Below are 60,380 nucleotides of genomic sequence, written 5' to 3'. Positions count from 1 at the left end.
TTTTCTTATGTTGACTCATTTTGTGATTAATATCCGTTCCAAGAACTTTTTCACAAGTGTCACTTAAAACCAGATATTCCCCCCCTTCATTTTAATGCCAAAACTTTAATGCCAAAGTTTACATTTGTCTCTTAAATTTTGATTAGCTACCTTCAATGTATTTCTCTGACTTACAGAAATCATTCTGACTTTTATTTAAATCTTCTAAAATATTAACTATCCCATTTAATTCAAAAAAGATCTTGAGACTCTAGAAAGAGTGCAGAGAAGAGCAATAAAGATAAGAGGGCTGGAGATTAAGCCTTATGATGAACTGTTAAGGGAACTAGGTATGTTTAGCCTAATGAAGAGAAGGATTAGGAGTGACATGATAGCTATCTTCCAGTACTGGTGGGGCAGTCACGGGGAGTAGGAGTTGACAAAACATTTGAAGGCAGGACAAGAAGCAACAGGTGAAAGCTTGTTAAAAAGAAATCCTACCTGGAACTAAGGAGAAATTTTCTTTTTTAAAAAAAAATGTTTTTTATTTTTTATTTTTCAAAATATAAACATTCCAACTTTCCTGTGTCGTCTGGGTACAAATATCTCTATGCAACACCTTCAACATTTACAACCTTATTCACATTAATATTAATTCTCTAATCTTAAAGTTATATTAAACAGTTAAAGATTATAAGCCTATTCATTTTCCTCTTAATGTATCTTCTAGTAAAAATACAATAATAATAACATTAAACATAATTATCATCATAATACTAACAATTTTCATCTTATTTATACCTCTATCTGAACATATTTTCTATTCTTCTTTAGTCTTCTCCTTTTATTTCCAGTTTCCCTTTTTATTCTCTAAATACTTCCCATATCATATAATATTTTGTTCTTTCTCCTTAATTGCTAATGTTAATCTATTCATTTCTGCACATTCTAATATTTTCCTAATCACCTGCTTCTCAATAGGAATCTCTTCATTTTTCCAGTGTTGTGCAAATACAATTCTAGCTGCAGTTAGAACATGCATAATTAAATAAGTATTCTCTTTATTATAACTTTCAGGTAAGATCCCCAGCAAAATATTTCTGGTTTTAGCTCAATACATTGTTTTATCATCTTTTCCAACCATGTCTTTATTTTTGTCCATTTTTATTTATTTATTTTTTTGCTTCTACACATGTCCACCACATATGATAGTAAGATCCAGGTATCTGGTTCCAACATTTAGCTGACTTATCTTTAAAGATCTTCGCCAACCTTGCCGGAGCAAGATGCCATTTATAAAACATCTTATACAAATTCTCTTTATATGCAGTCAACCTAGTTAATTTATAATTCTTATCCCACAATTTCTGCCACTTATCTAATTCTATCGTGTAACCAAAATTTTCTGACAGATACTTGAGGGGCAGTCATGGGGAGTAGGAGTTGACAAAACATCTGAGAGCAAGATGAGAAACAACAGGTGAAAGTTTGTTAAAGAGAAATCCTATATGGAACTAAGGAGAAATTTTCTGACAGATGCAGCAATTAGCCAATGGAACACCTTGCCTGCTGGAGTTGTCGGGGCTCCATCACTGGTGGTTTTCAAGAAAGGTTGGACAGCCATTTCTTTGGCTTGGTGTAAAGACTCCTGCCTTAGGCAGGGGATTGGGCTAGTACACTTCCAAGGTCCCTTCCAGACGTATGATTCTATGGGTAATGTTGTATCATCAACATTAGATTTGATCAGCATTCTTCCCCTCCATCTCAGCATGGATTTAGGCAGACAGGGATATCTATGGCAGCAATATCCTGGAACTGCATGACTTTCATACAGGTTTTTGTTCAGCCCATATATGATTTATTTATTTATTTTAGAAATTGAATTTCCATCAGATGGGGCCATTAGTCTAAATCGAACAGTTTATACCATTGTAGAAAATAGCAGTGATCCTCTTCAGAGCAATATGCACCAGTATACTTTATATATACTATATAGTATATACTGTATATAAATGGAATACCTTGCTTGGTTTGTGAAAGCATGCAAAACATTTCAAAATGAAAATATTCTATCTTGTTTCGACTTTGAAAGTGCTATTCCAATTTGAGAGTTTAAGAGTTTTGATCTTATATGTGCATCTTTTGGATTGTTCTTTCAACTTTATAGTGAAAAATCACTTACAGTTTCAGGAGGCAAGATATCCCAATTTCAGGGGGCAGCAATCAGAGAGACACAATTAAACTAAAAATGAATAATTTTTGACATATCTTCAATGTCTGTGTAGATTCTCATGTGTTCCAAATTAATTTGAAATGAGTTTGAAGTGATTCTATTGATACTCTATAGATAATCTATAGCATTCAGAACAAAGCAGCTTCATTATAGTAGAAGCCAAGTAGACAATGAGAAGCAATCATTCCCTATTTCCGCATCATAATCTATCTGCATGATTAATCTGCAATATTTAAAGATCATTTATAATATAGTGTAGTATTAACAAGTTTGCCCATTTTACCAGAATTACTTATATACCTTCTCATATAAAGGTATTCCTATATTTTCATTGAGTGTCAGAGGATCAAAAAGAATTATCATCTGTATTTTTATTGGCATTGTTAGTTTGTGGTTGTTAATGTTATTGACATCGTAAGAGCAGGAAATTGTGTATTGGACCGATATCATCCTGTGGTTAAATTTGGAGGCACTTCGTAAAGTCTTAAGAGTATTTTTCCAGGATTACATGAAATCTGAAGACAGATCGTATCTTAAAAATCAATGAAATATTTATTTTAAGAGTGGAGAAAATGCTCTCTCAACCAGTCCTGGCGTAAAATGCATCTTTTATTATTCATCCATATATCTTTGTTTTCCTGTAATCAATCCAGTATGTGTGAATACATTTTACAGTATATTTATTTTAGAACAATCTCTTTCCCACTCTTGTGTTAGCATGTGATGCCATTAATATACTTGCCCTCAATTTGTTGCCAAGTGAAGAAACGAGCTTTTTGGCTTGATGCTTCTAAACCAGAGAAATGTGCTATAATATTTTACTTATTATTAACTGCTCTTGGGCAGTTGACAATAATATAAACAAATCCCAAATGTTATATTGAAAAATTAATGTCGGGTTATTTCTATACCTCAGTGAAACCCACGAGTCATTTTCACTGCACAAATTGCTTTGCAGAGATAAATAAAAACTGCTTAATGTACACTGATGGCAATACAAATGTGAAAGAATAGATTGACATCTGATGTCCAGAAATATACTGTTGCTTTGTCCCAAAGGTGCTTTTTCAAAAGGCAACTAGACTTTCTTTGGTTTTCCTTGAAGATGTTTTGATTCTCATCCAAGAAGCTTCTTCAGTTCTGATGTTTTGTTCAGTTGCTTTGTGTTTATCAATCTGACGTAGTTCAACCACAAAATAGTATGAGAGCCTTAAGCAAAATATGAATGAAATATGTAAGACTGGAGAGAAGCTACAAACACTGTACCCACTATAATCTGATGGAAAATATCTGTATTATAACTATAAACTGTATTATAATCATAAATAACAAGAGAATTTCCAGAGGATTCCAGAGTCTGGTTCTCCAAGTGTGGCAATTGGAATTAATTCCAAGAATGTCAGTAAATCAACTGATAGTTTATTTGTCAATCTCACTTGATGTTTAACGGAATCTATTCTGCCTGTATGCCTGTTCTGTTTAATATTTATTAATGAATACGCTTTGATTGAAATGATTTAAATAGAGAAATAAGACTACTCAGTTCTGAGATCTTTCTGCATTTATTTTTGGATGCAATATAATGGTCAGTTACACCATTACACTGGAGAGCTTATACACCTTGTCTTAATTCCAAATGCTCTGAGAAAGAGTTCAGTTGAACTGTTGTTTCCCTGCTGTCTACTAAGTGATGTGGAGAAAAGAAAATGTCAGAAAGTAAAATAGAAAAAAAGAGGATTTTCAGAAAAATAACACTGTGCAATCCCATGAGATTCCTAAGAGGAAAATTGCCTACTTCTGCATTAAAGATAACTTCTAATAGTGGTTCCACCATTCTAAAAATATCTGTGGTTTTAATCTTAAACAAGATTGACCTTTGTTTCAGAAAAGCTTATAAACTAAAAGATTATGCATCTAAGGGTTAAAAAAGGGAGGGCAAGTTCAAGTCATTTCTTTACATCAGTTTAGACTGTTCTTTAAACAAAACAACTTCCAGAATGGTTCACTAAGATTAGTAGAAAGATAGTCCTTCAGTTTGCAAGTTAAAGGTAATAACACATAACAAAAAGAAAAGAATGGGGAAGGAATGAAGGAAAAATAAGATCAGGAATCTAGGTTGTTAACTTTCTGTTCTAAACAATGATCAACTGGAAGAAACAGACCAGGAAAACAGGCAGAATTGCTGGAGCTAAATCTCCATTTCATATTGGCCAGATGTAAATCATCTCTTAGAAGAAGCAACTGAAGACACATATTTCTGAATGACAGAGCTGTGGGTTTTTTTTTAAAATGTATTGATGGGTAATGCTCTGCCTCAGTCAAAGCTTCAGAATTAGTCTGGGCAATTAAGCACCATTTCTTACTATCCTGAAATAGGATGGACAGCTTCTGCTTATCCTGTCCCTACTCAGTATTCTCCGCCTTGAGATCCTGATTTGAGCAGTGCCACAAAAATCATTCAAAAGGAAAAAGAACATCCAAACTGCCCAGAGTTACTCTGAGGTAAGATGGGCAGCCTACAAATCTTATAAACAAACAAACATATAAAATTTGCTTGTATAAAATACCTTGGTTGGATATGGGGAATGAAATGTTCACATCTGAAAAGGAGCTCCTCCCAAATTGGACTAGCAAGTCTATATCCTGGCAGTGGTAAGATAGACATGGAACATCAGTTCCAGACTACAGAATAAATTGAGTGGTCTTTGAACAGCTCTAATATAAATTGTATACAAATGATAGAGCTCCTTCTCTAGTAGCATTTAGATTTTTATGGTGTAAAAATGCAGCCCTGTATTTGTATCCAACCAATGTATAGCCTTTGCTATTTGCCTAAAAATATAGCCAGAACAAACATCATCCCCTGAACTGAATCAAGCAGAAGGTCCATTGATTATAATACCTCCAGGCTTGTAAACTGACAATGAATATTTAACAAAGGTGACTGGGACTGTCTTTTGATAGCATCCCCACTTCCACACTTAGACGACATGATAATATATATTTTAAAAAAACAACAACATTTTATTGTCACTTGGGGATCTGCAGAGAAAAGCAAGTCTTGCTCAAGTGTCAATCAAACAGTCATGCATGCTGAAGTAATTCAGGATTATGGTTGCTGGATCCCCAATTTTACCCTGAAAATCTGAAGGCTCTTATACTGAAGTCGGTAGAATGCGTTCATTTTATTAACCTACCTACCTACCTACCTACCTACCTACCTACCTACCTACCTACCTTCCCTACCTACCTTCTTTCCCTTTCTTTTACTTTCCCTTCCTTCCTTCCTTCCTTCCTTCCTTCCTTCCTTCCTTCCTTCCTTCCTTCCTCTCCCTCTCCCTCTCCCTCTCCCTCTCCCTCTCCCTCTCCCTCTCTCCTGTCAGTCTTTTTCTCAATTCCCCTCTGATAGAAATAAAGTGATCAGGAGATGACTGTGACAATAACATTCCATTTTATACAAAACCGTTTCCCCTGCCATTCTCAGAGTTCTAGTTGGAGAGCAGATGTGACTGCAGCTGTTGAGGCAACTACATCCCACTTTTTGTTTATAACAGGAAATCTCTACATACTGGGATGGTGAACATGTGATTAACAGACTAAATGTAGACTCCTCTGCCCCACTTTTGATTTCCTGAAAACACTCCAAGATTATCCTGCCAAAATTCAGCCACAATAACAAATCCAACCAGTTGTGGGCATTCTTGTTGATTCTTCTTAAAGAAAACGTTAAGGACAAAGTGCACATATTAAGAAATTATATATATATATATATATAAACTGAAAAAGATAAAAAGAACAAAAAATCTACCATTTGAAGTGGATTCCTAATGTGGACTTACATGGAAAGTGCCTACCCAATGTATCATTGATTATTCAGATTACAGGTAGGCCTCAACTTATTTGTTTAACAACCATTCAAAGTTATGACAGTGGTGAAAAAAGAGACTTATGACAAGTCCTTGCACTTACAACTGTTGAATCATCCCTGTCACATCATCAAAATTCAGGCACTTGGCAACCGTCACGTATTTAAAACAGTTGGGGGTACCCCAGGATCATGTGATCCCCATTTGCAACCTTCCCAGGGGTCTTCTGACAAGCAAAGTCAGGAGCTGGATTCACTTAACAACCACATGATTCATTTCATGACCATGGTGATTCGCGTAACGACGATGGTAAAAAAGATCGTAAAATTGGGACCAATTCACATAATGACTGCACTGCTTAGCAGCAGATGTCTCAGTCCCAAATGTGGATATAAATTGAGGACTATCTGTATTCTGGGTTCTCGCTTCATTTTAAAATATGTACTGTACAGTTATGTTGCTTCTCTTAGTATGAATATTTTTTAAAAAGGTTATGAAGAAATATAGAAATTGAGAAATAAGACCACAAAAGAAGGAAACATGCAGACGAGCACAACAATTTTCCTTTGCTCTATGTAAGGAGGTAGGTCTGTATTTGCACTCTCGTAGAATTTGAATGGTTTACAAATTATCAAACACAGAGTTAAAAATATGAAATCCTACAGGAAATATCTAGCTAATTAAAGTATCATGAATGTACTATCACCCATGGGAGAATAGGGGGAGGGAATAGGCTAATCCTTCACATCCTTAAATGCTTCCTAAACAGCCAAACTTTACAGGCGTTCAGAAGGCCAATAAGGTGGAGGAGAGGACATCTGGGCATTAGGTAGAAGAAGACTGATATAATAGCATAAGACAATAGAATAAAATCTTGGTGGCCTCTTGTTTCCACTTCCACCTCCATAATGTTGCCTCTGGTTGGATCTTAATATTTTACCTATTCCAGCAATTCCCTAAACTGCAGTATGGAGGTTAATATCTTCTTTTTGGATGATATATGAGGCTAGCTAAAGTTTTGGCATGCAATAGATAAATAAATGATTTGAAAAACTGACAAGGAAAAACAGTTTATTGTTTGTTTTGTTTATTTTACAATACATAATTTTCACTTGTGGAGCAGTAGAAATTTCTGGGATTATACATATTTTTAAATTTGAATCCCAAACATTACTCCCTGTTGCTTTGTATCCAGCAAATAAAATGAAAGAAAATATTCCAGAAATATTTCTGTTTCTGACACATAATCCTTCTCTTTCACGATCTGTATCTAGCTTCACTGACTGTCATTTAGTATAACTATACAATTTTATCCCACCTTTCTGCTAAAAACCCAAAGCAGTGAAGATCCCCATTTATTTAATCCTCCCAATAACTGAGTTTAGGAAGCAAATTTTGCCAGGTGAACTTCAGTTTGGATCTGAAGGTCAACCTCACCAGTCCTGGCACAAAATGTTAAGCTTTACATCCTGCGGAATCTTAAGCAAGTTCCTCTTGAGTTAGTTTTGTACTGAGGTTTATATGTGGAAATATTGCACAAAATTATTCAGCTACTTCTTGTAACAGCAGAAGGAACCTGCATTAGGAGTTTACTGGATTCTCTTGACATAGGTGCCTTAATGAAAAACATAGATGTTGCCCATTTCCGTGATGATAATATTTTAAATGCAGCTTTCCCATATAAAATATGAAAGGTATTAAACAAAACAAATGAGCCCTCCTTTGTTCATTTAGTACTTTGTACTATTTGCTTATATAGAACTACCTTAACCACTTACAGAAATTTTTTTTGCAAAAAGTTTTTTTATTTTTTAAACAAAAACAACATAAAAACATCAACCTTCCAAACGCTTACAGACAGTGTTTTGATCGGTGAAAATCATTTCGTGCTCTCAAAATTTTCAAACTCTCATTATATGACAGATATTCTTACCTCTAACATAAAAAAACAAGTGCTTAAACATTTTATTTCATTTCATATATAACATTTCATCTCCATAGTTTATTATCTATCCATTGATAAAAAAAATATTGTTTATCTTCCTGTTCTCTTATTTCAAATGTCAATCTACTCATTTCAGCACACTCCAACATCTTCTTAATAATTTCTTCATCGGTAATTATCTTCTCTCCTTTCCAGTTTTTTGCAAATACAATTCTAGCTGCTGTTAATATATTCACAATCAAATTACCATATGTGGTGGACATGCGTAGAAGCAAGGAGATTTTGGACTAAGATACACACATGGTTGGAAAAAATGACTGAGAGATATATTGACCTTAAACCAGAGATATTTTTATTAGGGATCTTACCAGAGACATTTAACAAAGAACCGCTTACAGAAATTTGATACAGAAAATAGTTGTGTGCATTAAAAAGCAATCCTAAAGCTTGCAAATTGATCCTTTATGTGATATTATTCCATCAGTATAATGACTAATCATTTGATCATCTGCTTACTAAAAAATTCTTGCGGCAAGAATCAAGATGGGAGATGAGTTGTTATCTATTGGAAAATAAGGCTTGGAAGTGATGATAATGATGGGGTAGTTATTTGGCTAAAATTGCCACAATATTTATTGCTTATTTCTTGTGTTGGAAATTATACGGTGCCAAGGTTTCATTCATTGGAAACCTAACCACATGTTCTTGATAGCAAAAATATAAAAAGAGTTTGGCTTCTTGAAGTCTGTGAAGTTTGTCTACTTAAAACCATGCTGTATTTCTTCAGAGAAAACTAGACTGGCTGCTTATGTGCTTTGGAGTCTAAGAACTTGATCTTAAAGTAAGGAATTTAAGTTTAAACCACTCATTTCTAAAGGAGTATCTCTTTGCCTAAGTTGTCATAGTGAGGAGCATCAATTATTCTGTACCTTTAGGCAAAATCCTTGTTAGGCCTTAGGACTAGTTTATAGTGATCATATATTCTCTATTTTCTTGTTTGCTATCTGTGTAGTTACTTTCTATTTCCCATACATGTTTTAAGACATACTTCAAGGCCATAGAGAAAAGGGGGATAGTGTGAGTGTATGGGGCTAGCATCAGATAAATACCTAGTATGATTCCTGACTGATAAACAAATGTAAGCAATTTGCAACTAGTACCACATGAGGCAAATAGACTGCTGGTAGGACAACCATAATTACGGAATTACAAAATAATATAGTTGGAAGGGACCTTGGAGATCTTCTAGTCCAAACTCCTGCTTAAGCAAAAGACCCTGTATAATGGCTGTCCAATCTCTTCTTAGAAACATCCAGTGATGGAACACTCACAACTTCTGGAGGCAAGCCGTTCCACTGTTGTCACTAACAGGAAATTTCTCCTTAATTCTGAATTGAATTTCCTTTGATAACCTTCTATATATTACTTCTTGTCCTGCCCTCAGGAGCTTGGGAAAAAAGATGGATCTCTTCCTCAGTCCCTCAAATGCTAGAAGACTGCTAACATGTCACCTCTAGTTTTTATCTTCCTTACCTTAGACATACCCAGTTCCGCAAGCATTCATTGTACGCTTTAGCCTCCAGCCTCCTAATCATCTTTGTTGCTCTTCTCGGCACTTTCTAGAACATTCAGAATTGGTTCTGACTATATTAGCATATAAACCTCGTTTAAAAAAAGCATACCAGCAAACAATCCTTGCTAGTATAGAGTAACACCAATTTTTTTTTTTTTAATTTGATTTATATGCCGCCCTTCTCCGGAGACTCAGGGCGGCTTACAATGTGTTAAGCAATAGCCTTCATTCTTTTGTATATTTTATACAAAGTCAGCTTATTGCCCCCACAAACTGGGTCCTCATTTCACCTACCTTAGAAAGGATGGAAGGCTGAGTCAACCTTGAGCCTTGGAGAGATTCGAACCAGCAGAAATTGCAGGCAGCTGTGTTAATGACAGGGTGCACTAAACCACTGTACTATCAAGGCTCTTGTTTTAAATTTTAAAGTCACTGCCTTGATTGCCATTAGACTTCCAGGCCAAATTCAAATTGTTGGTAACTATTTTGCTGCCTTGAAATACATGGAGCAATGCCATGCCAGAATTAAATCTGTTGTTCCAGTCATCTAGGGCAGGGGTCCCCAACCCCTGGTCCATGGACCAGCACCGGGCCGCAGCATGCCAGAAACCAGGCCGCACAAACAAGCAATATGCAGGCAGCACGCAAAACCATACCCACTCCAATCTACAGAAAAACCTCTCTCCATGGAACCAGTCCCTGCTGCCCAAAAGATTGGGGGGCGCTGATCTAGGGAGACCCTCTTGAGAAGCCTCCTTTTGTAAGAAGTGCATGTCTCGAGTAGAAGAGATAACAACTTCTCGGTAGTAATTCCCACTCCCTCCAGAGGAATGTGTTCCACATCCCATTATCCTGTTCTGCAAATACGTAACATTTCAACAAGCCTTCATCGCCATTTTATGTGATTGAGTATGACTAGCTTAAGTATTTTGACTACTGGATTTTGTTATCATTCATGTTCCTGAATTTTGTTCCTGCTGTTGTATGGTGCCTAGAATCATTTGGGGACATATTAGAAATACAGTTAAATAAACAACAACAAAGAAAAAAAGCAACATCTACCTAGATTCTGGTGGATAAGTGTTCATTGATTGGAAAAGAGTTGGGAGTGATCATAAAAAGCAGAGAAAATACTGTGTGGAGTGTGAGCAAAGCTGGCCAGCATGAGGAGATAGGAAATACCTATAAAACATATAAAATAGATGTAAAGTTCTTTGAAATGCACATTGGCCTGTAGCCTAGGTTTTACTAAGTTGTAAAACTCTAAATGGCTTGTTTCACTTCTAATAATAATAGGTGGAGAGTGTTACTCTCATGATAAATAAAATGTCAAAATTAGATGTCATCCTTGATTGTTCATTCCAATGTTTATTAGCCTTTTTTGGACTATATATAACTGAGCAATATTTTTTATGAAACCTATTACTGTTCCTTTAAAAACATTTTAAAAATGAAACATTCATTAATAAACATCTTTATTTTCCTTTATGTTAATGCATTAATTACAAATCGCAGTAGCACGTAGGTACTTAGGATGGTATATTTCTTCAATGTATGGCATGCCTTTTCTTTTTTAAATGATTTTTGAAATGGCATAACATTTAACCTATTTCAAGGTACAATCTTGGATGACAAATGGAAGTTTACCTTCACAAAGATATATTGAAAGTGATATTCTCTCTGAACCTTCATCCGAAAGTCTTCTAATGATTTGCTTTTTTACAACCAATTCAACGTGATAACTACAGAGAAATCTGTCAACATCTTTCCTTTACTTACAGACAAGGTACTCATTTAGCTAGTACATCTGAATAGATCCAAAATCCATCTGAACCCTAATTTTGCTCTTGGGCCCGAGAAGCTGAGATTTTTTATTGTTTTATTCCATCTGCAATCAATGTTTGATTTGTGTGTTTTTTTTTTTCTTAATGGAAGAACATAATACATAATTATCTCATCTTTCCCTCCTTCTTTCTGAAAAACAAAAAATAGTCTAGATACCAATTTACCACAGCAGTGAGAACTGGGCACAGGAAAGCCTTTAGAAGGTCTCCATAACTCCTGACCATTGACAGTATCATTGAAAGCTTATTCTTGATTTATATACATTACACCGCAGCAAAAGACACTGTATAGTTTTAGGCACCGGTTCTTAATGTATTTTTTGTCCCTGCTCTTTCATATCCTTCCCCATTAGTCCCAGCCTTTTATTAAGCATGTTTATCTGCAGATCTCTCTTCCTTTGCCTTTAATCATCAGGCTTTCTCAAACTCTCCAGAGAACAACAGAGGGGTGTGTTTATTTATAAACTGAATAATAGATGAACACCATGATGCATTTATTCTGCTGCGTTCCCTACTAAAGTACATTATTTTTACATGGCACAATATCTCAACACCTATGTTTAAAGCCAATAAGCCATAAATTAACATCTCAGAAAGCTGATTAAGAGAATGTTCCCCTCTCTCATTAACTCGTATTTATATATTAATGGAGAGAAAAACATGGGTTCCTTCTGTAGTACACATATCAGTCGTGCTGCCGGGCAGTGTACAAACATAATTCATGTAAATGATCGTGAATGTTAATATTGTTAAGTGTGGCAACTCTGAAACAAAAAAATATAGATAACCAATAAAATAGTGTCTGTGATAACAATTATGATAGTTTGTTCCACTAAGTTCAAAACAACCTTACTCCACATGCTACCTTTCTGCTGATCATATATACTGAGGAATAAGAGTAATTTGTTGTGTATTTTCAGTTCAGTTCACAATATAACAATACTGTGTAGAATTAAAGTTGCTAGTAGCCAAATATATCCTATTAAAAGCAAAGAGGACAATAGTACACTAAAGATCATCAAATCTCCCTCCTTCCCTCCCTCTCCTTGCAGGATTATCTGACTGAATGCATCTATTCATATCCCTGAAGGTCAATTTTGGTGCCATGTTCCATGAGGGCAATTGCATCCAGGTATGCCATACGACTTTGGAGGAATAACAGCTGCACCTGTCAGCACCATTAGATTTGCTCCCATGAAGTAATTAGGGAAAAAGAAGCACTGTCACAATCAGCTTCAGAAATAAAACACATTGTGGAGCTGTGTTTGAAATAAAAGAACGTACCTTATCAGATATACAAGGTTGGATACTCACTAGTGTCACTTGCTAAAATAAAAAAGAATATGATTGCAGCAATAGCATATTATCATTTTATTTCAAACAACTTTCAGCTTTTCTATGAGATGAAAAGCAGGAGGAAATCTCTATATAGAATGATACTATTAAAGATTCTAACAGACTAATTTAGAAGGTAAGGAATCCTTTTGTCGCTATTACCGTATTAAATAATAAATCCAGAACCCTTTGATCATTTATTGCAAGTGATCAATCAGTAGAGCCTTCTTTACCTTTTATTTACATCCAGCATGGCTTTGAAGTATTTTTAATTGGGGAAAAAAAATCTTCATGAGTAAACAAACAGCAAGCTCCTTGGGTTTTTTTTTTATAACATTACTGCACTTTTAAAAAAAAAATTTCAAATGGATTACATAGGACTGGATTAAGCAATGTCACTCAATCTTCCTTGTTGAAATCAGTTATTGATATTACAAGCATTTTAAAGCATGGTCTATGTAACCTAACAAAATAATGTGTGATTAATAATATGCAAACTCTATTTTGGCTATTTAATCATGCTTGCCTAGAGACCAGGCTACTTTGCAGGCACAGTGATTGTTAAATGATAGGAACATAAAGATGAGTAAGTAATAATGGCACCAATGATAATGATTGAGTTGAGTTTTTTTTAAAAAAATAAACAACACCAGACAATGAAAATAAATGCACGTACATACACAGGTTTTATATAACCCTTTCTTCTAGTTTTCAGAAAGTCTTGAAAGCCTTGAAAACCAGGCCTGGGACTGATGTTTGTCATTGTATATTGCCAAAAGATTGGTTATCCAAACCTCCAATGATGGAGGACCCACAACTTCTGAAAGCTGATTAATTGATCTAACTGTCAGAAAATTTCTCCTTAATTCTAGGTTGGTTCTCTTCTTGATTAGTTTCCATCCATTGCTTCTTGTCCTGCCTTCAGGTACTTTGGAGAATAGCTTGACCCCTTTTCTTCTGGCAGTCCCTTAGATATTGGAATACCCTGCGCTAACCGTTCTTTTCATTAAACTAGACATACTGATTTAATGTTTCTTATTGTTTCCTGTTTTTTAGTTTCATATGCTTCCCAGAGTCCATTAGAGTTGAGCAGCCAACAAACTTAAATAAATAAATGTCACAGGATATGTTTAAAGGTCTGGAAGATCATCAGAAGAAGAGTCATCTTAGAAATTAGGAATTTCCTAATAGTGAAAACTGTTAAGCAGTGGAATAGCTTGCCTACTGAAGTTGTGGGTATACTATCACTGGAAGTTTTCAAGAACAGAACATACAACCATTTGTCCATAACCATTTGTCCAGGATGGTATGATGATTCCTGCCTTGGATGAGGAGTTGGACTAGACTTCCAAGTCCCTTCCAACCCTATATTTCTATGACTGAAAGAGACACGACAGCATTCCATCCCCCACTCCACCTTCAAACTATAAATAAAACACATAGCAATCATCTTTGCAAGGCTTAGTTGGAAGTGGAAATGTTTTTGTTTCCAGCTAAGCTTTACAGATATGATTTATAGTGCACACTTGTTTCTCCCTTGCTTATGTGTTTCAAAAGTGAGAACATCTTTTCTGAACTACAACTTTCAGTTCTAATAAATTCTAAGCATCTCTTTGTGCACAAATTATGATCTAAGATTAAAATACATGTACACTATTCTAATTCTGTCTTCTCTAATTAGAATTCTGGATAGGATAGGATAGGATAGGATAGGATAGGATAGGATAGGATAGGATAGGATAGGATAGGATAGAATAGAATAGAATAGAATAGAATAGAATAGAATAGAATAGAATAGAATAGAATAGAATAGAATAGAATAGGCTTTAGTGGCCAAGTGAAGGAATTTGTCTCCTCTACAGCAGTTCTCAGTGTACATGCAAAACAAGTATCCTATCTTATCCTATCCTATCCTATCCTATCCTATCCTATCCTATCCTATCCTATCCTATCCTATCCTATCCTATCCTATCCACAGATAAAAATAATGCAGCCATACTATATAAGTAAATATACTTAGATATAAGATAGTATTGTGGAAATTAGATATTCAGCAGAGTCCCAAAGTCTCAAAGGTCCTTTTTCAAGAGGACTTTTGGGATAGACATCTGGAAAATCCAGTTGCCTCTTGAAAAAGCACCTTTGGGATAACCATGATCTGGATGACTGAGAATCTCCATAGACATTTATTCGGCACAATGATTGCAGGAGGAAAAAACCTACTATCTCTGTGTCTAGTTGTTTTATTTTTATTTTTATTTTATTTTTATTTTATAAATTTATTTTTTTTATTTTATTTTTATTTTTTATTATTATTATTTTTATTTTATTTTAATAATAAATAAATAAAATAGTTGTTTTAGCATGCAATGCCCTGTAGTGGCGCCCTGAGGGGCCTGGTGCTTTTCCGATCTTTTGTCTATGAAATAGACTTCGCACATCTTTTTCTAAGATCACCAGAAGTAAGGGGCCCAGAGGGATGAAGACACAAATAGGAGATTTGGCTATTGTTGGTGTATCTGAGACGGGGAGAGTAGCGATAATTGATAATGATCTCCTCTCAAACCTATAGTAGAACACATTCAGGTCATCTGCCAGTTACCAATTCTCTTCAATAACGGAGGGAGATCTGCTGTAGCCAATAATATTTTTCAGGCTTTTCCACACATTTGCTGGTTCATTTGCTGAGAATTGATTCCTCAGCTTTTCAGAGTAGCTTCTCTTTGCTGCCCTGATCTCCCTTGTTAATATATTCCTGGCCTGATTGTATAGCATCCATTCCTGTAGGCCAGAGGCCTCCAACTTTTTGGGCACTGGGGACCGATTCTGTGGAGGTTTTTCCGTGGACTGGAGTGGGCATAGTTTCACATGCTGCCTGCATCTCGTGGATTTGTTTGCATGGCCCAGTTTCTGGCATGCCACGAACCATTGCTGGCCCACGAACTGGGGATTATGGACCCTGCTGTATGCCACTTCTTTGGTACGATGTAGCTGCTTGATCTTAGCTGTGAACCAAGGCTTATTATTACTGTATATCTGCAAGGTTTTGGTCGGCACACATATGTCGTCACAAAAACTAACATATGATATCACAGTATCAGTGAGTTCATCCAGCTGCTTTAAAAGCACTCCAGTCTGTACAATTGAGGCAAGCCTGTAATTTCAATTTTGCCTCCTCAGTCCAAGATTTCACTTTGTTCTACAGTAGAGTGAAGTTCAAGACTTCTAGAGTGAAGTTCAAGACTTCACCCTAGAGTTCTTAACTCTAATTCTAGAGCTAAGGAAGGACTTTTGATTATTAGTGGCAATATTTCTCTAGTTCAATCAGATGAACTGGCAACTGGCCTTGATTTAGTTTTGACAACTAACAAAATCCTTTAATTTTTATCTCTTCTGTTATCGTCAAACCCACTAAGAGTCCTCTTTCACCCTAGTCCTGTTCATCTTCAGCACTCTTTTCCTGGCTCGTGCCCTTGCTTTTTGCTAATTACTAAACAAGCTTTCCACAGTATAAACTGTTACTCAATTTTATCTTTAAAAAACTAAAAGGCAGTCTCGTGTGTGAGTCCCCCTTTAATTTAAAGACAATTACTTAAAGCATTTCCCACTTGATCTGATCAACTGTTCACATGTAATTGGGTATCATGGAAATGTCTACGTTCTACAACCCTGGTAAAGAAGCAGGGAATTTATTAAAGGAATATGCACACACATGCGCACACAAGTCAAGGGGATAGTTTCCCCTAACAGCATTCTCAGATTTCCTTTAAGCTGTAACTAGAATCTTTGCATATATCAAGAATACAGAGTTTAGGAACAATAAAGCTTTATTGACTTAGAATGCTAAATATCCACAAGTTCACATCCTCACTTTTCTCTCTTTTTAATTCATTCTTATTCTCTCAGGGTTAATATCTGTCTAAAAGAACAGGAAAATAAGAATTCTCCACTAAGGCTTGGTTTTAATGACTATCGTAAAGTTTACTAATTGGTAGGCAGGAGTTCACTGTACATAATGTTAATTAATTTATTGCCACTTTTTGTTTATTTCTTCCACCAGTTTCCTCATTTCTCAGATCTTTTTCCCCTCCCCTTTCCTCTTTGGAATGCATACTAGATATGCTTGCCTCCAGATAATGGTATTTTTAGGATTTTAATTCCCTTGGTTTTATTGCCACTAACTTTTTTAGGAAGATACTTTAAATCTTGTCAGAAAAATAGCTTAATTCATTTTCCCTAGCCACACTTTGTCCTGAAACCCTTCAGCAGCCAATAGATTTTTCTTTGTCATATCAGCTACTAGCAACAACTCAGTGGACTAACAGTAGGTACAAATAAACAGTCTTATGATATACAGTAGGAAAAGAGGAAGGACATGTTCTGGTTTCTGATATCTACAGAAGTAACGCCTAAAGAATTCCTTCCTCTTTTCTTTCTGAAGAAGCAGCATGAAACAAACCTGTGCTGTATTGATGACACTACTCAGCTGAAAATGCATGTGATACAAAGCTGCAGTAATGAAAATTAATGAAAAAATGGGACTAAAATGAATAAAAAGGTATTTCCTCCAATTTAGCTTAAAAATTGTAAATAAATTGCTTGTAATTCAGTTCTTAAATTTTCTGATCTATTTGAACACTTATGGTAACATCTAGCTATCTCCATTAATAAACCTATGAACAAAATATTTCTAAAACAGAATTAAAATGATTCTAAATAAAAATATATTAACTGTTAATAATTTAATGCATTACTTAATAATCCCCCCCCCCTCTTTACTTCCAATTTTACTGTATTGGGCTTAGATTAGTTACAATTCTAGAGGGAAAAATAGGACATTGAAATAGAGGTTTTAAGGAAGCTATTGCAGCCGAGGTGAAATGTACAGGTAATCCTCAATTTATAACCAGGAATGTAGCAAAAATTCAGAGTTACAACATTGCTGAAAAAAATGACTTATGACCAGTGTTTGCACTTACAGCTGAGCTGTCCCAGAATCCCCACAATCATATGACCTGAGCGCTTGATTGTTTCAACTTCTACCTTCAAAACGACGCTAAAGAGCACTGCATACCAGAACAACTGGACACAAGGAGTTTTTTCCCAAATGCCATCACTCTGCTTAACAACTAGTTCCCACAACACTGTCAAACAATTTACTAAGACTGTATTACTATTATTCTTTTGTTCCTTACTAGTATTTATCTCTTCCCACTTATTACTATAACCATGTCACTTGTATCTTTCTATTTATATTGTTTTTGTTTCCTAGTACGATTTGATAGCTTAGTAGTAACCTTGACTATTACTAAGTCTTGTATCTTTTTATTCTTGATGAATGTATTTTATTTTCCTTATGTACACTGAGAGCATATACACCAAAGACAAATTCCTTGTATGTCCAATCACACTTGGCCAATAAAGAATTCTATTCTATTTGTAACAATTGCAGTATCCCAAGGTCACGTGATTTCAATTTGCAACCTTTCCGGTCAGCTTCCAATAAGCAAAATCAATGGTGTAATGCCAGATTCATTTAACAACTGTAGTGATTCGCTAAACAACTGTGGCAAAAAAGTTGCGAAATTGGGCACAACTCAATTTGACAACATTGCTTACCAATGGAAATTCTGGGCCCAATTGTGGTAATAAGTTGAGAACTATCTATATCTGTATTATTATTTGTAAATCATTCAGTGTATTGAGCCATGGCTGTATATCCAATGTGACTGCATCAACATAGGTGCACACACCAACCATAGTCCCTGCCAGGTCATCTCCCTGATGTGCCTTTTTACATTTTAAAAATTTAATTCAAAAAGCGAACATGCTTAAAAGCTAACCCCCAGCCTCTAGTATTGCCTTTATTTCAGGGGTGGGTTCTACTTACTACTTACTTACTACTGGTTTGCACTGTGCCCATGCGCACTCACTTCGCTTGTGCGCACCCACACTCTTCTGCGCATATACAGATCACCTATGATGACATCCGGATCAGTGGGTGGAGCCTCCCACCGGTTTTACTACCAGTTCTTGTGAACCAGTCTCAACCAGGGGCAACCCACCACTGCTTTATTTCCAATAACTCATCTAGGCTCCAATAAATTAATTAATTTATTATTTCATTATTAAATTAATACCCAGAAATTGTGAGAACCATCTGGGAGAGGGAGCATGAAGTGATGGATGGTTTGATAAGTCATTTTCTTAAAATGATTATATTATGTACTAGTTATGCGTGCCATTGGGCAAGCCCAATGAACCAAGCAATTTTAGGAAACTACCCATATGTTCTCAAAATTCCAGCTCTTCCACTTCCAAAAGATTGGCCCACTTTCTCTTCAATTTCTATTTCAACGTCAATATTTTCATTGGCAGTCCTTTCCAGGGAATGTGTTTATTCTACTTTGGGAAAGCAGCTCTGCAAACAAAAATCATCATCATAATCTCTAAATCCTCATTCTGTTGCTTTCAGCATATTTATTTCACATAACCTGTAACTTTTCAACTTAGCTTTTTGTATAGTTTAAGAATAGCTTTTATTCAATTATTGTTGTTGTTTAAACTATATTATTGTATTTGCGTTTTTAATTAGAATGTTTTCTTCTGTGCTTGAACCACTTTTATCACTTTTCCCTAAATAGGCTCTGTCCTATTTCTAAATATCATGAGTATTTTGTCTCAAAAATTCCCAAAGGGAAGGAAATGGTTGGAGATGCAACTACGCAGCTTATCATGCCTCCTTCGGAATCAGTATAGGTAGTCCTTGACTTACAACAGTTCATTTAGTGATCGTTTGAAGTCACAACAGCACTGAGAAAAGTGACTTGTGACCGTTTTTCAGACTTATAACCATTGCAGGATCCCCATGGTCATATGATCAAAATTCAGATACTTCATATTTATGACGGCTGCAGTGTTCCATGGTCATGATCCCCTTTTGCAACCTTCTGACAATGGGGGAAGACAGATTCACTTAACCATGTTACTAATAAACTGCTGTGACTCACTTAACAACCGTGGCAAGAAAGGTGGTAAAACAGGGACAAAATTCACTTAGCAACGGAATTTTTGGGCTCAACTGTAGTCGTACGTCGAGGACCACCTGTAGCCAGAGTGACAAGCAATACAGTCATTTTCACCCTTCTTTCTTATTTGACATTGGAAAGGGAATCCCTCTTCGGTGCAGGATGACGATCGGAGCGACAAAGACAAAGCTCATCAGATTTATTGGCCTGCAAAAATGAGATCATTCTCTCTAACCCGCCCACGCGTCTCTCTTCGCCGACCAGCCGGAACGCTCTCCGCCCGCTTTGAAGCACCGCGCTAGGGAAAAGGACGGGCGGAGGGAATGCGCACGCGCACATTCTACGTGGGTGGGGGGGGTTGGGATTTTTTTCCCCTCTTTTTTTTTTTTTTTTGGTTGTTGTTTCCTCCCTCCGCAGTATTATGAAGTCAGCGCGAAGGGACGGCGTGCCCTATGACGTCATCCTCCGTACCTCCCCGCTTCCTCCAATCCAGACCTATGGAAGGAGCGGAGCAAAGGTAGAGAAGGAGCAGTTGGGTTTCTTCTCCTATCAAAAGGGGGAGTGGAAGTGAGGGGGGGGGCGGCGGCGGAAGGGAAGCAAGGAAAGACCCGGATGCTGCTGCTGCCGCCGCCGCCGCCGCCGAGGGAAAGAGAGAAGCTAAGCGGGCCACAGAGAAGGAGGGAGTTGTGCGCGCGCGCGGCGGCGGCGGCGGCTTTTCGCCTCGCCGTCTGAGGGCGGATCGGGGAGGGAAAACGGGCGCCGAGTTTGGCGTCCTGGCTTGAGCGCGAGGGGGGGGCCGGTGGTTTTCCTCAGGTCGTCGTCGTCAAGATGGAGGAGGCGGGGATGGCCTCGCCGCTGCCGGATACGGCGTAAAAAGGTGGGCTGTCGGGGGAAACCGGCGCGTTTGGTCGAGGCAACGAAGGGCGCCCGAGGCGAGGCGATGCTGTCGGTCTATGGCATATTGCTGTCAGCTCTGCTGGGCTCCTTCCTCACCCTGGTCGCCCAGCTCCTGCTCTTTTACCGGAGGCAGCCCGAAGCGCTCCCCGGGGTGTCCCGGCTTCGCAGCTCCCACTTCTTTGTTACCAGAGTAATGCCGGACTCGACCCTCAAGGAGTATTTAACCGGCTTCCTCCTCTTGGGGCAGGAAGCGTTTTTCCCCGGATCTTTAGTCAGCCAGTCTTCTTCCAAAAGCGAGCAGAGCTTGAAGCCCCCCGGCCAGGAATCGCCCCCTTTGGTGGAGTGCACGGAGGAGACCCTCTACTGGCTCAATGCCATCTGCCTCTTTCTCTTCAGGGAACTCAAGGACACCACCTTGATCCGCCACTGGGTCACCAGGAAAATCAAGGTGGAATTCGAGGAGCTTTTGCAGACCAAGGTGACCGGCAAAGTGTTGGAGGGGCTCAGCTTGCGGGATGTCTCCTTTGGCAACGTCATCCCCCTTTTTAAAAATATCAAGATATTGCGGCCGGTGACGTGTAACGAGGAAGGCTGTCCCGAGGAACTGGACTTCGAAGTTGACATAGAGTATGATGGGGGCTTCCACTTAGCCATTGATGCAGACCTGGTTTTTGGCAAGTCGGCCTATCTCTTTGCCAAAATCTCTAAAATCATGGGTCGGCTGAGGCTGGTCTTCACCCGTATACCCTTCACGCACTGGTCCTTTGCTTTTGTCGATGAGCCTGTGATCGACCTTGAGGTCAAGTCGCAGTTTGAAGGGAGACCCTTGCCCCAACTGACTTCCATCATTGTCAATCAGTTCAAGAAAGTGATCAGGCGCAAGCATACCTTACCTCACTATAAAATCAGGTAAGTTGTTTTTGATTGAGGAGATCGAGTTGATGTTGTCGTGCTTGGGTAAAATGGGTGGGAATGGAAGAAGAGTACTTCACGGTGCGGGGGTTAATCTGAAGAAGTTCGGTGAGGACAATGTGAAGTGTAACACAAGTGTCTTCTGGAAGAGTGATAAATGATGAAATTATTCAACTTGGCTTTCAGTGTATAATTCGCCATAAGAAGCTATGCACTTTTTCTGAAGAAAGTTCAAATCTCACATCAGTGTGGGCTTTGATAGTGAATAAGATGCTCAGTTTTTATACCCACATTATTCATTACCCCATTCCCTTTCTTGGAAGCAGCATTAGGAAGAGATCATAAAAGGAATAAGAAACAATAAGCCAAAGGAATGAATACATGAATTAAAAAAGAGAGGAGGAAATATACCTAAATCTAATTTTCACCATATTAATTTTCAATACATCTCTGTTTTGGCAAAGCCTTATTTCACCTGGTTCATCCTTGCATTTTGTTTTGTTTTTTTGTAAATTATATATAGGTAGTCCTCAAGTTACAACAATTCAGACCAAAATTTATTTTGCTAAGTGAGACATTTGTTTAGTGAGATTTGCCCCATTGTATGACCTTTCTTGTCACAGTTAAGTGAATCACTGCGGTTGTTAAGTGAACTTGGCTTCCACATTGACTTTGCTTGTGAGAAGGTTACAATAGGTGATCACAGGACCCCAGGACACTGCAACCCTCATAAATAGTCAGTTGTCAAGCATCTGAATTTTGATCATGTGACCATGGGTACGCTGCAATGGTTGTAAATGTGAATCATTTTTTTTCAGTGCCATTGTTCTAACTTCAAATGGTCACTGTAAATGAACTGTTGTAAATCAAGGGTTATCTGTAATTGTTTTTCAGAATTTCAGCAATTCCATACAAGTATAACCTTTATACTGTCTTTCTTGACCCATTTACTCTTCCTTCATAGATTAGTTTTCAAATGTAATATTTATTCCTTCCCTTCACATCAACAAAACACATCAAAGTTCACAATTCATTTTGGTCACTGCTATCAGATTCCTGCCTTGAGCAGAGGATTGGACTAGAAAATGTCTGAGGTAACTATATTCACCCTACATTTATACATCATCCACCCATTCAGCTGAGAATGACAGCATTGATTTCACTGAATCTGTGTTTTTTGGCAAAGCCAGGATGAGGCTTGTGACTATCTGGTTCTCTTTGGTATTGATTATGAAGTTCTTCTGGATTGCTAGAGTATTTGGGAATGGGAGGTGCAGTGTTGCAATGGTTTTCCTTCTTTTTACATAGCTAGTTTTTACATAGGCTCTGTCTTTGTGGGGTGCCTCAGCGCTTGACTCTCGTGCCTCTAGTTTAACATTTACGTGAACCAGCTCGTTGAAACAGGGTCAATTACCATCAGTATGATGATAGATAGCTTAGCCTTGGTTGAGTGAGTAATGAGGTTGAGGTTTTGTACCTAAAGATTATTGGAGTCTGGATAGGATAGCTGTGGGTAGCTACCCAAGTAGCTATCATTCATAGTTTTTCAAATGCCAAAGTTTCTCCATTTATGGTTATAAATAATGTTGCACTTTCGTAGACAGAACTGGTACACAATCCTGGGCTCATAGCTTCTCAAAGAGCAGGTGACAGTTGTGATCTGGAAGTTAAGCCGGTGTACCAATTTATACTCTTTTATGGACTGAATCTGTTCTCACAGTTATTTATGTCTCAGTCATCTTACCTGGATTGTGGATTGTTCCAATGGCCTCCTGGGAGACCATTCAGAACTGGTCCAGAATACAGAAATACCAACAATTATGGACAAACTTCAATATAACCATGCAATATTGCTGGTAACTTGTGAGCGTGCAGAAAAAAGTGTAAATGGAATAGGGTGTGGCTTTCTGAGGAACCATCTCTCCCATGCTTTTTGCCTGTCCTCTAACATCTGGCCGAGTGATGGGCTTTATTTCCCATCCATTAATCATTGTCCTCTAATGAGACTTAAGTGTGATTTCTCTGTTATGGTCTTTGGAATAGCATCCCCTGGAGGTTTGAACTAAACTAAGCCTTCAATTTAAACAACTTTTGAAAAGCCTTTTCCCCCCAAGCTCTGGATTAGTTCAGGGATCCAAGTATTTTTTTGTTTCAGTTAATGATGTACGCTTGTTTCTGTTACGCTCGTTATCTTTTGCTTGATTTTAGATCATGTGCTTGGTTTTTTTTAAATCTGTATCCAACAGATACAGATATTCAACAGTCAGTGTTGAATTAGCTATAAATAAAACAAATCAGTATATAAAATAGGCAGCTCTCTCACATGATGGAGTTATGGATCTGGAGTATTACTTTAAGAACCGTACACTAATATTAAGAAAGTAAGGGTTCTACGGTAATTAGATGCAGTCTTCAATATAAAGTCAGACTCTCAGTGTCACAGTGGCTACCTTGAAAAGTGCTAAAAGAAGTTGATCCCTGTCATATACCATATGTGACACTGAATTGTGATATACTACTATTAGCAGCCTAAATCTTGCTACTCACAGTGCTGTTTTTTGGTTGCTATACCTATATTTTGGAATAACCTTTCCACACAAATTTGATCTGCCCCCTTTGCAGTTGGCTTTTCATAAATCAACATTGGTTGTGAAATAATTTTGATTTTGCAGATCCTTGAAAGGGTGTTGTGGGATTCCCAGGGGTCCTACGACCACACTTTAAGAAAAACTCCTGTAAACTGTTAATACTGAGCTTTTTCAGAAAAGCCCTGTTTGTTCTTGTTTTATGATTTTTTTATTAATAGATATACACTAATAGTTTCTTTGAATGAAGGTGGGAGGATACATCCAATAAATACACGCATCTCTGAAAAAAACATAAAACTCATGGGTTGTCCCTTTGACAAAAATGAAGTTTACTTTTCATTCATCTATGGTGGGAGTTCTTTTCTGTATGCAGTTACAGATTGCTAGACAAGTTAAAAAGAGTTTGTAATACTCTTGAGCAGGAAAAGGCTTTAGAATATTACATTTTAATTGGACCAGTGTAAAATTTTCTATTTTTGAATCAGAACTAACATAGCAAAGTTAGCATTCGTCTTTTCTCTCTAATATGTTTGCACAGGTCTTGTGAATTCTTTTCATAATGTTAAAAGTAGTTCTGCATTTTTTTTCTTCTTTAAACTTCTTCTGGCTTTAACCCAGAATCAGATATTGTATATTCAAACATAATTCTTACTTGAATAGCATTTGTGGTGATTGCCCAATTTCAATAAATACAAGGAAATCCTCTTTTAATAATAGATATGTAGGTTTTACAAATATTCTGTGTAAAAGAAGAAGAAAACCTGCTTGATTAATTATGGACAATTTTGTAGCCAGTCCAATTGGTTCTTTAACCGAGTATTATCAAAAGCTGAAATGTATTTTGCATATCCTAAATGGGAAGGAATTTATTATTTATTTCTAATACAAATCTATATGGTTGCCCAACTCATGGACGGGTGATTCCAGGTAGCTAATATTAAAAATCCACTCCTCCTCCCAAGGCACGTTCCTAATTTCTTTCCCTTAGATAGAAGATCAGACAGATAGGCAGAAAAGCAGGATAGTTTCATTGCTGCCCTAATCCTATGGAACAAATTCCCCCCCAGATTAAAATGTCTCCCTCCCTAATATCTTTCAGGAAGGAGATTAAGACCATGCACTAGGTATTTTGGTGCCTAGGGGATTGGTTATGAAGGCTATTATACTGTACATATTGTTGGTTTAAAGCTTTTATGATTCATTATTTGAGTTGCCAGGCATACAAATGTTCTTAAATAAGTAAGTGGGGCTGGATAACATCTAGCTTTTCTGAGTAGAAGATTTTTACAGTATTTTTACAGCAATACAGTAGCAACTGAAAACTAGAATATATTAGAGAATACACTAAAGTGAGGAAATTGTCATTACTCCAGATGTTGAACACAATGTTCCAGAGCTCTTGCTAGCATGAGTGATTATTTTAGCAACTTAAATGCCACATCAGTCATCACAGTAATTCTCGGTAGCTTATATATTGGGGCTAAAATAACACCATAAAATAATAAGCATAGCGACCAACTAGCCTTAATAAGTACAATGTAGTACTGGAGAAAAGTCCTCACAATCAAATACTAAAGTATGCTATCTGAGAGCAGATCAGCCCATAGTGTCTCATGAGTAGGTTTTTGCAGCGTTGCAAAGGTTTAGCAGAGTCAGGTTTTAAAGACTTCAAGGAAAATGCTATATCTGCTATAGGGCAGATAGAGCTACAGTGATGCTATGTCTGCAGAGTCCTTGGTGTTCTCGGAGCTTGGTAGTTTTCTTGCAAACATTCATTACCAAATGAGGTAACATCATTAGTGCTAGTAGAGAGTGGCGTTTGCTCTCATTTTATATACTAAGAGATGGTGTGTTTCTTAGTCTTGCAAGATGGCAATCCTTTACAGTTGGGAGCTGCTCTCATGCCACCTGTACTGTATCAAATCATTCTGTTGGGGGGGGGGATTAGAGGAAAGATGCTCCTGAAGTTAACTAGGTCCTAAAGATGTTGAAGGTGACAATCAACACTTTGAATTGCACTTGGACATTACTGTAACTTGTGCAGCTTATAGAATAGAGATTTTACATAGGTGAAGTAGGAAATGTCTATAACTGCACATGGAACTGTGTTCTGACCCAGTTATAGGAAACTACTTGGGTAATTTTTGTTATACTGGATTTACAAAGAGGCTTATTCAAGCTTTGAAGAATCATATCAGAAGAGACAGAAAAGCAATCAAGTTCTAGAACATTATTTGAATTGACTAAAGGTTAAGACTATTTTAAAAAGGAAGAAATATAAGGTTATCAAGGTTAAAATAAGATTCTTTCAGCTGACACCAGGACTGAAAAGATTATGCTTTATGCATTTGTTTATGCAGATAGTCCTCGACTCACCACAATTGACACTGGAACTTCCATCACTGAGCATTGTGGTTGTTAAATGAGTTGTGCCTGCTTTTTTTTGCTGCAGTCATTAAACAAATCACTGCAGTCATTGGGAAATCCAGTTTCCTCCATTGCCTTTGGTTGTCAGAAGCCCCCTGGAAAGATCACAATTGGCAAATATGTGACCCTGAGATGCTGCAATCATTGTAAATATATGCTGGTTGCCAATCTCCCAAATTTTGATCACCGCAGGGCTGCTGTAACAGTCATATGTGCAAGGACCAGTCATAACTTGCTTTTTTCAGATCCATGTTAACTTGGAATGGTCCTTAAACGAATAGGTCATAAATCAAGGACTACCAGTAGATATGAGATTGGGTATGGGATGAAGAGATCATTGGTTGCAAACTAAAAGGAAGTGAAGAGTTACTAAAATTATTTATCCTTGTTGTGGTGAACATTGGAAGTCATTTCTTTTTACTATATTCATTCTTTTTTCTTTCTGTTTTCTACTCTTTTATTTTTGCCTGTACCTTTCATGTTTTTTCTATTCTTTTAGTTTATATTAGATTTTGCTATTATAATTAAAATCCTTAATAAAATCATATTTTAAAAAGTTTTCATGTATATATCCTCAGTGAGCCAAGTTATATATCCATTTTTGTATTCACTTTAGACTGGTAACCAAAAATTTATGCTTTTGTATATAATTGTTCCTTTTTTTCTGTGTAACCTCATAAATGCTACTTCCTTATGGATGCTACTTTCCTAACACTAGTGACAGATGTCATTGGATTCTGTTACTATCTATTTTACATTCCTAAAACTATGCAGCATTTGTGTGTGTGTGTCACAAAAAGAAGGGTCACTACATGGATTCAAAAACACTTATAATTGTTATATGAGAATGAGATCTTGCAGTCCTCGTAATTACGTGCTCAGAACAGTTTATTTTTAATTATCTGTTAGAGCAGATGTTAATGTACTTGATAATCTGATGTGCACAATTGGCAAACCTATTCGTCATTTCAAAATGACATTATTTGAATATGCATGTTCTTTGGTGGATACAGGATAATCCTAAATTTTGTCTATAAAATTCTATTTTTATTTTCAGTGTACATGTGAATTTTCTGGAAAGGCCATGAAGGGTTCTGGAGTTGTGATGCTGAGTCTTTAAAACAAATCTTCATTCAAAAAACAAATAACTCTTGAGAATTAGTTGGAATTTTATTTTACAGTCTCTGAGCTAATTATATGCTAACAAATAGTTAGAATGTAAATCGGGAAGTTTCTTATAGTACAATAAACACATAGAATATAACTGCCTATATACACTATTTAATGTGTAATATGTCATATTTTTCTGAGTATAAGACGCATCGGAGTATAATAGGAGGAAAATAGGAGGGGAGGGGATTCTGTCTACCAGGTATTCATCTGACTAGTCCCAGCACATTAGTTCGCTCACTGGTTTTGAGGTTGGGGCTGGTTGGGGCTAAAAAACAGCTTCTAAAGCACAGCTGATTGTTGGAGGGAGCAGCAATTAGAAAAGCAGGTAAAGCACGGAAGATTGCTTTGCTCATATTAAGCTTCAAAGCACAGCTGATCCTCAGAGGGAGCTCCAGTGACTAAAGCAGGCAAAGTGCAGAAGGGGTAAGAGAAGGCAGCAACTGTTCCGGGTAGCCATTTTGGGCACATGCGGGATTACATTCAGAGTATAAGACGCACCCAAATTTTCAGCCTCTTTTAGAAGGCAAAAAAGTGTGTCTTATACTCAGAAAAATACGGTAATGCAAATATGTAATTGATTACCTTCTATCAGATTCTCAACACAATGTTAACTGTCATCATCTCTCTTCAGTAAGCAAATTTAGCATGATTAACGGTATTTTTGTATATTTTGCATATTATTTTTCTTTTTTCTCTTTTATGATATATTTTACCCAGACAGAACAGAACCAGATTCTCATAGGGCTTTGCTTTTGATTGGATAAGCGTGATGGCTAGGGAATACTGGCACATAGGTCTGCTCCTTATCCAATTTAGCATGCAGGGATTGCAAGGCTGTACAACTGTGGTTGACATTAGGCTAGTGTGAGTGAGCACGGAAAGGTAACTTCCCGTTTTTGCTCTTGGCTTGGTGAGACGTTATCTAGAGCAGCATTGTAGTAAATATATAATCTACATATTTTCTCATACATGAGAAAATACATGTCTTGGACTGCATGAAGTGTTGGCATTGTGTTGCAAAGTAGTGGCAGTGTCTGACTTGTTAGCATAGCAGCATACAGCTTTCTTATTCTTAAGGAACCTAAGAACTCTGTTCACCACTGGACAGATTCTATTTTCTAGATATGTAAAGTATAATGAATGATAAAATATTCCATTATTAAGAAGAACATTTGCAAGATAAATTAGTATAGTTAGTTTGTCATTTTTACAATTTGGAAAATTATCTTCATAATTTCTCTAAAAGGTAAAATGTGCTTTGTAATTACCAAGCTCTACCTAGGACAAACTAGGCAATCCTTATGCAGAAGAATAATGGAATACAAAAACAAAAATGGAAATAATTTAACCCGACAGGGGAACATTTTTATTTTTCAGAACATTGCATAATAACAGATCATTCTTAAAGTGCTGGGATTACTGTTGAGCAAAGCAGTCACATGATGTCTCATTTAATGATCACCTTACTCGGTGATTAAGATTCTTGTTCCAATTGTGGTTGTAAATCAAGGATTACTTGTACTGCTAATGTAAAAATCACTACTGAAAATGTGCCAAGAAAACTGCCGGGACTTGTCTGGGCAGTCACAAGAAGTCAAGATTCATTTGAAGACACACCCTCTTTAAAAAAAACCCATATAAAAACACCCAGCTAGTGGCAGCATCTAACTATCATTGATTATCACAAAGAGCAAGGTTGGACTTGGGTAATACTTGGCTGGCATTGTGAATGATAAAAACAATGTTATGATAATAATAATTAAAAAAAGACAGTATTCTCATGACTTCTTTCTAGATAGTTACTTTTATGGCTTTAGCTATACTGGCCTTGCTTCCTAGAACCTGTGCTTATGTCCTAATATCTTATGCTGACAGGGTTTATTACTTCTCAAGTCCCTGGGAAGATAATTTAAGGAGAGTGGTGTTAGCTTCTCCTAAAAACACCTTATTTTCTCCTACACTAGCACCAGGAACAACCTGGAAAATGCAATGGGGAACCATTTCTGTGTCCATTAAGTCATCAGGAGTAACATTCAACTTAAAGGAGACTTACCCTTAACATGAAAATTGATATTGAACATAGAAATCAAGCACCCTCTAGCCTTCTTAAATTAGTGAAATAACCTGGGATAATTTGGCCTTCAGAAACCAGTGCATGAAACAAAATTCAATCAGTTATTTATACAATTCTTTTATAAATTACAGTATACTTCAATTCAGTAGTGTTGGCAAGATCTTGCTCCTTTCATCAGAATGAAGAAAATCTATTGTATCATAAAAGTAAATACATGGATATTTTTTCAAGTCTTTTGGAAAATAAAACCTTAAATGTGATCACAAATAGTATTACTGGGAAATCTGAAATAATTACAAGCATGTGAACTAGTTGCCACTTTTGGATGCAGCAACAATTGCAATACATACTTCATACCTGGCCATGATGATTATTATTTCATTTCTGGGGCTATAAATAGTTTCTGTCAGAATCGTGTGACAACAGAATGAATTGCAAAAATCACAGTTCTAAATAAATAATATGTGCTTATCTTTTGATTAGGTTCAAACCATTTTTTCCATTTCAAGTTGTGCCACCTGAAGAATATAGAGACCGGAACCTCAGTATACAAGGTTTCTCACTAACAGAAGGAAGACTGAAAGTTTCTTTAATAGAATGCTCAAGGTATGTTCTTGGCACTTCTTGTAATATTGTGTGTGTTTGTGTCTTAAAGTCAAGTGACTGGGTAAACAGGATTAAGAAAGAGTTAAGGTTAGAGTCACAGTTCTTCGTTAAGGATTTGTATCCCAGTTTATTTTACTGACAGAAAGTTTTCATTAGCAAACAGGACAGAGCTCCTGTGATACCTATACTTTAAATAAGAGAGAACATTGAAGATTTAGATGGATTTGAGCAGTGGACAGAAATGAACAGAATAAAATTTCACAAGGAATAATGTAAAGTTCAGCATCTGGGTAGGAAAAATATATAGCACAAATATTGAATGTTGATACCTGGTTTGGCAGTACTGTAGTGTATGGAAAAAGAAACTGGGTGTCTTCGTCAGTGACTTGTTAAACACAAGCTAGCAGTGTGTTGCAGCTCAAAAAAGAAAGATGCTCCTTTGGGCATATTAACCTCAAAGCACAGAGCTCATTTAAGAGATCAGAATTGCTCCATATGTCCAGTTCTGGGCACCACATTTCAAAAAGCATAGTGAGAAAACAGAACAAATTCAACAAGAGCCACCAAGATAGTGAAAGCTTTGGAAACCTATCTCTATGAGAAATTTTTAAAGGATCTGCATATAAAATTCATGTGAGTGGACGTATGATAACAGTATCAAATATCTGAATGGTTGTCATAGAAAAGGGTGCAGATAAATTATCTGTTGCCCAGAGGGCAAAACAAAACCAGAAGTTAAAAGTACAAGGAAGTTCACTATAGTCATCGTGACTAATTTCCTGGTAGTACAAACTGTCAACCTGTGAAACAGGCTGCCACATGATGTAGTGAATTTGAAGACTAAAAAGAGCTGAATGGTTATCTTTCAGGGATTCTATAGTGAATCAACTATGGAACTGAGACACTCCATGGTGGATATAATGCTATGTCCTGTGTTTTAGCTAAGGACTGATACTGATATGTATGAATCTCTCGGAAAAATGATGGAATATTAATCTAGCAATAAATAAATATAACAAAACTAAAATAAGACATTTGTAATATCTCCTTTAAGCCGGACAGATTCTCAGAGTGGCCTGCAAAGCAATAAGTCAAAGCTGAAAATCATAAAGGAGAGGAAGGAAAAGAAAACAAGAATGTTTGGAAATAATATGCAATTTATTGCTGATATTACAATGACCAGCTGGAATGCAAAAATAATTCAATAATAACTATAAAGTAACCAGAAGCTGCTGATCTTATCAAAAACAAATTGGCACAGGAAATGTCTAAAAGAAGAAAATTTCACATTTCTGGTCTCTTTAGTAGCTGAAGTAATGGTATAGTTCTGCTTCCTGTTTTTCCATCTGGTATAACTTGGTAGAATGACTGCTGAGTCATCATTAGTGGAAAGGTAACAGTTGATAATGGTAGTAAACAGCCCTGTTTATGTAGGATATGAGGGTGATAGGCAAGACAGAGACTTTTCTCTCTTGTCTTTTTTGTCAAAAAGCTATATCTTGAGCTAACCTATCAGATGCAAGATAAAAAGCTCAGGAAACTAAAGAAAAGCTGCATGTATTTTGTATAGTGATAGCTAAGAATATGAATGATTTGCAAGCTCTAGTAATGAAAGTCCTGGAGCACAATGAAAAAAATGGGAATTAGAGTAAACATAAAGAAGACCAAATAATGAAAGCAGGTACAATAACCAACTTTAGAACTGTTAGTGAAGATATTGAAATAGTGGATAATTTCTGCCTTTTAGAATCAGCTGTCAGCATTAAAAAGTACCTGGCAATTAATTTGATGCAGATTACCACTTGGTAAAGTAGCAGGGACTTGGAAGAGATAGTCAGATGCAGTGATGTGTCCACACTTACAAAGATCAAAATTACGCAGGCAGTAAGTGAAAGTGGGACTTTGAAGAAGCAGGATAAAGTTTTGACATTTTTGAACTTTGTTGTTCAAAATCCTGAGAAAGTTTTGGATAGCCAAGATAACAAACTAAGGGATCATCGAACAAATCAACTCAAAGTTCTTACCTGAGGCATCAATAACCAGGTTCAAATTATTCTACTTCGAATATGAACGTCTAATATGAAGACCTAGGTCTCTAGAGAAGTGTCCTACCACTGGAAAAGTGGAAGGAAAGAGAAGAGAACAACCTCTCAGGTGATGAATGGTTAGTTTACACTAATCATAGGTGAAGAAATGTAGAACCAGATTCAAGACAGATCATCATGGAGAAAATATTATCTTTGTAGTCACTCAGTAGTCACTGAGTCAATACTGACTTGATAGCATGTAAGTAATCAAACCTGTTGGTTAATACAGAAAAAGTAGCCAACATAGACATATTTTAAAATTTATTTCTTATATATACCGTATTTTTCAGAGTATAAGACGCACCTTTTTACCTCCCAAAATGGGGTGAAAATTTAGGTGTGTCTTATACACCAAATGTAGCCCTGCCCACCCACTGGCTCCCACCCTTTGGTCTGTGCCTCCAGCAGTTACCTCCTTGCAAACAAACAGCAAGAAAAAACAGCCCCTTTCAGCTTCAGCATAGGTTAATTAGCACAAGTTGATTAGATCTGCTCTCAGCTGTTCTGCGCAGGGCTCTGCTGCTTGCTGCTTGCTGGAGCAGATTTTTTTTCCCCTAGCTATGCTGGAAAATGAAACTGAAAGTAAAGCAGGCTCTTTGCTCCAACGTGGCAAAATGAGGCAGAGATTTCTTTTTCTTTTTCCTCACCAAAATGGTAGGTGCAAATAATGGGAAATTTAGGGCAAAAGAGGGGAATTCAAGATTTTAAAACACAAAAGAAAAAAGGCAAAAATAAAAATGGGAAAGGAGAAAAAGAAATGAAAGAGAAAGATGTTATACCTATTTAGAATTGAAATATGAATAGTAGTAAGAAATAAATGGGAAATCATGATTGTAAAAATGAAATGAATAATAATTGGAATATTTTTCTATATGGGCAAAACTTTGGGTTATTGGGAGAGTTTAAGATGTGAAAATGAGTAACATAAGGGGAAAGCTCTATTTAACTAGGGAATTGTAATACTTGAGATACTATTAATTGTATATTGTGTTGAAAGCAGAAATGGTTAAGTTGTGGTTTGGAGGAATATATGGGGGAAAGTATTTGGTTTATTATTGGTAAACATAATTAATTGATTTGTAAGAAATTGGATTGCATGGAAATAATTGGAATATTCATGTTCATATTGATTAATATACAAAAAAGATAGTTATATAACTAATTGATTTATATAAAATGTTGAATTTGTATTAAACAATTGTAATATTACATAATTAACCAATGCGAGGATGGATATAAAAATAGATGACAATGGGAAGGGGTATATAGAATAGAAGGAAAAAAATGAATTTGATTAAGATTAGAGATGAGAATGAAGGGTAATATTGGTTTCTTAAAAAAAAAATAGATGAGGAATAAATATGGCAAAAAGGAAATATGGAAATTGTAAATTTAATTGAAATGACTAAACACTGTTTAAATTTGTGAACCAGCCAAATACTCTGTTCAAAGAAAAGACATTGTATGTTTGTATGTGTGTTTGTCTAAAAAATAAAAAAAAACCTTTTTTAAAAAAAAACAACCAAAAAAGGTAGGTGTGTCTTATACTCTGAAAAATACGGTAATTCAGAAAAAGTGTAATAGAGGAGACCAATAAGATTTCCTTGATCTTTAATCTATCCTGTTTTTCTTATTTTATTTGGCAGTTCAGCTATAAAATAATAGTTGAGTAGAACTACAAATATTCCTATAAAATGCAGAATCTTCACACACATTAATATATATTAAAAATATGGGTTAAAAGTCTACTCCAGTTAGGTGGCAGGTACATTTCATAATGCACATATTTTCAGAAGTATTTAAAAGTTACGGTACAGATACCTGTTTGTCCTGTCAGGAAAAAAAAAAGATTTTCCCTTTAGAATGATTTCACAAATATATATTTAATTAAAATTAGTTTTCAGTCACAGTTTTTATCACTACTTACTTTGCAATGATGCACAGTTTACATTTGTTACCTACTTCAGTGCATATATTACCTACTGTATATGAAAAATGTTGAAATTGTGTCTTTGCTTTCATTTGCTACCTATTTCCACTAGAGGGTGCAAATTCTTTTTTTAAACTTCTGATATCCTGAAATAGTGTACTATAAATAAATTGCTACAGAAAATGTAGCAGCTGTAAGCAATTAATAGTAATTTAATAATTATATGTTTGAATTTCAGATTATTTATTTTTGGATCCTATGAGAGAGAAATAAATATTCACTGCACAATTGAATTGAGTGACAAATTTTGGGAAGACAAAGAAAGGACTTTCATCAAGACGGTAAGCCATATTTTCCACAATTTCAGTTTCATATAGCTGTGATATTTGGTATATTGTAGGTAATAAAATATACTATATAATATGTAACATACTATATTTGATACATAATTTTACAGTATGAACTTAAAATATTTCCAGTGTAAATTTGGCTATTATTTCTTGGACCAGTCACTTCCTAGAAAGAAGTACATTTAGGTACCTGTTGCTTTATTCCCCTTGAGATCAGAGTCAAATATTCTCTCTCAGCCCAACATACCTCACAGATTTGTTGGGGGGAAAGTAGGAGGAGAGAACATTAGGTATGTTGTTGCCTTGATGTAAAAAGAAAAATAAAGGTGGGGTATAAATTATATTACTTGAACAATGGGCAGTATACCGGGGTGGGGGTGGGGAAAGCAGTGGCTTTCTATTGTGTTAAAGGCTGTTCCAAACTTTCTTCATTTTTTTAAAATATAAGTTTTATAAATCCTACAATTTATTTTTGTCTTTACTGTGATCCCAGTCTTTGAGAATGAACTTTTTTCTTAGTTGCTGCCACTAATGGCATAAGATTGTCAATACTCACTCTGAGAGTAAGATGGGTAGTACCTAAATCTTAAAAATAAATAAAGGCATGACACTCTTTTTGAGAACCATAACTTAATGTAGCATTTTCTTTTTTCTCAGCCCATGTAATAATTGCATATTTTTGAACAGTAGGTGGCAGTATTGCTGTTTTTATGCATTAGTGAATTAAAGTGATTAGGGAAGGTAAGGAGAATTAAAATCGATCCAGGATTTGAAAACACAAGGAATAGATATGGAATGGTGGCCTTATTTACAAATTAAGACAAGATTCAAAAAAGATCGGAAACAACATGGTATTTATGAGAAATAATTGGAAGTGGACAAATTACTACAAGGAATGGGGGGTGGGGGAATGATCATTAAAATATACAATTTCCTTTTAAGATATAAAATGGAGGAAGAGACAGTAAAGGAGACAATGATCAGTTGGGCCAGAAATTTTGTTCATAATATAGAGCTATAACAATGAAGAATTATAAGAAATTATAATCTTACAATGGCAGTAGCCTACAAAGAAAATCTCTACAAAATGTTTTATCGATGGCATTTGCCCCAAGCAAGATTAGCCAAGATGTTCCCAAATCTATCCCCCGACTGTTGGAGATGCGGTTACAAGTCAGGAACGTTCTAACATATGTGGTGGACATGCCCCAATACAAGGAAATACTGGTGTATAATTAAGAAATGGCTAGAAGCAATTTATTTATTTATTTATTTATTAGTTTGATTTATATGCCGCCCTTTCCATTCAATTATGGAACAAAAGATAGAACTGAAAACGGAATTGTTTTTACTAGGAATATTAAATCCGAAAATGTATAAAAGTTTTCAATATATAACACTACACATACTAACTGCTGCTAGGATCGCCTTTGCGCAAAATTGGAAACAGACTAACACACCCTCAGATGAAATAGCAATCAGAAAGATACTTTTTTTTTTTGTAAATATTTTTTATTTTTTCAAACATAAACTTAAAATATATCTTTCCAGAGTGAAGTCTCAATCCGGTCATAGGTAGGTACACTGCTTACATTTCTTTAACAGGCTCCAATCACTCCAATATGTAATTTCCCATTACATATTTTTTTTAAGTAACAATCAAAACATTGAAGAAAAAGAAATTTTTAACATAAATTCTAGCATCTTAAATTAAACAATTCTATTATATCACCACAAATTTAATTTCCAGCTAAACTTAACTCATTTATATCCATGTATTAATTCAAATTATATCTGATTCTTCTCCAAATTGCTTTCATTACATCTTTTAACATCAGTATCAAAATATAAATTTTAAAAATATTCTAGCCTCTTAATCTAATTATTTACCTTACAACTTCATCACTACAAATGTTAATTTCAAATTCCATACAGCTCTATTTTTATTTCAGTTCATAGAACAAAATTCTATCCATAATTCTCAATCTCTAGGCCCATTTCATCAAATCTTAAAATCTTGAACTTTATCAATTTACCTTTAATTTTTTTCCCCCTTAATCATCTATTACTCATTTAATTTTACACAGATTTATCTCAAAATCCATATCCTCCTCCGTATCGCCCATTGTTATTTGGTTAATGTCCAACATACTATTTAGGCTGATTTCCAGCATATCCTCCTCCAAACCTCCATCAATTGTTTGGCTGATTTCCAGCATTTGTATTCTGGCTAATTTCCAGTATATTCTCCGCCATACCTTCACTTATTATTTGGCTGATTTCCAGCATATTATATTTGGCTGATTTCCAGCATAGTCTCCTCCGGAACACCCACTATTGTTTAGGAGGAGATTATGCTACAAATTAGCCACTCTCCCACTATTATTTGGCTGATTTCCAGCATATTATATTTGGCTGATTTCCAGCATTATCTCCTCCAAACCTCCCACTATTGTTTGGCTGATTTCCAGCATATTGTATTTGGCTGTAATCAGAAAGATACTTGATTTCTTGAAAGTACTTCAGAAATGGACAAAATGACCATGGAGTTAAAAGAAAGAGAAGAGTCAGATTATTAAAAAGTTTGGAATAGACTCTATAAATGGTTAGAAAGCAAGAAATAGGAGTTTTAAATTAGTATTGATTAAATATTAACCAACGTTATCAATTATTATTAAATTTAAATTACTGATTATAATGTAAATATAATGTAGATATGAGTATTGTTATAATTGTTATTGTATCATAGTTGTTATAACTGATAAGAAGGTAATGTAGAAGAGCAAACTATAAAAACTGAACATATATGCTGATACAGAAGACTGTAAAATCATTCTACATTGTTATGTTTATCTTGTTTTTTCTTGTTCTTTATGTTTTTTCTGATTTTATTGTTTTTTTGTTTTTAAAGGTGAAAAATGTTTAATAAAAACTTTTTTTAAAAAAATAAAGTGATAGGGAAGGTAATATCATTATCCCTTTACTTGAATTAAGATTTTAAACTTATTCTTAGTATATCTTCCACAACATCATTGCATTTGACAGAAAATGCCAATTGGATCCCCTATTTTATCCTGTTACTTAGCTGAGATTTCTGTTCATATAAGCAAAATTAAGTAATTTGCATTGGTACCTATTGTATGATAAACAAAATTTTTAGCAGAAGAAGTCTTAATGTTGCCATCACTTTCATTGAGACAAGGAATATTGAATTGATCATGAGTTGTAACCCCAGTTATATTAAAGAAGTCTGTTTTTGATTCTTCTCCCCTTTTTTGATTACATGAGTAATGAACTTTCAGGTGATTCCCACTTAATCTCGGAAAGACCTGTTTGGAACAAGGCTCTTCAACTATTCTCAGAGCAAGAAAGGTTTTTTTCTTCATAACCTTTTTGATATGCTCCCCATATACTGTTAATATGTGATACTTTTGCAAATAGGCCTTCAGAAGGAATAAAAGGGGAATTCTCTTATGCTAAAGGGTATTCAGACATATTTCCTACATGGCCCAAATTAAACTAGAATTCCTTTTTCAGAAATGTTTATTTGATTATTCTAAAGTGAGCAACTTCATCATGTTAAAAATAATACAAACATCAAATACAGCTTTTAGAATGTTAAACCTTGCCCAAAGCATTTATTTCTCTTTCCAAGGTGACTGGTCCTATAATCACATTTCTTCAATTAGAAAATTGTGCAATGAATCATGTAGAGATCATAATGACTGCCACCTGGAATCTATTTTAAAGCACCATTTTATACTGCTGCCAAAGCTTATACTACTTTCTTCATCCTTGTAAGATGTCATCTTAGGGTCCAACAATATAACTTCCAAAAAGTGTTCAGTGGAAATCATTTCTTGCATAGGGCTTTGATGGTCAATGCAGGATTTAAAAATAATTCATACAGTATTATGAAGTAAGTATCATATTATACAGTAGGATTAAAAGCGTTGAGACTTCAAAGCATTTAAGGTCCAAATTTTGGAAAAGATAAATTTTGCTTCCTTGGGCATTTATCCTTGCTTTGGCCAGTAACTGGATTAAGAAATTTCAGAAATCAGTTTTTCTTTACACTCAACTTGATAGTTATTATTAAATACATTGAAATTATAGTAGGAAGTACTTCCTTAAAAAGGATTCATTAAACCAGACACTAGGACATATTACGTTGAAGAATTGCTTTGACACCAAGATCAGTTTAAAGAAGGGAAGAATTACAGTCTCATTTTGTAGACTTTACGGACAATAGAAAGCATGTGATTGGCTAGAGCAGTCAAGCATTTCATTGGATATAAATACATCATGTGCCTGATGAGGTCACTGAGATCATTAGAGTATGAAGTAATGGAGCAGGACTAAGACAATGGAATTTTGAAGAACAATGAAGCAATTATTCCATGCCTGGAGTTTCTTTCTAAGGCAATACTTCCTTTTGCTTTGCCAGAGCTCTGCTCCCTCCTCTGGAACTTTTCCCAGGTTATCAGTATTCCTTTTACTTCTAGAAATCTTACATTATAGCATAATGTACCTTATGATTCTTGATGAATGTATCTTTTATTTTATGTACACTGAGAGCATATGCATCAAGACAAATTCCTTGTGTGTCCAATCACACTTGGCCAATGAAAATTCTGTTCTATTCTATTCTATTCTATTCTATTCTATTCTATTCTATTCTATTCTATTCTATTCTATTCTATTCTATTCTATAATACATTTAGTTAAAATTCTATTTATTGGGTAAACTGAGTCTTTCATAATATTACTTTGGATCAACTTAGTCTTGAGATTTTTGTTTGAAAACACTTTGTAAAATTAAAAATGAATTCTGTTTATTTCCAGAATGATTCTTAGAAGTTTATTTAATGCAAACATTTCTGATTACTTCTATTTTTCCATATTCCCTTGCTTCTTTCTGAGATTCTACCATGACTAGAAGTTATAGAGCATGTGTGTCAAACTCGATCATGTCACATGACATATCGCAACATTTTTTACCTTTGCTGAGCTGGGGTGGGCATGGCCTACACATGATGCATCCACCCCCCGGGCCACCAGTTTGACAGGCCTATTATAGAGGAACAAATTGTGGCTTCTGCGCAAGTAATTTTTTGTTAAAGAAGTTGAAGGGCATTAATTCTGTTTTTTATTTTATCTCTGGAGTAATGAGTTTGAATGTCCTATCCTGATAAAGGAATGGAAGGGTGCTTTAAATAACATGAAATTAATTTCCTATGGTCTGAAAATTAGATTAAACAAAAACATGTTCCATGTACTTTGGTACCTTTGTGAATGTTTAATAATATTGGTTGTTATCACCAAGATACAGCTTGAAAATTAGCTCATGGTTTGGACATGTTCTATTATTGCCACATATGGGGGTGATATCAGTAAGATCGTTAATAAGGCTGTGCATGAATATAGTCCTCTTGGCTATGTCTCTAATATTTGGAATCTGTCAAGAATTGGAATTTTCAGACATAGAGTTACATAATATAGAACTCCCCACTAAATTAGTGATGGGTTGTTAAAGTGTATCATTGTTTGAATTAGTTTTGTATGTTTTTTTTATTTTTCTGTTTATAATAAAATTTTCTTCTCTTTTCTTCTCCCCTTATGCTTATTTTAAGACTACATTATATTGTTAACATTATTATCATTTAAAATATGTTGATTTTTTAAAAAAATGAAAATTAAGGGGGGAAATTCCAAGAAAGAAAAGGATAGATGATAATAATTCTGGAAGTTACGTTAGAATTTACTTTTCAAAAAATATCTTGTATAAAATTGCTTTTTTCAGCAGAACAGTTTTTATGTTTCAACTAGAAAATCCTCTCCAGAGTCAAGGAACCATCCACCACCTTAAGACAAATTCACAAGCTTGCTAAAGCATAATCTCTACATTTTCTGGTAATCCTTTTACAACATCCTTTTATAGCCTCTGCTGTAAGTAAATGAATCCTTGAAATAATGGAGAAAAGCATAGTAAAATGTCACTTCCTACATCTCTTTAACAAAAATTAAAGACCCAGTTTGAGCATTTGACTGTAGTGAAAGCCACTGATTACTTAGTTCTGGTTCAGTTTACTCGAAGTAACATTAACAGAGTTGGAAGGGACCTTGGAGGTCATCTAGTCCAACCTCCCTGCTCACGCAGGAGACCTATACTAGGGATTCGAACTGCCGACCTTTCTGAAAAAACTCAATGAAGAGACATCATATTTTTGCTTTGCTAAAAATGAACTATATATTTTGAACAATTTTTGGTTCTCAGATAACTGAAGAACTGGTGGACAAACAGGTACTGACAGGAGTTTTACCCTTTAGATTTGCTAATGGTTTAATCCAAAAGATTGTGGCTACAATAAAAGGCTCCTATATTATTTCAATAACTATTATTACCAAGTTGAATTTTATATTTCATGCTGATCAGGCAGGCATCATTATGATCCTATTCATTTCAATCATGTATTTCCCTGTTTATTTGACCCTGTATTATTGACTTTTAGCATATGGTGCTGAAAAAAATTGAAGTACACTATATGAGAGAGAGCAAAAGTTAAAGTCTGCAGTTTGGGAACATCTGATGAATATCATATTGAGGGGAGGGAAACCCTATCTTCCCCATATTGGTGAAACCTCATCTAATGGTGACAAATCTTTCAGCAATGCTAAACTTTAAGCTGTTTATCTAAAATATTCACACATTGTTTAATTAACTTGTAGCCAAGGTAATATTAACGGCAAACCCACAGTAGAAATACCTTTTGTCAGATACCAATTGTTTAAAAATGTCTGGATCTGTTCAGTAATTTTGTGTAAAGATTTAAATATGTTTAGAGATATAGAGAATAACAACTTTTATCTTGTGCATCCAAGCCCTTTGAGAAAAATACTAGCCCACTTTGGGTTGGCATTTTCATTTTTTATTTTATTAGTGAAGATAAGTTAGACAGTTTAGTCACAGCAATGAACAGTGGTGACACTTTAATCTTATCACATCACCTACAGTATATTGGTACATAATTGATTATAAAAGGAGATTCAGGATTATTAAACCTATCCAATATATTGCTTCAAATGTCAGTTGTCAATACGGCATATCTGTTTCAAGCACATTTGTAATTTTCTGTCCATGGTTCAGTATGATAAGCTGGTGATATTTTTGCATATACAGTTACATGCTTGCTATATAATTTATGTATGCTTCTCCCCTCCACCCCTTCATGGCTATGTTATGTCTAGATCAGAAGCTATACATTGGGGGTGTCAAACTGAAGCCCGCAGGCTGGATCCTGACCGTGGGGTGTTTAGATCTGGCCCGCGGGGCTGACCTGGAAACAGTGACGGACTGGCCCACACAGCCCTCCTGAGCTCCATTTTTGCTGGCAGTGGGTTGCAGGAGGCCCTCACAGCAAACAATGGAGCTTGGGAGCCCATTTTCACTGTTAGAGCGCTCGGGCCACCACAGAAGCCCCTGACATGAGTGAAGTCAAACTGGCCACGCCCACCCTGGCCCCCCAAGGTCAAACACAACCCTGATGCGGCCCTCAATGAAATCGAGTTTGACACCCCTGCTATACACTATCCCATTTTTACAAGGATTCTGTATTTCTTTCCCTCTAATGTATCAGTGTATTAATGTATCAGTCTTGTAATTACTATTAGTAACAAAGTCACTGGAAATGAAGACAAAGCCTGTTTGCTTCTCTCTCCTGACAGAAAGTGGATAGGTCTTCCAGTGAGTCCATAAGTGTCTCAATTGTAAACATAAAATCAGAGGACTTCCCATGACCATTGTGTTAGGGAACTTAATCTACACTGATTGGCAACTATTTTCCAGACTTCAGACTAGATCTAAACCTCTGTTGTTGGGAGAACTGTCTCATGTTTTGGAGCCTACTCACTTGGGTATACTTAAAAACAAACTGTGACAAAACTCTACATGGACTGAATAATAATACTAACACCCCAGACTTAACAATTGTTGATAAGAAAGACAAAGAAGTCTGGATAGTGAACATGGCAGTACCTGGAGACAGCAGAAAAGAAAGAACAGGAGAAGATAACAAAATACAAAGGTCTACAAATATAAATAGAATGCCTGTGGCAAAAGCAAGCAAAGATAGTACCTATTGTAATAGGTGCCTTGGGTGCAGTCCCAAAACATCTGTAGCACTTCTTGGACACCATCGGCATTGACAAATTCACCATCAGTTGCAAAAGGCATTTTTACTCAGAATAGCTTTCATCCTGCGACGATATCTGTAACATCATCAAACATCCAGATCTGCCTATACCAGGTCCTTGGAAAGGACCCCATAGGTAGACAAAAACTCCAAATCCAGTTTGAAAATGAAATATCGCGACCTGGTCATCCACAACTATGGATGAAACCAGTGGTGAAATCCTACCGGTTCGCACCAGTTCAGGTGAACCGGTAGTGATAAAAGCTACCAGTTCAGCAAACCGGTAGTAAAAAAAAAGCTACCGGTTGGTCCAAACCGGTATTTCCGACGATCAGCTGTGCCGCGCGATTTAAAATCACTAGAAAGCAGAAAATCCTGCTTTCTAGTGAATCTAAATCATATGGCACAGCTGTTCCCCCCCCCCTCGCTGTTCTACTTACCTTCCTAAGCCTCCTTTTTCCACGTGCAGCTTGTGTTTGGTGTGTAATGTGCATGCGTGTGCACAGCATGCATTTGGCATGCATGCAGCATGTGCTTAGCGTGCACAGTACATGCATGGGCAGCGAACCTGTGGCAAACCGGAGAAAATTTCACCACTGGATGAGACATGTAACAGTGATAACCATTATCATCGGGGCACTTGGTACCATGTCCAAGAATTTTACAAAACACATCAAGAAATTTTAGCTTTCTGCAATAACACCAGTGGAACTGCAAAAAACTGTGCTACTTGGAACATATATTTTAAGAAGATACTTGGTTGATACCTAGGATGCTCGCAGCAACCCGTATCAACCATTAGCACCACTCAATCTTATTTGTGACACATTTTTAAATGTTCAGTTGACTGAGTTTCATGTTTAATGAATAAAAGAGATAATAATAGTAATAGTAATAACAGTAATAATAATATACCAGGTGATGCACGAATTGAGGAGAAACGGCTAGAAAAAAATATTGTGATTTGCAAATTGAAGTTGAGTGATTATGGAGGAAGAAATCAATGGTTGTACCAATAGTAGTAATAGGAGCCCTTGGAGCAATACCCAAAGGGCTACCTAAATATGTGGAAATTTTGAACTTATTAGACCTGAATATCCTGATTTTGCAAAACAAAAAACAAAAAAACCCCACCCTAATCGGAATTGCCTACATACTCGGATGCTACCTTAACAGCTCTTAGGTCCTTGCTTAGGACTTAAACTGTTTTACCAGTCCCAGACTGTGAATCAAATTGAAGATTAACCATAACAATAATAATATATAAAATACTGAACATTTTTGTAGGAAAAAATATCAGGGTTTGAATTACATAGTTAAAATCACTTGTACTTTGCTGCTTCATGCCTCATGAGAAGAAAATGCATAGTTTCCTGGGTTGTTCCTGGAGTTTAACCACTAATTTATAAAAATTCTGATGAAATGTCATTTTTTCAAAAGACATTAATTTCATTTTTAAATGACCTTCACATGTGATACTAATGTTAAATTTATCCATGTCTTAGAAACAAATACATTACATCTTATTTTAAGAACTCGTGTCTCATTTGAAGTAATGGTGAATTAATAATGTGTGAGCCTTCGTTAAATGTCTCACATGGTTAGCAATTTACTGTACTTACTAAAGTCTGCTATTTCACTTGTTAATCCTGTCAAACGAGAACTGAGATTAAGAGGGAGAAACTGCCTTTTTGAAAATGTCACTTTTTACAAAAAAAATCTTATAAAAGTCAATATTTGTAAATAGTCTGGGGGATAGTTTTGAGACTTGGGGGTTATATTTATATAATCCTTTATATAAATTTGAAGTTAATCCATTTTTTTTAGTCTGTATTAAATGTTTGACTTGTTTTGTCATCTTGACTCCAATTATTGTAGTAGTTGTGTTCTGTTATACGTATATTTTCTGCCACAACAACAGTATATACTAGACAATCCATGTCCCATTGAGTCTTATTTTCAGAGATATTTCTTTACCTAACAGGGAAAGAGAATGACCATTGGTAGGGGAAAAAGCACTGGGAGCAGGAGGAATTTCTAACTTCCTGCTGGATTCCCCATTAAGTTTCCTTGTGGGAACTGATGGGGAGCATCAACAATCTTTTCCTTTCCTCCCTCGTTCCCTCCCTCCATTAATATGCATTGTCCTCCTGCTTAACATATACATGAAACCTCTGGGTGATGTCATCTGCGAGTGTGGGGTCAGTGCCATAAGTATGCTGATGATACCCAGTTATATCTTTTGACCTCAGGCTGGCCAAGTGAGGATGTTAAGGTTCTGTCCCAGGGCCTGGAGGCTTTGTGAGACTAATTGGGGAGAAACCAACTCTTAAGTCAATCCTACCAAGACTTAATGGCTGTGCAGTTAAGACCATCCAGATCCAGGAATTATCTTTACTTCTTTAGATGAGTTACTTCTCCAGTCAGGAAAGTATGCAGCTTGGGGATTCTCTTGGATTTGCAGCTCTTGCTTGAAGGACAGGTGGCAGCTATGGCCAAGAAGACCTTTACATAGTTTATCATGGAGCACCAGTTATGGTCTTTCCTGCTTCAGTTGACACTCACTCTAAACACTTGCTTGTTCTCTTGTCACTTTGTGACTCGATTATTGCAATGTGCTTTACATGTGGTTGTCCTTGAAGACCACTTGGAAGCTTCCACAGTTCCAGAATGCAGCAACATGAGCAGTAATGGGCATGCTTCTGAATACTCATATGACTCCTCTACTTCATGAGTTGCATTGATTGACAGTCTGCTTCTGGGTGTGTTTCAAGGTGCTGGTTATTACCTATAAACTCCTATCGAGCATAGAATACAGCTGTTTGATGGAGCACCTGTCTTCCACTGTTTTTGTCTGTCCAGGATGATCTAACTGAATAAATGCACTTTCCTTCCCCTTGATTAAGCAATGTTACATTTAAAGATCCAGGAAGTATGCCTTCTCTGTAGCAGTGCTTGCCTCTGGAATGATGTCCCTTTGAGACACACACACACACCCCCAATGATCTGGAAGGCCTTGAAAACGTTAGTGCAGGATGGATTTATGCTTGTTTGGTTTTGCTGCAAGTCATGTGATCATTTTTTCCTATAAATATTTTCTGTACAATTTTTTTTAATCTAGATAACTTTATTTGTCTAAAGGGGGAATGTAAAACATTGAATAATATATTAGAGGAAAGTTTTGTCAGGGTAGGAATATCATCTGGTCTCCAGATGACTCTTACTTTAAAAGGTGTATGCATGTCTTGGAGCTGAACAGAATAAAAGTTGATTAACTATGAAGCTAGTTGTTCAATTAGACAATAATTAAATTAGGCTTGATCTATAGTCCTAATGTAATTGATGGTTCATTTTGCATGATACAATCGACAGCCTTAAAAGTCAGAAGCTGCAATGTGTTTGGGGGCAGAGATGTTATATTTGATAACTGCTGCTTGAGACACTTATAGATACAAATTTAGCTTTAAAAGGATCGTCTGTATTTGGTATAAAACAGAAATATTCATTCTCAACTGAGAATAGGAATTTATTTATTTATCATTCTAGGGATTTATCATTCTGGGGATACAGAAAAGAGTAGAGATTAATCTTTAAAAATTACATAGCATGTGCAAAGCCAAACCACTTCATATTTATGTCTTTAAAATATTGACTGTGAGAGAGTCTGGTGATAGTTTAATTTAAAATCCTATCTAATACATAAGCCTGCACATATGCACTTCCCTGTTTTTGCCCACAATCCTGGGCAAAACCTTTCTCTCTTTGTGCCTTTATATCCTTATATATCATCCATGTTTCTGCCATGTTCGTGCATCAGTTCATACAGTGCCTTTTATTCACATATACAAAATAATTATTAGATAAAATGAATTGCCCTGTGAAATGATAGTGTATTTCAAAAAGTAATTGATTCTAATCTGTGTAATGCTACTTATTCTCTCTCTTATACATGTCACTCTCACCGGCATAAATACAAAAGTCAATTTCTTCCTGTTGTATATTCTTATATATTGTAAGCCTGCCAGAGTAACTTGGGACAGTGAGATGGGTGGCATATAAATTTAAGAAACAAACAAGCAAGCAAATAAATACTTCTGCAAGATAGGAAAAGGAAAAGATATGGAGTGAAAAGAGAAAAAAAAAGAAGAAAAAAAGAAAAGGTGGAATAAAACATGCAAATGAGAGGAAATGCAGTAGCTGGGAAACAAAAGTGAAGCCCTGCAGAGGTTAAGATACAGAAGGGTAAATTTACCAGGTAAACAGTCTCTCCCAGCAACAGCTCTTCTTCGGGTTTTCAACATCCCTGCTCTACAGAACCAGCGTCAATAGCCATTTATGTCTATTGACCACTCCAAGAGCTTTTTCAAATAAGCCCTAACAAATAACAAAGGTTTGTCTTTTGCCGGGAGGTGGCTTTGTTTTGTTTTGTTTTTTGATGCTAAAAATTCGGGCACATTTAATTTTATATGTTTCTAGAGGTGAGTAGCTACATCACCACCTACTTATTATCAACTTCCAATTTCCTCAGCTAATTGAATGAGAAGGTTATCAATTCAGGAGAGAAGGTAAAAGCTGAATAAAGCCTGAAACTAAGATTAGAAAAGAGAAGAAAAGCATGAAGATATTTGGGGGGAGAAGTCTATATATAAAAAATACTCAAAACTTTAATATAAAATACCTACCAAGATCAGTACAGTAGTCCTCGATTTACAATAGTTCATTTAGCAACTGTTGAAAGTTACAAAGGCACTGAAAAAAGTAACATGACCGTTTTTCACACAACCATTGCAACATCCCCATTGTCATGTGATTAAGCTTCAGACGCTTGGCAACTGACTCATATTTATGACGGTTGCAGTATTCTGGGGTCAAGTGATCGCCTTTTGCGATCTTCTGACATGCATAGTCAATGGGGAAGCCAGATTCACTTAACAACCGTGTTACTAATTTATCATTAACAACTGCAGTGATTCATTTAACAATAGTGGCAAGAAAGTTCATAAAATGGGGCAAAATTCATTTAATAACTTTCATGTAGCAACAGAAATTTTGGACTCAATTGTGGTTGTGAGTTGAGGACTACCTGTAATTCATTGTCTCATTCATCATAAACCATAAAATATGAACTTGCAGTTTAGACATTGAGGGGTACTCCCTCCTCATATTGGTTTGTATTAGTTTAAGCAAAAGCAAATCATTTTATGGATTGTTTACAATATGTAAAGACCAAAGAACCCTACTTTCCATTTTACATTGTTTTCTATGCAAAAGGTTTTGAAGCATCTAGCATACCAATTCAGTGTGCTTAGAAAAAGAAGTAATAGGGAGAGTTGTTTTGTTCCTGCCAAATGGCAAGCTATCAAGTAGCAGGATTAATGCAATTTTAAAATCTCCAGTTATTTAACACAGTCTCATCATTTCCAATTCTCCACTATAATATATAGCCATCCTTGAAAAGAATTTTATCATATAAACAAATTCATAAATTAAAGTTCCTTTGAAAAATAAGTTTCTAATCCACATTGCCTGATATTAACGGCTCAGAAACCTAATTCAATTTCTTTTTGTTTGTCAAATAATTTAAATGCCAACACATTGTAGAATCTTTTCACTTTTAATTATTTTACCACTCTGCTGTTTAGAGGATATTAAAAAAATATAGGTCACAGGATATGAACAGCAAGAGTTCAGTGATGAAAAAAGAGGTTTATTTTTTATGATTTTCTGCTGACATTTGAAGATTAACAAATTTCTTCAGTAGGAAATAGGTTTCTTATACATACAGTGTAACTGACCCAACTGAGTGATCTTGAAATGATAAAGTAGTACAGAACTCTTTCAGTTTGTAAACAAGAAATAAAATAGGTCCACGTTTCCAAATACTAACAATGGCCTTAATCCTTGCAGCTTTTTCTGAGACTTTGGGAAAGCTCACATGAAAGATAAATTACTATAAAAGCAAAAGCAAATGTTTCCTATCATATTTAAATGTCAATTTTTTTGCATATTTAAATGCCAATTTTTTTAAACTATACTGCCTCAAACTCCGTAACTTCTATTAGTGAAATGTCCACAACAGATTGTACTCTGTATCCTTGAACTGAGCAGAATCTGTACCAGAACACTATAAAATATTCCATACATGAAATGTTTCTCTAAAAACTCTAGAATCTTGATGTGAGACATAAATTTTGGAGATTTTTAAACTAGTGGTGTAGGGAGGGGCTGTTTCCAGCATCAGATTTCCCTTCCAAGTATTGATGCTTCCTCTATTGGAAGAAAGTACCTAAACATCCTGTTATTCCTAAAGTACTCTAAATCAGCTATAGTAGTACATCCTTAATGGTTCTGTTTGTTTCAAACATTTGGAAGGAATTATCAAAACCATCTTCCAGACATTCAAATCAAAACATCTTCAGCAGATTGGTGTCCTAGTGCAGGGATCCCCAACCCCCTGTCTGCGGCCCAGTACTGGGCTGCAACCCATTCACAACGGCTGCAGAAGTGGTGGGCAAGTATGTGCGCTCATGAAGCTGCATTTGTGAAAGTGGCTCAGCCGCGAGAAGCAATCCCTGCTGCCATCGCCTCCGCCGGTCCACTCAGGTGAAAAGGTTGGGGACCACTGGTCTAATGTTCCAAATGTTCTTGCAAAACACACAAACATTCGATTGCAATCTTCCTTTCCATAACTCGATTCCAGTATTCCATGACACCATCATTCTGTATGGGACGAAATATTTCAAGAGTGATGTTCCTCTTTCCTTCCCCCCCCCCTTCTTCTTTTCTTAAGGTTAAATAACAGCATCTTAAGCCTTAAATTCTTCAGAGGATTTATAAGCTCTCTAATCGTTTTTAACTACCAATAGTGTTTTCTGAACTTCTGTTGTTTTTTACAGTCTAAAAATGTGCCTTGAGAAAGGCTGTGATTCAGACATGGTAAAGTAGAAACAAAATAGGTTCTTTGAGCAATATTATAAAATAACTAAATTTTAATAAACAATTTGTTTTCCTTAAAGCCTATATTTAATTAATATGTACTATCTGAGAAATCAGTTTAGTTTTCAGAATTGTCTGTGATCAAATGCCAAATTAGAGGATTTTTTTTTTCTGTCAGTGTATAAAAGAGTGAAAATTGTAAAAATAATTTTCTTCCAGGTCTGAGATAGCATCCCAGATATAATTAGCAAAGATTAAAAGTCAGAGAATAAGACATATTCAGCAGGAATCACACTGGCTAAATTGTTCTCTTTGATGAAACAGCTGCAGAATTATGTAAAAAGCTTATGGTCTTTTTTAAAAGCCGACCTAATTCACATAGCTTCTTAAATTGCTTTTGCAGTTTGTATCTTCTCTTTACTGGTGTGGTAATTGCAGCTTACTTGGAATACATGGGCAATTTGTGCTAATTGCTGATAGGTTTACTTGGTAGCCACAGGAACTGGTTATTTCTGTATTTATTTATATTTCATGTTTCTAGATCACCCATCTCAGGGCAGTTCAGGTGTATGTTATTACAAGTATGCTGAAATAATTAGGAGAAAATCAGAGACATTTGTTAAAATTTAAATCAGATTCTGACACTGGGATTTTACATAAATGTTTCTAAAATGTTAAACAAACATATAACATGTGTTTTCCAACTGGAAAAGATTCTAGAAATTCTCAGAGAAAAGATTTTTCCAGTTCTGTTGTCTATATAATCATTGAGATTCCAGTATTGAATTTTAGATCACTTGTATAGAATACACGTTTGCTCTTTCAAGACAATTTTAAAAACTTAAAAATCTTTTATATTTGACAAGTGAATTGCTAATCAAAAGAGATGATTTTACAAGCAGTACTGATCCCTATATTTTACAGTATCAATTGATAGCACTTCTGATTTCTGTTATTGTGTATTTTAGCTGCTATTAGTTAGGTTAATAATCTATGTTCTATATTTATTTTAACTTTTTATTCATTGTTGATTTGAATAAGCTGCTGTGATTTGTTTAAATTTAACAGAATTGTTTCAGAATAATATATAAATAAACAGAAATTATTAAGTCTGTCTTAGACATCCCTTTGGAGCAGTACTTAATCATTATCAGAATAGACATATGCTGATAGACAAAAGTTCTATCTCAAGCTTGAGATGTTCCACTCCAAGCAAAACACAGCTGGTCTGAGCAAGTAGTTATCATTAAGATATATCTGTTTTGTTGTCCCTATAAGATATTTTCTAATGAAACTTGGTTTTAGGAAGGGCAAGAAGAGAATATTTCCAAAGATTTGAGAATTCTAAAACTATCATTATATTGTATATAAGTATATACAATACTATACAGCTTTATAAGGTTGTTTCCAAAGTAGAGTTTCTTGTTTGCATAGAGTATGTTTGGGTTTTAATTATACTTGTGGCACACTGGCCATAATGTTCCAGAACTGACCACTACTACATTTATTGTTAATAGCAAAGTAGTATCTGTGACATGGATACAGCTATGATTGATAAGTTAATCTGTTTCTCTCTTGCTAAAAAACATTGTTTGAAATCCTCAATTTTCCTCAAAACCATGATGGGCAGCAGTAATACATTTTTCCAGGGCCATCTGGTATCAATCATGGTATGTAGAAAATTGGAACTTGGAATGTAAGAGAAGTAAATGATAGAGCATATATTAATACAGAAAAGAAAGAGAATTGATATGCTTTAGGCCTATGGAACTTAGAGAAAAGGAAAAGATGTAATAGATATGAATGAAGAAACAAATAAATAATATAACACAAAATTATCCTATAGGCCAGTTATTTAGGTAATGGTATTAACTTTCCCAATTTCAGGTTGCATTTATAAAGCATACTGACATATTAAAAATGTTTACTTTTATATCAGAGAAAGTGAATAATTTTGGATACCTTGAATAGAAAATATAAAGATTATAGAATTTTCTTAATTCTGGTTTCTTTTATTATGAATTAATTTAGTTGATGTCATGAATTACATATCTTCTTGCTAAGTTTTTTTTTTTTTAATTTGATTTATATGCCACCCTTCTTCGGAGACTCAAGGCGGCTTACAATGCGCTAAGCAATAGCCTTCATACTTTTGTATATTTATACAAAGTCAGCTTATTGCCCCCACAAACTGGGTCCTCAATTTACTTACCTTAGAAATGATGGAAGGCTGAGTCAACCTTGAGCCTGGGGAGTTTCGAACTAGCAGTAATTGCAAGCAGCTGAATGATAATAACAGGCTATTAGTCTGCTGCGCCACCAGGCTCTATAGTATAGTATAGGCTCTTTGGTATAGTGTTACTCCACGTTGGAGTAACGCTATAAATTATAGAGATTCTTCAAATAACTTTTGAAAAAATATTGTATTAATAGTTTCCGATTTGGGTAGAAAAGGTCATTTTAAGTACTAGTTGGATAATAAGATATAACATATATATTCTGTTTGAAATCATTATTATTGATCTGTGAAATGTACTGTGTTTTATAAACCTAGTAATTATATGGTATATACTTTTATCTCTCTCAAGTACAATTTTGCACAAGATACTAGCAGAAAAACATTTAATTTTATGAATTATAGACCCTAATATTAACAATGAAAATTATTTTTCATGTTTTCTCCCCACAGGCAGAACTCATAAAAGGAAGTTCACCAAGTATTGGACTCACTCTGCGTCAGATACAGGCTAAGGAAGGAGAAACAGGTCACGTTGTTATTGAAACTGTTACACCAAATTCTGCTGCTGCTGCTGCTGACCTTCAAAGGGGTGACAGGCTATTATCTATTGGAGGTATGCAGTGAAACTACATGGACTAAGCTTAATAAGATTTGCTAAACTGTATGTAATTGGGGAAGTGCTCAGGTATAAAAATTAAGTGACATTATGGGGAATGTATTAAAAAAACTTTCATCCATCCTTTATCTGTCACAACCAAGCAGGATAATAAAAAGTTTTATTATATTGAGGGCAATAGTGCCCTAATGAAACAATATCATAACTTGTTTTCAGTTACATGCCACAATTACATTTTAGTGTTATTTTTAGAATAAAAATACTTATGTTTTAGATATATTTTTCTCAACATTGAAGGGGCATTATGTTTGGAGAATAAAAAACACATAAATATTTCAGGAAAGCTCACATCAGTATTTGGTATCAACCTTGGCAGCTGTTGAGGAAATGGTTTTCATTCAGTAGAAGAGATACAAACAATTGAGTGCCTAGGTAACTCTTTATGTAAGATTGTCCTTGGTACAGAAGGGTTCACTATATGTGATGTTTGTGTAGAGAATAGTAAGTGTGAAGTTTTAATTCTCTAAACCTTTATAATCTGTTAACAGTGTTGTTTTGTGTTAATATTGTGTGTGTTTTCTTAAAGAGTGATACATTTTATGTATGTGTTGCATTTTAATCTGTCCTTTTCTCTTTATCGCCTTGGGAGATAAAATGGGGTAAGGGAGATTGACAGTTCCAGAGTCAGCCTGTGAGTTCTGAGGTTGGAGGGAAGATCTCCCTGCTTCTTCCTTTCCTTGTACATTGTACCTATTGTAACCTTGGGACTATGATGATGATTATTGTCATCATTATTTACCCCACCGTCAGCTGATTGGTTTGCTTGGTGCTTTCCAGTCAAAACTCCTGGCAACTGCCTGGACAAATCCTGCAGTTTTCTTGGCAACATTTTTGGAAACAGTTTGCCATTGCCTCCTTACTAAGGCTGAGAATGAGGGACTGGCCCAAAGTTACTCATTTGGCTTTGTGCCTGAGGTAACTAGAACTCATCTCCCAGTTTCTAGCCTAGTGCCTTAACCACTGCACCAATACCAGCTCTCCCTCCATCAACAGTCTTAGTGTAAATACGGTTTCTTTGTTGTTATAATGCAAATGGTAATTGCTTTACTTCCTATTTACATTACTATCTATACTAATAACATTGATGAGGAATTAATTGATAAGACAGTCCAAATTTGTGCATGGAAGGGAAAGGGACTGCATGGCTTTTCCTTGACTAGGTAGCATTCTCAGTTTAGGTATTTATCAGTTACTCCAGCAAATATTAATCATTATTGTTTTCCTCTCTGTTTTTTAATAGGAGTCAGGATTACATCAACAGCACAAGTGTTAAAACTTATCAAGCAGGCTGGTGAAAGAGTCACCATATATTATGAGAGACCAGTTGGCTATAGTCAGCAGACTTCATTAGCCCAAGATAATCTTTCTCAGTTGGAAGAATCAACATTTTCAGATGAATATTTGCTGAATGAAATAGATAATAAAGAATTAGATATAGAATTTGAAGACTTGGCAAATGCACTAAAGTCAAATGAATTCAAAGATGATTCTTCAACCAGTCCCAAGCACATACCAGTTTCACTTGCTGGTAAACCACCTGGAACCCTATCTCCAGTATTAAATCGCAAGTTACACCTAGGAAGTTATCAGGCATCTTCAAGGGTACTTTTCAAAGAGACATCCAGACCAGCAATACACAAAAGTCCTGATAACTTGGATATAAGTCAACAGACAAACAAACAGCCACAGTTAAATGTAACCAAACCACCTGTACCACCCAGACCACAGATTAAAGTGCCAGCAGTTTCTAGTGAAGTTCAAAATAAATTAGAAACTGGCGACTTATCTTCTGAGAAAGTGGACAAGCTCCCTCTTCCTGCCAATAATGGAGACAAGGGTTCAGAAAAGGTAATCAGAATTATTGATGTAGGAGAAGAATCTACAGGATCCAAACCAATTGCTAAGGAGTCTTCAGAAGTTTTACAGAGTTTTAAAACAATTACAAATAAATCAGAAACAGTAAAAGAAAGTACAGAATCTCAACAGAATATTAAAGTACCTGTCAATAAATCTGTTATAAGCAAATCAGAACTACATAAGGACATATCAGAGTATTCACAATATTCACTGAATGTTAAGGCAGTAGAAAACCATAATTCATGGGAATCACCAGAAATTCCTTACCGTAATCGAGCAGGTAAATGGGCAAGGACAAAAGGCTCTTCCTACATATTTGAAGTAGGAAAAGAACACACTTACCTAAATATTGGTGTTTGGTGTAGAGACCCTTTCAAAGTAGGTGGGCTGGTTTGTTTGGGATATGAAAGTATAAAACTTGAAGACATAGCTTTAGATTGTATAGCTACATCCTCCATGGAATTCATTAGGCTGTTTCGACTAAATCCTCCTGCACCTAAAGCTGCAGTAACTAGAACAGCATTGCGTAGTTTGATTTCACACAAAGGTTTCAATGAAAAGTTTTGTTATGGTGATGTCACTTTACATTTTAAATATTTAAAAGAGGGTGAGCCTGAAGACTCAAGTTTTCTGTTGGAAAAAGAGAAAGAAAATATTTCAGAAGAAGCAGTAGCTCCTGTTCTTTCAAAAGATGATCCTTACTTTGGACAAATTACTTATACTGAAAACAGGCATAATTTCCAAGATACTCAGTTTCAAAATCCAACTTGGTGTGACTACTGCAAAAAGAAAGTTTGGACAAAAGCAGCCTCACAGTGTGTGGTTTGTGCGTATGTTTGCCACAAAAAATGTCAAGAAAAGTGTCTGACAGATGCTCCCTTCTGTTTAGGAGCCACAAGACGACTTGATCGAGTTTTACACTCTTTTAAATTTGAAAACCAGGATTCTCAGTCCACACCAGGACCTCGTGTAGATTCAGAATTGAAAACTGCAAATAAAGCAACGGGTCTAACAAGACACCTCCTTAATACTAGCAGCAGATTCTTAAATCTCCGTCAAGTTCCTAAAGTTCGTATTAATGAGCAAGGACCTGAAGTGGTAGAACCTTCACCAAAGCAGACGCCACATCCTTCTGATAATGAAGGTAGTGATACAGATACCGGTGGCCCTAGTAGTCCTTCCAAGCAAGTAACCACTCCGGGGATTAAATTAGCAAGGAAGGAAGGAGGACTTGATGACAGTGTTTTCATTGCAGTGAAAGAAATTGGCCGAGACCTTTATAGAAGTTTACCTACAGAAGAAAGAATCCAGAAATTGGAGATTATGTTAGAAAAACTTCAATATGAAATAGACCAGGAACTGGAGAGCAACAATTCCTTAATTAGAGAAAAGAAAGAAGCAACAGATGCAAGGAAAAAGAAGCTATTGGCTGCTGCTCTGGCTAAATCGGGTGAAAGGTTGCAAGCTCTGACACTCCTTATGATCCATTATAAAGCGGGCATTGAAGATATAGAAGCTTTAGAAAATAGTGCTTTAGAACCTGGATCTAGAAAAGAGGATAAAGATGAAGAGGACAACAACTTAGTGGAAACAGATAATGAAGATGAGGCTGCTTTAGTAATGGCACCAGTACTTGAAACCCTACTTAAAGAAGAGGAGAGACTTGAATCCCAGAATGCATCTGTAGACTGATATTGCACAGTTGGTCTTGCAAATGATAAACTGGGAAACACTTTGCACTTAATCAAACTACATCGGATTTCAAAATTGTAATTAAACACTGAGATAATATATACAAGCTGCTTCTCCATTATTTTCAAACCCATGTAAGGAAATGGCTTTTATTTCCAGGTACAATATGGTTTTATTTTGTTGGACCATGTTATGTTTAAATAACATTTTGGGACTTTATACTAGGTGATTTTTAATTTATTTGAACTTTTTTCTAAAATGTATTTCTAAAATATATCAGGGTAAATTGCAAAAAAAAAAAAAAAAAGCATTCAGACTGATGTTTTGTTGGAATGAGTGATGCAGCCACTTCCTCCATGAGACCTAACACCTCTTTTGAGGGCTTTCTCCAGTCATCTCCACAGACATGTTCACACATAGCCTGCTTTTTGGCAATCTCAATGGAAATGTCATCTTCTGAAGGGCACAGCTGCCTCTCTCTTTCAAGAAAGAGCCCTTTGCTCACATCAACACACTTCCTGAATTGCCTTTGAAATGCTTTGCATAGTTTCTGTTCTCGTTTTTGTTCCTTTCATTGTTCAGTTTTAAAACTTCACATTTTTATTTTGTGCTCAAATTAGAACTACTGTAGCAGCTGCTGAGGGGCCAGTTTTGAAAAATTTTGTTATACTTTGCTATTTGCTTATCCAGTATATTTTGGAAAGGGGATTGTGATTTTCAGGTTTGTTTGTTGTTGTTTTTTTGCCAATGATGCATTATAGATAACACGCCTTTATTTTCAATTATTTGGTAACATTAGTATTCCAATGTCTGATTTCTCTGATTTTCTTTACAAAGAAGTCTGATTTTTTGAAAAGGCAATTACATTTTACTCTTTTGTTCTGTGAATTTATTAGTGTCTTTAGCAGGAAAAACCTTTAAAGCACATATCACTAAAACAATGGTCATCAGGTTCTAATTTCCCTGCTCAGAAACACCATAGGCATTCCTTTTTGCCTATACACATGCTATACCAATGTTTTGTAGAAATGTATTGAGAATGTGCCACAGGTTTTTCTTTGTTCCGTAACTAGATGGAAGCTTCATAAAACATACTCTTTTATGATGTAATAATGTTAAGTGCCCACAAGAAAATTTAATGGTAACCTTATGAGTTTTATTTTTGGAAAGAATCTAAATATTTAGAATTAATATGTAAAAGGATTTTAAAAATTAACACTAATTTGATTTATTCTCTGGTGGTTCTGGTGACAAAAAAATAAATAAATGACATATTCAGCAACTTAAGACTCCCATGTAGCCCTCACCCACCCATTGAATCCTGATTTCAGCAACACTAAAATAAACTTTGGCCTCATTTCTGGAAAAAAAAATATCAACTGATCTGAGATGAGGATTGTTAGTTAGAGTTATCTTGGTATTTCACATCATATTTCTTAATGTTTTGTTTTTATGTGCTTAATCATCATTTTTGATAGTGTTATAAAATAATTTTGTAAAACTAAAAAGATAGCATTCTGCATTACTCCTACTTGACTAACAAGCAACCACTTATGCTACTGCATAGGATTTTTTTGTTGTTATAATGGCAGTGAACAACATTTCTAACATTTTTAACTTTACAACTTGCCCTTACAATAAAAAAATAAATGGTTCAACTGCACAGTTGCCAAATTAACATAATCCATATTTTCCCAAATGAACCAATAATATTCAATCAATACTATAGTTAAAGAATATTATCTTTCAAAAATCATCAGCATAACAAAAGTTTGCATAAACTAGGATGTTTTTCCCTTTAGTTTCTGTCCAGATACTAACTTGCAAATGAGAATACAATGACAGAAATACTACAGATACTAGGTTTACTAAGCTAACATCATATAATAGTTACCTGTTTATGAAAGAGGCATGAAAAGTTGGGTATCAATACTCCACTATGATGATTGTATAATGTAAGATAAATATAGTGCAATATTCTAACTTGCGTGAGAATGGCAGCAAAATAATAGTATGGTAGCATCAAGGAAAACATATAAAGCATAGAATTATAATAAATACTGTTTTTAAGAATAACTATTGATACATTCCTTTTATATCTTTTGCTTCTCTGCTTTACTATACACAGCTGAAAATAATAAATACCACTGGATGCAAGAGTATCTTGATGTGGTGGTATGTTATTACTTGACACTAGCATATATTTATGGAAATCTGCCTGAGATGATTGTCAGATGATTTTATCATGAAAACAAGCTTTAATAAAAGTTTTTAAATAAATTCTGTTTCTTTGTTATAAGCTGTTAAATATTTAAAGAATATTTTAGCACATAACTAAAGGTTTCTTTTTTTTAATTTATTCCATGCTATGCTATTTTCTAGAACAATGGCTTCCTATGTTTTCAGTGTTTCTGTATTCAGTAAAAGTATGGTGGAAAGGTTATAGATAAAAGGCCTGTGTATCTGTAATGATGCTACAGTCATTCTTTCATAGGCCTAAGTAGAGTTAGGAATCCCCCACAATGGAAACTTTTATGGACCCTTTCTCATCCTGATTCCTGCCCAATGTTTTCTATTTCAATTCTCATCAGAGTCAGCTAGCCTTGTCTGTAATCAGGAAATTGCATTGGTAAAGGCTCCACATTGGTAAAAGGATGAAATCGAGAATGAGATTGCGCAGTTACATACAAGAAGTACTTGACTTTCTTTCTACCCTGTTTCTCCCAAATAAGACATCCCCTGATAATAAGCTCAATCGGGCTTTTGAGCGCATGGCAAAAAGGCCAAGCGCTTATTTCAGGGTTCAAAAAAAATATAAGACAGGGTCTTATTTTCAGAGAAACATGGTAATAACACATTTTCTTTAATTGAGAAATTCTTGATAAATCTGAAGAACTTAAAATCATCAATTAAAACTTCTTGGGAAGATTAAATTTATTTACAAAGTATGTGCAGTAGGGTTTTTTGTGTTTTCATAAGTATCTTCATATTATATTTCTAATAACAGAATTCTTAAAACATACTGTGTGATGCAACTCCTTGAGGTTATAGCAATCTAAGACTAAATATCATACTACTAGGGATTATATTCAATATCATTATCACAATCTCATAAAAGCAGTTCTGAATGCTTGTGTTATTCTCTTAAGATTATCACTATGACTTTTCACAGATAAGCATCTGAAAACATGTTACCTAACATACCTATTAGAGTGAAAAAAAATTACATTAAAAAAATATTATGAAAAAGAGATCAGAAAAATCAATTATCTGTTTTGAATGTACAAGAAAAACCACAATACCAGTAAGTAGATAAATATAAATAAAAACTAATTTTGTAGAGGAATTGGTAAATTCAGCACCATACATTTAGATATAAAATAAAAGGTAACTTTTGAAATAATATGCTGCATTGAAGCCAAATACAGACTGAGGTAAATACTTTTCTCTGTAATAAAGGTATCACTAAAATAAATGTGGTACAATATGTTGATTTGATTCTTACAGTTGTGCCAAAAGTAAAATCGATTAGAATAAATTAATTGCAATAGCACCTCAGCCTATTAGTTTATTATCCAGTAGCAATGTTTATAGTAATAGGAAGAAAACTGTCTCAGAAATTTCTGATCCAGAAATCTCCAGCAGCGCTTATTGTCTATTTTGCTGCCATAAGGACAACCATGAGGAAAGAATAATGTTTGACACTCTCCTATCTTACACAGTGGGGTTTTGTTGTTTAAAACTTCCTACCCATAATTTAGGGAATCTGTTGAAGAGTTGTGGATACAGAGCATTTCTTTTATCTGTCCAACATTTGAGTTTAAAGGGAGAATTCTGCAAATTGGTGAGAGATTAGAGGAATCGTCAAGTGCCTCTCTTTCCATACACTTGTTTCCCTTGCATATACATATATACCTGTATATAGACACAAAGATACCTGT

General features: G+C 35.5%; 1 protein-coding gene and 1 long non-coding RNA gene across 4 annotated transcripts; both read left to right on the top strand.

The window, feature by feature from the left end:
• Positions 1 to 15,895: 15,895 nt before the first annotated feature.
• Positions 15,896 to 20,058, top strand: LOC148113121 (uncharacterized). Its single transcript, XR_015728665.1, has 2 exons — positions 15,896 to 17,333; positions 17,757 to 20,058. It is a non-coding gene; the product is annotated as an uncharacterized LOC148113121 (long non-coding RNA).
• Positions 20,059 to 20,180: 122 nt separating this feature from the next.
• Positions 20,181 to 56,540, top strand: PDZD8 (PDZ domain containing 8). Of its 3 annotated transcripts, none has more exons than XM_034440234.3 (6): positions 20,181 to 20,320; positions 21,097 to 21,609; positions 30,358 to 30,480; positions 34,736 to 34,838; positions 52,665 to 52,827; positions 54,131 to 56,540. In XM_034440234.3, the coding sequence occupies exons 1-6, from the start codon at positions 20,256 to 20,258 to the stop codon at positions 56,437 to 56,439; spliced, it is 3,276 nt and encodes a 1,091-aa protein (XP_034296125.1). In that variant the 5' UTR covers positions 20,181 to 20,255; the 3' UTR covers positions 56,440 to 56,540. The 3 variants fall into 3 exon arrangements, with proteins under 3 accessions (XP_034296125.1, XP_087729061.1, XP_034296123.2); XM_087872935.1 differs by lacking the exon at positions 20,181 to 20,320 and adding an exon at positions 20,448 to 20,680; XM_034440232.3 differs by lacking the exon at positions 20,181 to 20,320 and having other exon boundaries at positions 20,448 to 21,609.
• The last annotated feature ends 3,840 nt before the right edge of the window (positions 56,541 to 60,380 follow it).

The sequence above is a fragment of the Pantherophis guttatus genome, chromosome 6, assembly GCF_059756535.1.
Source record: "Pantherophis guttatus breed Tessera chromosome 6, ASM5975653v1, whole genome shotgun sequence".
Taxonomy (NCBI): Eukaryota; Metazoa; Chordata; class Lepidosauria; order Squamata; family Colubridae; genus Pantherophis; species Pantherophis guttatus.
The sequence above is the reverse complement of the archived record's forward strand: the minus strand, read 5'-3'. Positions and strand labels throughout refer to the sequence as shown.

Coding starts and splice junctions, on each gene's coding strand:
- PDZD8 (XM_034440232.3), top strand. CDS start 20,744: ATGCTGTCGGTCTATGGCATATTGCTGTCAGCTCTGCTGGGCTCCTTC. Junction 30,481..34,735: donor TCTTTAATAGAATGCTCAAG/GTATGTTCTTGG, acceptor TTTGAATTTCAG/ATTATTTATTTTTGGATCCT. Junction 34,839..52,664: donor AAAGGACTTTCATCAAGACG/GTAAGCCATATT, acceptor TTCTCCCCACAG/GCAGAACTCATAAAAGGAAG.